The sequence below is a fragment of the Mandrillus leucophaeus genome, unplaced genomic scaffold (assembly GCF_000951045.1).
Source record: "Mandrillus leucophaeus isolate KB7577 unplaced genomic scaffold, Mleu.le_1.0 Scaffold133, whole genome shotgun sequence".
NCBI classification, from domain to species: domain Eukaryota; kingdom Metazoa; phylum Chordata; class Mammalia; order Primates; family Cercopithecidae; genus Mandrillus; species Mandrillus leucophaeus.
Genome location: NW_012101288.1, coordinates 897,044 through 964,600, shown reverse-complemented (window position 1 = coordinate 964,600; position 67,557 = coordinate 897,044). Strand labels below are relative to the sequence as shown.

Genomic DNA, 67,557 nt, shown 5'->3' with positions numbered 1-67,557 from the left:
GAAAGAAAGAAAGAAAGAAAGAAAGAAAGAAAGAAAGAAAGAAAGAAAGAAAGAAAGAAAGAAAGAAAGAAAGAAAGAAACCAACCAATTATCCAGCCTCTGGAAGGAATGGAAAAAGTACAGCTGTGGGGATTGGGTGAACCATCATTACAATTCATCAGCTCCAAACATCTCACTTCTGGGGGACTCTCCATTCCAGATTCCAATTCCCAGGGTCCTGAGCAAAAGATTCAGAAAAAGGCGTAGTATAGATCAGATGTTTACTGCTAACAGTGCCTGGCAGATGTTAGCAACTGAATAAATTGTTGAATAAGTGAATAAATGCACACCCACACTCTCTGGACCTTATATCACTTAATCAAAAATGAGTAGATTGAATGTGATGATCCATGAGTCTCCATTAGTTGCCTATGTTTGCTGCAACATTATCACACATTTAGTGGCTTAAAGAAACATGAATTTATTATCATTCTGGAGGCCACAAGTTCAAAATAAGTCTTATGGGGCTACAATCAAAGTACTGTCAGTGCTGGTTCCTTCTGGAGACTTCAGGGGAAAATCTGTTCCTTCCTTTATTCACTTCCAGAGGTTGCTGGCTTGGCTCTTGGCCCCATCACTCCAAACTCTACTTCCATTGTCATAATTCCTTCTACTGACTGATCCTATTGCGTTCGTCTTATAGAGATCCTTGTCATTGAATCGGGCCTGCCAGATAATTCAGGATAATGCCCCTAACTCAAGATCCTTAATGTAATCAAATTTGTGAAACTTCTTTTGCTATGTAAGTTAACACATTCACAGTTTCTGGGTATTAGAATCTGGACATCTTTGAGGGAACAGTATTCGTTTGAAACCATCATTCTCAGGAAACTAACACAAGAGCAGAAAACCAAACACCACATGTTCTCACTCATAAGTGGGAGTTGAACAATGAGAACACATGGACACAGGGAGGGGAACATGACACACTGGTGCCTGTTGGGGGTGGGGGGCTAGGGGAGGGATAGCATTAGGAGAAATACCTAATGCAGATGATGGGTTGATGGGTGCAGTAAACCACCATGGCACATGTACACCTATGTAACAAACCTGCACGCGTTCTGCACATGTACCCCAGAATTTAAAGTGTGTGTGTATACTTACACACACACACACACACACACACACACACACACACACAAAGACTCCTTTGATTCTGAAATGTGGGACGCTCCCACTGCTGATGTGGAGCCTAGGGACCATGGAGAGTGTCTGGTCCTGTTGCTGTGGAGCTTACAATCTATTATGAAGTTAGTAAAGGAGTTCTATGGCAAATCAGAGTCGCTGAAAGAGAATTTTTGTCAGGTGACTCCTGTCTATTGTATAACCAGATGGTTAGCATCTATGCCATATATTTAGGGATAAGAGCAAAGATTTTAATTACAGAGTTTCTACTAACTCCACTCCCAAATGACATCACTGCAAGAAAACACTGTCTAAAGAAATTGCTTACACGGAATTCACACTCAGAATTCCTAGAAGTGAATCTGACTCAGGCCCAGACTAAAAGCTATCAGAGACCCCCAAGAACTGAAAAAACTTTTTGTGTCCTACTCTTATTTGTATTAAAAAAAAACTCTAAACACAAAATAAATATAAATAGCTAAAACAAATATCTAATTTTATTTTGATGACTAATTAAATGCATTTCTGAAATATCTATATTGAATAATTTCATTTAAAGAACTGTCATTTTCTTGTCACGTCCTCTTCTTGCACTAAATGCATTCTTAATCTTCTTATTGGATAATCCAGTCCAAAATACCCCTAGCCTGCAGGAAATAACACCGTCCTTAATTATCCACCCCAGTAATTTCTATCACGTTGTGATACTTTAGGGTTTTACTAATGCCATTAATGGGGACTGCTCTGGCATTCTCAATGCTAATATGATTATTTTAATGAAAATATGGATTTAGCATTTATAATACCAAGGACCTAAAATGAAATCCCATGTGGATCTTAGGTTTTTAAATGTTCCAGCTACTAAACAAAATTTCTTTGTTTGCAATTATTTATGTTTTTATTTTCTAATAAAACACATTATTTAACTTCCAATCTGAGCCTCTGAGCAGCCTGAAATAACAATTGACATTGTTTGAGCAATTAATTTATGCCAGTCAGAAGGTACTTTATAAGTATTTAATCTTATACATGATATATAACTTAATTCCAAAATTACTGCAGACATTATTATTGTACTTATTATACAAGTAAGTAAACTAAGGCATAGAACAGCTACAAGTTTACTTTGATTCAGGTGACAAAGCAGAGCAGAAATTTGAATCCAGGGCATTTGTATCCTAAGCAAGATACTGTGTCAATTTTCAGTATTACCATACTATGAAGGTGGCATATTAGAGGCAAGAGCTGCCTATGCAGACTTTGGTTTTTCTTTCTATTTTTTTTCTTTTCTTTTTTGATGGTAAATTTATTACTTCAAATATGCCAATGTCTCTGAACCAGACTTGTACAACAGAATAAATCAAACAAGTGTTTCCAAACACTTTTGCCAGACCTCTACCCTAGAGATTTTAATTTGGCATGCCAAGCCAAGTAGACCCTGTATAGATATAAAATCTCCCTGTGTTATTGTAATATGGATTCCTGGGGTAAAACCATTTTCCTGTGTCTTATTAAATATTGAAAGAGGTACAGAAACCGCATCATTACCTTTAAAGAATTGGAGGAATCTAAAGACTCCAAGTGGTCTTTAAAAAGTTGATCAACAAAAGTATATAATAACTCTAAAAAGATTGTGAATCTAGTCTGGGCAGAAAGACTGATTTATAATAGAAATATGGTACCTGGCTTGACACATCACAGCAGATGCTATGAAATTAGAAAGACTTAAACATAAGCCAACCTCCTATAATCCTTTGTGGCCCCATTTCCTGTGTTGAATGCCTTGGCATTCAATAAGAAGAAAGACAGGATGAAGTGGAGCTGAAGAGTAAAATTCCAAATTAAGAAACCACAGAAAATACATTATGGTTGCAGTTAAATAGTCCCAGTCATTTAAAAAACCATGAGACAATTTCATCCAAGAAAGAGCAGTGGGAAATAATCTATATCTTTTATTCATCTGTATTGTTTTCAATTCTTTAGGTAAGCTCTCACAGTTCTGCAAAAGGACTTGACAGGCTTAAAAGACATGAAGAAAAGATATTTCAAAGGATCAGTGTGCTACAAGTTCATACTGATACTGAAATCTCCCTGCATTACTTCATACAAATTATTTAAAATAATTCACCCCTTCCAAAAGAATGACTCGTTTCTTCTTTCTGAATGTAATATTCTTTTTGTTGTTGTTACAGTAGGAAAAAACTTCACAGCTTTCTGTTCTTTCTGTAGTTGTGGAAAAGGCAAAGGAAATTTTTCCAAAAAATATTAATGTCTGCTTTGTATATAGTTGATTTTTTTTTAAAAAAATGAACTAATGCGGTGTCCTCTTTTGCTTCCTTCTTGTGAGTTTCCATGTATAGTCAACAAACAATCCTTTATAAGGACCTACTAAATTTTTTCCATATTCCTGGGACCATTTTAAACTCTATTGTTTCCATTAAAACCCTTCACATGGTGTTTTCAGTAAACTTTCATCTGCTAGGATCTGGTCTTTTTCCATTTAACTTAGATTTTCCCCTGATTTGCTTTTAGTTTATAAAACCATTGCCAAATTAGACATGGTTTATGAAAATGCCACCACTACTTCTCTTGATGTTGAATTAGTATTTCAGTTTAACCCCTCACTAGAAATATCAACAGCCACCCATTCAAATAAAGGAATTAATTTTCTGTCATCTAGTCATGGCCTGGAAAAAATAATTAATTTAACTACTCACTTGCCTGACCTGACATTGATTCTATTTCCATGATAATGATTCCAAAATCAAAAAATATCAATTGAATGCCTGCAATGCAGAAAGCAAAGCACTGTGCCAGGTCCTGAACATGAAATCCACGAATAACTCCCCTTTTCTCCTCCTCTTGTTTTGAAAGACCGTGTTGGAGGCCTACCCAGCAATCACTCCACTTACTTCTTCTCCGCTTTGCATCCACACTTCTTCCTAGCAGACAGAATCTGCCATCTCATATGGAGACTGGAAATGCCAGGTACACACTTTCCCAACCTCCTTTGCATTTAGAGCATGGGTATGTGGCTCAGCCTGGTCACCAGAACCTACCAGGAATCTTGTTGAGACTGGGGTGAGAAATGAGGAAAATGGAGCAAGAAGAGTACGGTTATTCTTTTTGGTAAAGAGATTTGACAGTCATCTTGCAACCACTAGGGAAAAACTTAATAAAACCCAGCATTCCTAGGAAAGGTAGAAAGAGCCTGAGTTCTCCACGATATTTTGAGTTATTGAGATTCCATTTGAGCTTGGAATTTCCCTGCCTCTGTATCTTATAATACAGAGAATTTCCCTGCCTCTGTATCTTACAATACAGAGAATTTCCCTGACTCTGTATCTTATAATAGTAGAATAGTCTTAAATAATAGAATAGTCATTGCACTTCTTATCAAATCCACCTTTAGATGGGTAGTCTGTATTTTGAAGTTGAAAGCATCCCAAGAAAGATACCTGGTTAATCCTTTCTCTTCCCTCAACATTCAGCTGAGACATCAATGCCCTGTGAAATCTCTCTCTTTGACCTCCCTACAGCACTGCCACCTTCACCTAGGTGGAACAAGGTGATCCTTTGCTTTCAATTCCCATGGTACCCTGGCTTATACTTATTTTCCTACAAATGACTTAGGTTATCAGACCTGCCTCTCATTATACTTATTTTCCTACATATAAGTTAGGTTATCAGGCCTGCCTCTCATCCACTAGTTCTAAAACTTAATGCAACAGTATCTAGTCAATGTGACAACTTGCACCATCTGTTGGTGGCAAGCAGAGTTAAATGCCTTTACTTAGAAGTTCAGGGTACAGGGCTGACTTTGGTCACTTCTTGGAAAGACAATTATAGTAGCTGAAAATTCAGAAGCAGAGGAGTTTCTATGCTACATTATATTGAAGTTATCAAAGTATCAGTATCCTTCTCAAGATCATAAGCACCTTAAATAAACAGGTCATATGTTTCTCTTTTATTTCATCTTAATTTCTTCAGTGCTCTACAGAAAGTTCACCAGCTTAGTACATAGTAGTTCCTCAAAACTGTTTGTTAAAGTGGACTAATAATACAGAATTTAAATGTTAAAGCTCATTGACACCTTAGAGATTCTCTAATATAACCTAATTGTACAGGCAAGATACTGAGGACCAGAGAGTTTATCTAACTTCCTCAATTTGTAAAGGAGGGGCAAAGTTGGAACTACCACCCAGACCTACTGTCTCCTAATTTAGTGCTCTATTCTATGAGAAGGGATCGATGTATTTGTAATCTAGGAGGATGAAAGGACATCTGCAAAAATATAACTAAAAGTGCATGCAGATACAGGTATCAGACATTGTGGCAAGAAGGGAGAAAATATTTTGGACTAGGATGATCAAGATTGGCTATTAGGTGTGCTGGGCAACATAACAGTCTGGCTTCCTAGACTTATTACGTTCATCTTTCTGGTGTCAGCTTTGATGTCATTTCCTTAAAGAGGTCCTCCTAGACTTTTTAATCAAAATTTGGAAAACACCTCAGTCCCCATTTACTTGCTCCATAGCACTTTCAATGTTTTCACTTTTTCCATCTCTCCACATAAAATTGCACATTGGTATATGCATTCATTTGTTTGTCTGTTTGTTCAACGTGCATCCCCACAGGAGGGCAAGGCTCATACCCATTTCATTGCTCGCTCCATGTCCAGCATCTCACACAGCGTCCAACACGTAGTAGGCACTCTGTATCTATCCAGTTATTAATTTGTTCAACAACGTTCCAATAGATAGGGAATGCAAAGGTGAAAAAGGCAGACAAAAACCCTAACCTCTTGGAGCTTATACTCTACTGGGGAAAGACAGAAAAAAAAGCAATATAACATAAATAAAATGCTACATATTTGAGGAATTTTAGAGCTATCAATTCAAGAATGCTCTGCTTTTATGTGTAGACTATGAAAAGGATATCTCAAACTCTTCTATGCCATTGATGTTTTAATGCATCCTAACTTCAGAGATGTAAAAATATGAAAAATGGGCATCTTAGATTTGATGAAATAGGATATTTCATGTTAGATGATGACAAGTGCTAAAGTGAAATATAAAAGTAGACAGGTTGTGTCAAGAGAGAGCTCCTTGAGTCGAATGAAGCTGGAATTAGGTATGGAGGGAGAGTGTAATATCAAACAAGTGACTAGTCATAAAGAATAGAAATATTAGTCAAGAACCAAGTGTGTATTCACATGTTATGTAGTAACGCTAGTGGCAGATATATCCTAACCTCAGCCCTGATAATTATTTGTTGAGTGAACTTGAGCAAGTTGCTGAGTCTCAATTTCCTAATTTGGAAAATGGGTGATGTATGCAAAAGACTAAAGTTAATGGATATTCTATAAATGGTAGTTGTTATTACCTTTATTACTTTATTTGGTAACTCCTGAACTGAACTTTAGCTGATTTATTGTTTAGTTGTTCGTTGTAACTGTCAGACCTTCCACCCTGACTTGCCAGACCCCGGCTCCCTGCCCCCTCTGCATACTTCCATGGCACCCTGTGTTTTACTTTTACACCCTCAGTTTCAACTTATCACTAATCTGTCTCCCCAACTAGATTATTAATCCCTTGAACATGAAAACCCAGATTTACTCATATCCAGTGCCTGGCACCAAGAAGGTTCTTACAATATTTGTTGACTGAATATGAGAATGAATTGGGGCAAGCCAGTCACAGGAAAACAAATATTGAAGATTCCACTCTTATGAGATATCTATAATAGTCAAAATCATAAAAGCAGAGAATACAATAGTGTTTGCTGAGGGCTGAGGGTTGTGGAAAATGGGAAGGTGTTGTTCAATTTGTCTTAAGTTCTAATTATGCTAGATTAATAAATTCTAGAAATTTACTGTATAACACAGTATTTATAATTAACAATACTATAAATTCAAATAAGCTCAAAAATTTTTAAGAGACTAGATCTCATGTTAAGTGTTCTTGCCTCAAAAACAAAAAGAAATGCAAGGAATGGTTGGGAGGTATTGATTATGCCTATTACCTTGATTGTGGTGATGGTACCACAGGTGTTCACATATATCCAAAGTCATCGAATTGTACAGCCTACATATTTATTGTTCATTTAATATGAATTTTTTTCAGTCTTCCACTTTGGCACCCACCCACAGGTTTCAAATACATCAGGCATAGGAAAGAAATAATTCTACTAATAGTTGAAAATACCAGTTAGCCCGTTGAAGCTTACTATCAAATAAATAATGGATAATGGCTTGAATTGCATTAAACAGAAACAGCTGACAAAATATGATGAACCATGGGATTTTTGAAAGAACGTAGAGTTCAAGTTCTTGCTTTAATTTTGATTCAAACATTAGCACTGCTAATGTTTGAAACACCTTTTCTTTCAAGAAGCCTTTCCAAATACCATTACATCTCTTTTCAGATATATCCTTCCTATCTCTAAACTTCTAAGGACTTCATACCATCCTCACATCCCTTTCTTATAAAGAGATACACTTTATTGATACAGCTCAATAAAGCTGTAAAAAATAAAGTATTTGTTGGATAAAAGACCTTCCAGGTAGAGTGAATGGTTTCATTAAAGCCTTGGTGATGAATACACTAGATATTTATCTATGCACTCAACAAAACTTCTTTAAACACTAACTTGCAATAGTTTCAGAGAACACTATTGCTCCCTGGAATACATAGGAATAGTCTGTAGGATGCATAGGTTGGTACTCACCTTGGACGTTCCTCATCATACTAATAAACCTCTACCACAGTCAGTTATTCCTCTCAGTTGGACTTCAACGTGCTGCCCCAGCAGACCATGGTATGCTGTTTACCTTACAAGATTCTAAAGAGACTGCAAATGTTTCTCAACATTTTTGTATGGGTGCCAGAAATTACATCCACCACTGCCCTGTGGGAGTGTTGGCTTTTAGGTCACACAAAACAACAGGGGGGTGATTGGTTTCCCTGACTCATTTAGACAAGTAGGTCTTGGAGAACATGAGCTCAGCTGCAGGCCCACTAGCTGACATGCCAACTTGCAAAATACTTCTTTGAAAGTGATTTAGCCTCTTTTAATTTCTTCAGAACAGAGTAGGGCATTAAAAAATATCCAAAACCAAAATTCCCATTGAAATCTTAAGGTCTTTCTAAGCAAAAATAACCCTCCTTGACTTTAAAGGTAAAGAAACCATTAGAAAGAAATAATAACTGCCCAAGAATGGTCTCCAATCCAGCCACCCAGGCGCCAAAGCCAACACCACTTTGACGCAGATGGGTAGCTGGCCAGAAAAGGTAGGGCTCCAGTGTCAGACTCTCCCTGCTCCTCTGGCCTGAGTGAAAGGAGTAAGAGATGGGAGGAGAGGGAGGCAGGCCAAAAAATCAGCAAAGTGCAGCATGTCTCATAGCAAAGTCAGCGTGGCAGTGTCCCTTGGTGCTGCTGACCAGTTTCTGCCCCATGCAGAGAGGGCCAGCGCCTGAATCTGATGAGCCACTTGTAGTCTTCCATCTTGGCACCCACCCACAGGTTTCAAATACATCAGGCATAGCAAAGAAAGAAATCTACTAATAGTCAAAAATACCTGTTAGCCTGCTGGAGCTTACTATCAAATAAGTGATGGATAATGGTTTGAGTTGCATTAAACAGAAACAGCTAACAAAATATGATGAACCATGGGATTTTTGAAAGAATGTAGAGTTCAAGTTCTTGTTTTAATTTTGATTCTATCTCTTTCTAACTGGACCACCTTGGACTGGTCACTAGTCCTCTCTGAGTTTTAGTTTCCTTATCACTATAGTAGGAATATTAATCACATTTTAGCCTATCTATATTTTAGTTATTGGGAAGGTCAAATAAAGGATCAAATAATGTTTTGTTGGTTAAAAGCACCATACTAATGTTATATTTTGTTGCATGACTTAAAATATAAATTGATAATGCCTATTTAAAGATATCATGACATGACAATATATATGTTTTATGAATAAAGACATTATTCTTATTTAAACTTTTGGCACAGTTTGGAACAGAAGCAGATTCTGTTTCCAAACAAGTAGTTCTGCAGAGTGGAAGAAGTCCTGGCTTGCAGGTGATCCATATCGTCTAGTGTCCTTCCTCCTAATCCTTCTCCTGCATGTGGACAGCACAATTTTTTTTTTTTTTTAAACAAGAGTCTTCCTCTGTTCCCCCAGGCTGGAGAGCAGTGGCATGATCTCAGCTCACTGCAACCTCCACCCCCCCGGGTTCAAGCAATTCTCCTGCCTCAGCCTCCTGAGTAGCTGGGACTACAGGCACGTGCCACCACACTGGGCTAATTTTTTGTATTTTTGGTAGAGATGGGGCTTCACTGTGTTAGCCAGGATGGTCTCGATCTCCTGACCTAGTGATCCGCCTGCCTCAGCCTCCCAAAGTGCTGGGATTACAGTGCAATCTCTTGATCATTCTGCTTTATGAGCAATGGGTATGACACAGCTAGGTAAAATGAGACTTATGATGGCTCCCTTACACATTGCATAACCCTGCTATCAGGACAAAATGAAATAAAGTATGCAAAAGTATTTTAAAGAAAATAAGTACAAAGGAAGCTTAGGTCTGATCATGCTCAAAAATCTTTTCAGCCTCTACTGCCTGTAAAACAATAGCACATGGAATTCAAAATTATCCATGCTTTTTCTTAGCCCTTTCCTTCTCTGCAGCTTTAGCACTGGGACTAGGTCCTCTCTCACCATTGCTGCCCAGATTCCCTCTGCTGGAGCCACACATGCTATAGTACCCGTTCTACCACTACCATCAACACCCCCCATCCCCCACTCTTATCCACCTCTGGGTCTTTGGTAGCCTCGTTTCTCCTATCTGGAATCCATTCCCTTCTCATATCTGCATCTCAAAGCACTGCTAATGTTTGAAACACCTTTTCTTTCAAGAAGCCCTTCCAAATACCATTACATCTCTTTTCAAATATATCCTTCCTATCTCTAAACTTCTAAGGACTTCATACCATCCTCACATCGTTATGCCTTCTGACCCTCTGCGTCACTTCTTTACTGAAGCTTTTAAAAATTCGTGTGAAAAAGTAGAGAACAAGCTTTGGTCAAGAGACTAGATAGAAGTCAAGGAAGACACATGAATAGCCAATTTCAGTAGGTTTCATAGTGTCTGGCATGGGGCTGAACACATTGTGGGAACTTGGGGACACATGTCCCAGCTGACATGATTGCCAAGTTTTCAGTTTTGTATACTAGTTTATAGTTTCAAATAGGTAGTAGCAGTAGCATGAACATTCTTTAAAATTACAAAATCTCCTCATGCAATGACCTAATAGCTGTCTCCACACAGCACAAGGTACAATCACTCTCAGGTAACTCAGCAGTGAATCTGATTGCAAATAGGAGTTAATATTTGTGGAGAGCTTATGGCTTGCCAGGCATTGTTCTAAGTGCCTTGTATATATTTTCTCATTGAATACTCAGAACAATCCTAGGAGGTAGATACTATTATATGGTTCTTTATTGCCTAGAGAAACTGAGGCACAGAGCAATGAAAAGACAAAACTAGCAAATGAATAAGGATTCAAATACAAGAGTCTAGCCTCACAGCCTGAGCTCTAATCACTGTGCTCTATTGTTTTCAGTCTACAAGGGCCCCAAATGACTTGACCACATTTGCTACTGAACTTCCAGATCTTCATCTTATGCTCTCCAAGCCTTATCTGACACTGGTATTTTTTGTTGTTCTTTAAAAAGACCGTGAAAAGAAATCCCCTCTTTCACACTTCCCACTGTGCTTGCCTGTTGGAACTTCTGCTTTTGTCTACCTTTCATCTCCCTACATCTAACAACCACTAAAGAAGGGGCAGAGCTTCCTTCAAATGTAAACTGTGGTAAGTACCAGGTTGTTTGGAAGTCAAGGAGCTACTGAATCAGTCTCTGTTTGCTGCTCCCTCCAACAAGTATCTCTTTGAGATTCTAGAATGACTCAATCTCACATCCCACACCTGCCAGGCAGAATCAGCTGCCTTGAGATCTGAGCTGTTGAGGGTACCTAATTTAAAAGGACAAGCCCATTTATAGACCTGGTTAGTATAATGATGCACTGGTGAGGAGAAAACCCTCATTTATGTAACCCTCATTGAAAATTCAGAATTGGTATCCTGGTCAAGAACCCTGGAAAGATAAATATTGAAATATGACAAATGATGATACAACAATATTATTATTAACGAAGGTACAAACATCTTTTTGAAACTGAGCAGCGAAAGGTCTCATCGTATTCCAAATCAATTTCCCCACTGGAGCCATAGGCCTTGAACTTTTTGAAATTGAATGCTAGATTTGTGTAAACCTAGATACACTTTTTTTTTTTCCTGGGCAGAAGACCCATAGTGTTCATGAATTTGAAAGCTTCAGCCATGAGGCTTTTTCTTGCCAAGGAGGCATTCCTGCCACACACTTACTGGAGTTAGAACAAGTCAGTCACCATTTCTAGATGCAGCCTCTGGTGCCACTGTGCAAAACTCTGTTAAGTGGTCTGGTTTACAAATGCAAGTGTGCCTTAGGCTTTCGTGGAACTCCTCCCAGCAGAAGCAGTGTGTCTTTGGAGAAAAGAACCTAAAGCACAGACAACGTCTTTCCGACCCAAACCAAAAGGATGACTTCGACTGTTTTCAGGTTCCACTGCTCTCACCTCCCTAATTCTCACCAAATGCTATGTGGAGCGTACAGAAATATGAACCCTTAAAGGCCATTTGACGCACCTGAGAAGAAACTGCAGTGATGAAAGTAGGGTTGCTTTTTGTTTATGCATTGTTCATATTCCTCTGGAGCCAAGTCCTATTCTTTCTCTCCCACTGTCGTCTGAGCTATTCCCTGCACACAACTCTTTCCTCCGCCTACTCGCTTGCTCTGGATTGCTGTTATTATATCTGTAATTTATTTCAAAATACTTCAGCACAGGCAGCGTGACCTTATGTACACATTCTTCAGGTTGAGCTACTCTCTCCAGGCAGGCAATTGACTTTACTGGGATTCCCACTTCCCAGGAGAGGAACTAGTATTTCATCAGAAGTTTCCCATTCCAGGGATTCAGCCCTGTCCATCTCTCAGCAACACCAGAGGCTTTGTTACCTACCAAAATGGTGGTAAAAGGAGCTCCTGTGGGTGAAATTATGGTTATGCGAGGTGCAGGAGTGGCTAGAGAATTCATTCCTAATGTATTCTAAGCACTCAGTGATGATTGTCCTGGAGACAGTGACCCAGTGTTCCTCCTGCTTCCACTCTAGCCACATTATCTGTTAGCATATATGTCAAATCACTTCACTCACATTTAAGACATGCCAATGACTTCCTACTGTGCATAGATTCAACTGACAAGTCCTTTCCCTGAGCCTCTAGATACTGCATGGACTGGCTCTATTCACCTCTCTGGACACATAAGGTGTATCTCTCTTCAGTTCCCTTGGCCCTAGCCTCATTGACTTTGCTCCCTTGAGCCACCTCACGTGCTCTTTTCTCTACTTCCATTGTCTGATCAAAAGGGGCTTCTTCAGAAAACCCTTCCCTAAAAAGCTCAGCTAAAGTAGGCCTTCATAGCCAGTCACCATTACATTAACTTGTGTCATAGACATCACCGCTCTAAAACTGACCTATCAACATCCGAAGAGTTTATTTCTAGGTTTAGTTGGTGACTCTTTCTCTGCAGCTTGATTGTAAGCTTCAGAAGTATGGGGATTTTGATCTGTATCAGGGTACTTAACACAGTGCTTGTCACTAGTAGATACGAAGTAAATCTTGGCTCAATAAATGAATACATTTTTGGTGCTGAAACATACTTTCTTTCCTGATTTGTTAATGGTATACCTTCATTAAATGTTAAAGCACTTAACTCCCCTCTTTGGTTTAATATTTATTTGAAAAGATTCCTTTAGGGTAAGGCTTTTATAGGCAAACCCTTGTTTCAGGAAGCGATTCACTCTTGCAGGCTAGTTTCTCTGAAAACTATCTCATCAAAACTTCTGTTTCTAAAAATTTATTTTAGTTCCAGATCAGGACTTTCCCAGATAGAAGCATTTTATCGGCTATTAAGAACATCGTTTTAAGACTTTTTATCTTATAAAGACATCTTCATTAGCCAGGTACTGACAAATTGCATGGGCATTAGGAAAGTGGGGAGCATTTCTGAATTAATGCTAAAGATGACCAAATTACATCAATACTTTTTGAGGAGGAACCCTGAATGGGTGTACAGTATTCTTTACTACTCTGTTGATATAAACATTTATTTGTTCAGAAGTCATCTGATAAGTGGTTATTTGGAATATGCATCAGTTAACTAAGAAACTGATTTCTTGGGACTGAGTAGGCTCTAGATGACTATCTGAGTTTCTGGAAATTCCAGTTGAAGTGACTGGAGTGACTGGCAAAAGTTTATAAGCAAGAGGTTGTATCTCTTCCTTGAGCTGATCAGAAAAACAGATCCCTGTTATGGACTGTTGAGGTCATTGTTCCTTATTTCCCAACTTCCCTACCCAGAGGTGTCATCAATTTGACTGTGATTTGCAGTTTAAGAGAGTTTTCTCTTACATGTCTGTATTTGTATTTATGGCCACGAGCAGGGTGAGGTTCAGAGAATTACACCCTTCAGCAGCTTAAATGATCATGTCATTTTGTTATGGACTGAATGTTGTGTTCCTCAAAAATTCAGATGTTGAAATCCTAACCCTCAAGGTGATGCTATTAGGAGAGGGGGCCTTTGGGTGGTGATTAGGCCATGCAGGTGGAGCCTTAACAAATAGGATTAGTACCCTTATAAAAGAGACCCAAGAGAACTCTCTAACCCTTTCTGCCATGTGAGGTTGCAAGACAAAGTTGGCAGTCTGCAAACCAGAAGAAGGCCCTCATCAGAACTCAACCATGCTGGTTTCTGGACCTCCAACTTCCAGCCTCCAAAACTGTGAGAAATAAATTTTTGTGGCTTAAATTTGCCACCCAGTTTATGATATTTTGTTATAATAGTCCAAAGTGATTAAGACACACTCCTATGCTTAAAACTCTAGTACTTTGTATGGTTCTTTGAAGAAAGACTGGAAACACTTCCACCTGCAACCACTGTCCACTCACCTCTTCAGCCTCTCCTGGTCCACACAATGCCTTGCTCTCCATGCAGCAACCATACCGGAATATTTCTAGTTCCTTGAAATCCTACCTTGCTTCCTCCCACTGGGAGACCTACTGACACCCTGTCCTCCTTGCCCAAAGGCTGTCCCTCCCCACCTCTTCACCATGTGTTCATCATTTGTTAATATACACAGTTTTCAGAGTTCTTGTTAAAAGTCACACTGGGTCAGGTCCTTCTATTGCCACTTATTTCTTTTCATGTAATACACAGTCTTGTTTATATTTCTATATTTGTGTGATTGATTAAGGCCAATTTTCAAAGAAAGGGCTATGTTAATGCATGGCTAGCAATGCCAGAATCACATTATAGGTGAGTAGTGAACCATAAGTAGCAACTACTGACCGCTAGTCCAACTCGTTCAGGCAAACTCTTGAGCTGCTGGTGGCTTGCTTCATCAGAAAGTGAGTCAGCTAGATAACTTTACCTTTACCTTTCTGTACATTATTTTTTAAATATATATGTTTTAAAACATAGTCTAGACCTATAAAGGTAAATAGTTTGTGTCTCAAATATTAATATGGTTAAAATTGTGTTTTTAAAGGAGGAAATTGACAACATTAATAAAATAAATCAATGGGCTATCTGCTGTTTTTCTCTGTTCCTTTTATAAAATAAGAATAAAAATTCTTTTTAATAACAATGAAATAACAAGGAATTTGTTCTTGTTCTTCAAGTTAATATCCTTTTGTCTGCATAACCAGAACTATTATTTACAATTTTCAGGTGAGGAAGCATAGGCACAAGATGCTTTAGACACTTTTCAGTTACGTTAGGGCTGTGTGGCTTGTCTCCCAAATCACCTAAGTCAATTGCTTTCCTGAGTCTCAGGTATTTCCATTATGATGATGATTATAAATGACCATCTGGATCAGGGCCTGTGCTACTGTGCTAGAGATAAAGTGTTTTCCCCGTAGGAACTCCTAATATTCAGGCACCATTTCTCTAAGCTTTAGAAGTGGCTGAAATGGGGTTTGGGGGGAGTAGACAGTATGTCATTGGGGGCCAATCCAAAATCTGTTCAACATGGGACCTAATTCAGAAGAGTTTAGGATACAAGAGATGAGGAATATCTGATGAGGTATCCCCTAGAAAGTCAGCATCACATATATCTGGTGCCTAGAAACAGAAGGTTAAATTTATGGAACATTCTGCTTAATGTCACCGATGGCCTCTGTCAATGAGGGATCTGTCACAGGAAGATGAATGTAGTCTTCCAGTTACTGTTCGAATGTCCCCCTTTGGGTTCAGCCTAGAATCCCTGGGTCCATTCCAATTAAATCTTAAAATGAACTCCAGCTCAGAGTGTTCAGAGCCTGCAGCCCACAGTAGTGGATTACTTAGGAATACCCTAGGGGATGGGCCAGATTGCTCCAAGAATATAACAAATGAAATGACTGATAACTCATGGTCTCTGTCAGTTTCCTGTCAGTGGGTGATGAATAAAAGGCCCACAGTTAGACCCTGAAATGAAAGGCACAATCAATACACAGTCTATTTTGTGATTCTAGATAAATGGTGCCCCAACCTGTCTCCAGATTACACCTAATCACCAATCTCCTGAATTCCCAAATCACCACCATCGCTCCTTTACAGGGAGAGCCAGAATTTGAGCTAAAAGCTTCAGTGAATACCATAGAAAAATATGTAGTTCCTGCCCTCAGGAGCTTACAATCTAGATTTGCCTTGTGCTTATACAAATGTCCACATGAGAACCTCAGATAATAACACTTAATGAGCACTTGCTATGTGCTGGACACTATTTTTAGTGTTTTACATCTTTTATCTAATTCAACTTTACAATAACCTTTATGATACTTTGAGGTAGATATGATTATTACCCTCATTATAGGAATAAAAAACAAAATGGAAACACAAATAGGTAAGGCAACTAGTCTGAGGTCACAGAGCTAGGAAAAATTGGAGTTGGGGCTCAAATCTAGGTTTCAAAGGCCAGTATCTTAGGTATTGCCCTAGAATAATCATAACTATAGGAAATAATTCCTATGGGCCAGGCATTGTGCTGAGTTATTTTACATGCATTACTTTATTTAATGCTCATAATTAGTTATCACCATCATTTATATAATTGTTTTTAAATGCTTCCATTTGCTTTCTCTCACATTTCTGCAATATCAGCATATTTTTATCTTATAGATGAGGCTTAGGGAGACATAAACGTTTCCCAGGGTTAACACTGAAGGACTCAATTCTTGATTAGTTTTCTCTAAGGTCTGACACCAACATATTGACATCATTTTATGTTCTGAGAAAAACACCATCAAATAATATCCTAGACAAATATTACTCTAACAAAAACAATAATACTGCTATTTATATAGTGCTTCACTACTAACACTTGGATTGACCTGAGTCCCGTGGCAAGTCTAAGTGTTGATATCTCAGGTTATAGATGTCAAAACTACGATTCAAAATATGAGGAGTGATTTGGAGTCACACAACTTTATCCACACTCACTGAGCTACATTTATTCACTAGTTCACTTAAGAAACCAGCATGCTGTTATATTCTGGCCCTTGAGGAACAAAGCTGAATGACACCGCCATCTTCTGTAATTTGTAGCGTGGAACAGTCTCTGGATCCACTTTGAACTAGTGGTGGAAGGATGTCCATTGGAAGGGGCAAGTGCTCTGATCCCAGTGGGCCATCCTTGCTCCCCGGAGGTCCCCTCTCCTGATTCTTCACCTTCCTTTCCTTGAATCTGGTGAAAGGCAGTATTTGCCCTTCTCTGGAGACATGTAACTTGAACACTTGGCCCTGATGGGGAAGCAGCTCTGCAGGGACTTTTTCAGCCATCTGCAAACAGTTTCAGTGGCAACCCGAGAACTGTAATCCATGAATGGGACTAGCTTTACAAGTCATCAAGTCTAACTTCCAGACTAGGGAATTGATGGAGACAGCGAACCCCAGAGCAAAGTGCCAAACTTCTGTCAATAGCTTGAGGCTAGTGGAAAGACTTCGAGGAGACAACTCCAGAAGTTCAGCACCTAGTAAGCTCTGTCACCAATAGCCCTTTCTTGATGATGGTGTTGGTGAAGGAAATAGTGCTCCGCAAGGTTCTCCCTACCCTAGGCAGTTCAATTTTCACTCTGCAGATTCTCTCTGGCTGTAACTACCCCAGATAACAAGGAGTGAATGCAGAATAGCACGGGCTTTAGGGCCAATCAGACATGAGTTAGAAAAATTCCTACTACATGGTTTATGTAAACTTGAAGATGAATAATTGCGAACTCCCCGAACAGGGCTCAGACAATGCCATGCATAAAGAGGGGCCCTGTAATTTGAGGTTTCAGAACCAGAAGTGAAGGGGTCAGGCAGCCGGGAACGGCGGAAATTCACAGCTTTCGCCCAGCGAGGGGACAAAGGTCTGGGACACACTCCAGCTGCGTCCGGATCTTGGCTGAATCGGACGCTCAGGGTGGAGGAGACACAAGCACGGCAGCTGCCCAGCGTGTGCCCAGCCCTCCCACTGCTGGTCCCGGCTGCCAGGAGGCTGGCCGCTGGCGGGAAGGGGCCGGGAAACCTCAGAGCCCCGCAGAGACAGCAGCCGCCTTGTTCCTCAGCCTGGTGGCTTTTTTTTCCCCTGCTCTCCCAGGGGCCAGACACCAGCGCCCCACCCCTCAGGCCCCACCTCCCTGGGGGATCCTTTCCTCCCCAGCCCTGAAAGCGTTAACCCTGGAGTTTTCTGCACACCCCCCGACGGCTCCCGCCCAAGCTTCCTAAAAAAGAAAGGTGCAAAGTTTGGTCCAGGATAGAAAAATGACTGATCAAAGGCAGGCGATACTTCCTGTTGCTGGGACGCTATATATAACGTGATGAGCGCACGGGCTGCAGAGACGCACCGGAGCGCTCGCCCAGCCGCCGCCTCCAAGCGCCTGAGGTTTCCTGGGACCACAATGAACAAGTTGCTGTGCTGCGCGCTCGTGGTAAGTCCCTGGGCCAGCCGACGGGTGCCCGGCGCCTGGGGAGGCTGCTGCCACCTGGTCTCCCGACCTCCCAGCGGACCGGCAGGAAGAAGGCTCCACTCGCTCCCTCCCAGGAGAGGCTTGGGGTCAGGCTGGAGCAGGAAACCGCTTTTAAGTTATGCCATGCTTCCCCTAGGGTGTCTTTTTACGCTGCAAAGTTCCTGCTGACTTTATGGAAGACAGACAGCGAGAGAGACAGAGACAGACAGCGAGTGAGAGAGAGAGAGACAGAGAGAGAGACAGCAAGAGAGAGAGAGAGAGAAGAGAACAGAAGAGAGAGAACTTTTCGTTTGAAGGTTTTTTTAGTTTTTAAGCTTTTGTCTTCATCTCGGAATATTAACGCCCTCATGTAGTCCATACTATCTTTGCTTAATGAACTTGAACTTTTATTATTAGTGGCAAAGAAGTGGTCCCTTAGATTCAGAGTAAGTTGGAAGAAGACGTTGGTCTTCTTAAAACCATTATAATTAGAATATAATTTGGATACATTGAATATGACATGATAGATTATTAGATTTTTCTAATGCAAATATGGGATATTTGGAATAATTTGGAGAAAAGATCTCTCTTTCGCATACACACACACTTAACTGTGCAATTTAATATTTTAATAAAATTTTATTGTTAAAATTATTTCACTTCTCAACTTCAATATACTGTGGAAAATATTGGCCGTATGTTATGTTCTAAAATATATCTAAATAATTGAAATTCCCTAAATAGGGCTAAAAATTGTTTCTAAAATGTTATTTGGAAAAGAAAGGAATCTCTGTAACATAGATTTTTTTTTTAAGCTTAGGTTTTGATCAAGTTAATAAGATTTGCATGTAAGTTTTTCTACGACCAATGACTTATTTTCTTTATGTCACTAGAGTGTAGAGTACATTAAGATATGAATCAGACATTTATGCAAGGCTAGGAAAAGCCATATTTAAGCCACATATGTGTTTTGGATGTGTTTGAGTAAATGTTTGAATTTCAACCTCCAACCCACAAATAATGAATAGAAGGCTAGGTAGTCTTCCACTTAGTTCCTAGGATACAGAAACATAAATAAGTAAATAAATAGCAAAGACACTAAAGAACAGGTAAGTTGGATAGGAATCTACCCATAAGTATGTTAAAATACATATGTATGTATGTGTGTGTGTGTGTGTGTGTATGTATAACTTCATCACTATAGATACTATGGAGAGCTTTTAAAAAAGTGAACCTTTATTAAAATATAACACATAGAGAATTGTGCAAGTCGTAAGTGCCTAATGCAGTTTTTCTAAGTGAGCACTTGTGAGCTAGCACACAGATTAAGAAACATATTATCAGCCCCTCAGGAACTCCCATCACTACTATGTCCACGGCCAGAACAATCAGTATTCTGATTGGAACACCATAGATGAATTTTGCTTGTATTTGAACTTTCTATAAATGGAATTTATTCAATTTTTTGCATTTGACTTCCTTCACTCAAAGTTCTGTTGTGAGATTCATCTGTACTATAGGATATATAATAATTTGTCCATTTTCGCTGCTGTATAGTGTTCCATTGTATGGACACACCACAATTGATTTAATCATCCTAGTTTTGGATTAGTATAAATAACGCTGCTGTTAATATGGGGACACTTTTATTCTTCCTAGCCCTTTTTATTGTTTCAAAGATTTAATTAATAATAAACATACTAGCAATGAGTTAAATTTCTGGATTTCCACTAAATAATATAGGTTTCTACTTATAAGTATCCATAAATGATAGTAAAATATTTTTATATGTGGTCTGTACAGGAAGATAGACATAATACTAATTTTAGATGATACAGCATTATCAGAAGAGAAGACTTTGTGTTGTGAACACAGTAAATCCTTTATATAGGAAGAATTTTGCTTCCCCTTTAGCTTCTGAGAGTTACTTTATTTTGAAAATGATTGCAAATGGACACTTCATATTTACACATAGAGTCCAGATGCCCTTTTGTAAAACCAAGGTGCCATTGTAGGAACTAGAAGCACCACAGATATTTACTTCTTTATAATGGTCATTCCACTAGCACTAGGCACCAGGACAGTGTGAAAAGCAAGATGGACACTATTCCTGTCACCATGGACCCATAGTGTAATGGAGAAAGCAGATATTGGGCAAGTAATTGTGTATATAGAGTTGCAAAACAGAAACTAATGGGTGACTTGGGAATATAAAAGATTCTGCCCTATAGCATCTTATAAGGGAAGTTCCTAGTGCAGTGTTATCATGTGGACCAAGATTCAAATACCAGTACCACCACTTACCTGAGAAATAACTGTGGCCAAGTTACTTCTTTCTTGAATTTTAGTTTTGTATTTTATAAAATGATAATAATGATATGCATATATCCAAGATACCCACGTAAAGTTTCTGCTTCATATCAACACTGGCTTCTAGCATGATGCTCACAGATAACTAACTATAGGACAATCTAGAGCCAAGTGAATTATGTAAACGAAGTGCTGATGATACTCAGAGAAGGGACAGATAGCCATCTACTGTCATCCCGGAGGAGGGGTATGACGTGTCATTGTTGGAGATTTAAAATCAGGCGTCCTGGACCAAAGAAGTGAGAGAAGGCAAGATTGTGTAGCAAAATAGAATTCTAGATTCTTTTTCTGAGAGCAAAGGATATGCTGGTAGGTAAGCAGAGGAGGAGGTAGGAATGGGATGTTGTCATTAGTACTAATGTCACAAACATGGGTTTTCCTGGAATGTTCCTTAATGCATTGAAGCAGAGGCCTTCTCTGCTTCACTCAGGCTTCAGTTTTAACTGATGGCTGAAACTTCCCATCATTTAGTATCAGAATTATCCATTGAACTTCTCAAAGCTAAGCTCTGAATTAATGTTGTGATACTAGGAGTTGGGATGGAGAAGTGGGCAGGGAGGGAGTAGATTTATTTTTTTCTCAGGAAAAATGTCTGGTCTGTTTTCCTGTAGGATAATGCCTTTGGGGGCTTTTTGTTGTTTTATAGTTGTTATTTTGGTTTCCTCTCCCTCCCCCTAGTGGTTAAGTTTTTTGTTGTTGTTGTTGTGTTTGTTTGTATTTTTTTGTTTTGTTTTACGAGAACGAATACCCTGTAGTTTCTAGGAAAATCTGACAAACCCTCAATCCAAAACAGTCCTGATCCCTGTCCATAGCAACATTCCTGGCCTAGGTCACCTAGCAACCTCCAGCACAATTTCTCATTTCAATCTAGTTTCAAATTTCACTTCTTAAGCTGAAACTACAGCTGTCAAATTCCATTGATCAGGGAAGTAAGGGTTCTGCACCAGATGGTTTATCTGGTTAGTTCTAGAAGGACAGCTATGGCAGTATTGATCAAAGGGAACTAAACACACACTCAGGTATTTTTGCTCTCCTAGCCACTAACTTGCCTGCTGGGTTTTGCTCTTGGCAACCCTCAGCCCCCTGCTGGCATGTTCCCTTTATGTGAAAGCTTTTTGTGAAAAGTATTATTTTCTCTAGCATCTCATTAACCAACAACATTTCCTTTAGTTTGAGTTTCTCCTTTGCAGCCAAAAAAGAAAAAAAAAAAAAAAAAAAAGACTGGGGAATATTTTGAAGGGAAACAGTAATCTTACAAAAATTTATGTTTGCATGAAAGCCTTGACTGATGATGCCTAGCTGCTCCTTCTGTTGCTACAATGGAGCGGAGATGCCAAAATTATCAGGATATTTGTGTGGTTTACCCTCTAGGGCAGTAGTTCTCAATTATATCAGATTTCTTCCATGCACTTTTACAATAAATCCTTTGTAACAACCTCCTTGCTCTCCTGAAATGAAATTCAGAGTGCATATATTTTACCTGCACATATAATTTTTAAAAATCAATATACTGGCATAACTATACTATAAAGAGTAATAAAAGGAAAGTAATTTATAATAAAATAGGCTTCACTAGAAGACATAAAGAAGTAGTGATGTGCATCTTTTTGTAAAATTGCCATGAACACATCACTAGGAATAAAGACTGGGGAACATGTGTAATATTGGTGACTCAAAAACATGGTCAGCATTGGCTGTGGTACTGTGATTTTCTGAAATGGTGAACAAATGTTGCTAGAGTTTTAAACAGAACAAGTTTTAATAATCTTCTATCACATTTTATCTTGTTAAATTCCTGAAAAATTATGGATAACAATCATGCAAAAAACACTTCGTGTGTATATAAAATGGAGTTCTGGTCTAGACTCAGATACTAATAAATAGGTTTTTTAATTTAGATTAGTTGTATCAGTGGTCAATAGGACATGAACGTGTGTGGGATGTGGGATTATTCTTCATTGTTCAGGATGGTCCAGCAGCATACAGTCATTATGACCAGAGAAATGCCCCCACAGATTCCTAGAACTTCTCCTAAGGGATAGCACCACCTCTGTGGCAAAGTATGAGCTCTTTGCAAGCACAGATTTTCATCTTGTTCATTTGTAGCCCCAGGGTCTCCATAGTGCATGACACTAAGGTGTGTTTCCTGAGTCAAAGGAGCTATAAAGAGATCTGCTGGGGTGTTGGATAATCTACTAGCAAGTTCCATGGATGTTCTAACAGAATTTAGCTTACTGCCAGATAGTTCACTTCTAATGTTAACTTTGATCTCTTTGAAAATATACACATAACATCCTACCCACCTGACCAATATTTTAAATACATTTGTACATTCCTACTGTAAAGGTTCATATCAATACCTTCACGAAAGCCCATTCTTAAGTAACAAAAATGAACCAGATTCATATATTGATATTTGGAGTGCAATCTAAGCCTGGCAGGACTGGCTTTCTGGCCTTCCCATCCAGCTGGGACTGTGTGCTATCTCCTGAATAGAGAATACAAGTATACACAGCTACTGAGTGGAGAACAAATGATGGTGGGTTTGGACATCAACTGTTCATTTTTGGTTTGATAAATTTTATATGTTTCTAACATGTCTCAGTAGAGATGTCAAGTAGGCATTTAGACATAAAATATTTCAGAGTGCAGGAGAAGGCTGGGCTGGAGATTTAAAAAAAATGTGTCTCATCAGCCTAGAGAAGACTTTTGGAGCCCTAGAGAAGGATGACTTCACATGCCAAGACAGAAGAGTGTGAAGCTGCCCCCAGAGCACAATTCTGATATCGATAGCCTGGTAAACAAAATGCAAATATGAACAGCAGTAGCAGCCATGTTTAGAAAAGAAAACAAGAATCAAAATAAAACTTAGCAACCCACAATAGCAGGAACTAGTGAATCGGAAATCCTAGGAACATCCGTAAACTATCTACGGGAGAAGAAAGAGTGAGGTATGGCCAACTTGAAATAGATACAAGGACGGTGTTTTTATGTGACATGTAATTAGTTTTTGGAACTCACTACCACAGAATATTTTGGGGTAACTAGCATAGAAAGTCTAAAAAAAGAATCATTTTAGACAGTTGTAAGGGATAAGAATAGTGTTACAACACATTAGGTAAGAAACTGAGTGGTACCCACTCTCTCTCACATTTACCTGGCCTCTCTAAATGAATGATCCGAGGCTAGAACAGTCTCTAGACCCACTAAAATGGTTCTTTCCAGCTACAAGTTGACATAATTTCCGAGGTGCTTGAGTAGTTTTTCACCCCAATTTCTCAGAAGCACCTGAGTCAGCCAGACCATAACTGGATAGAGGATGCAAGAGGAAATGAAATGTAATTCCTAAAGCTCTTCCAAAAAAGGTAATGTACTGATAATGACTTTGATTTACCACTTTATTGTTGTGATTTTTAAAAAAATTCACCTCTCTAGATTTATAGTCTTAATACCTATTAAAATATTTAATTTCCTTGAAGCCATTTTCTTTAAAAATAAAATGCATAGCTTTAAGATTTGTACTCCAATTCAGACTGGACCTTTTCTATAACAGCCTCTTCAATAATCACCAATAAAATAGGAAAATAGGTGTCAAGATGAATTTAGATTCAAGACAAGACAGTGACTCATCTAAGCTTTGTGGCTGCCTTTAGTAAATCCAATTTTCTTCTCTGGTCTTTGATCCAGAAACCTCAGTTCTCTTGCCATGTAATACTACTTTCTTGTTCCAAAAAATGATTTCTTTTATTCTTAGAAATATGAATATCAGCACTCTATTCCTTAAAAAATTCTCCTGACCATCAATTTGCATCAATTTCACCACCACCACCATCACCAAAGAATGTAATTTAACAATTCAGTTGTGGGTCATGGTGACAATACTTTTGTAGTGGCAGTGGTGAGAGGCAAGAGTTTCTCATTCTGAGACACATTCTTCTTGTCTTTTAGCCAACATGCATAGAAGTTATGAATGTGTGCATTTTTCATATTCCAATTAAATTTGGAAAGCCAGGTTCCAAAGTTCTCAGTTCTATTTAGTCTCTGAACTCTAATGGGTGACACCACTTCTCTGGGTCTTACTTCCAGCATCGCTAAAATAGAGGTGTTAGAATAGGTGATATGTGGAAGGTCTGATGTAAAGATTTTGCCATCTGAACACACACACACACACGATTGTGCATTATTTCCTGCTCAAAACATGCAAATATCAAACAGACTTGTCTATAAAAAACATTATAGGAGTGTTTTAAAATATTCTATTTTGTTGCCTTTGTCAAAGTTTATTCTGCCCCATTGGTTCATGTATAAGAAATCCTATTTAAATCAGTGAGACTACAAGATGAAGCAGCTTTGGAAATGTCACCTACTGTTAGGTAGTAATACTTACACATTTTAGAGTCACAAATTATTCTTTTAAGCCAAAAAATATCTTCTCATTCTGAGACACATTCTTCTTGTCTTTAGCCAGTATGCATAGAAGTTATGAATGTGAGTATTTTTCATATCCCATTTAGTTAAAAGCAGGTTCAAGACATCCCCTCAGGACTTACTGAAGAGATGTAATTATGGTCACTTGCAGTCTCCTTGGATGCATTGAGTGGAATTTTCTTTGAATTTGTATTCACAAGGAAGTACTTGACAACTGCACACCATTCTTTGGAATAAATGTCAAACCTTCAGGCAGAATAAGCATGATAATGGGTATGTTGGCATGACCATTAACAACTACACTTGAATAATACACCAGGCTGATGGACAGAAACCTCTGCACCCACGCTCTGTTTCCTGTCTCTTCTTTTAATATCCAGTAAAAATGTAAAAAACAAACAAAAAAAAAACAAAAAAAAACCCCCAACTAGATTGTGCTAAAATAAATGCCAATAGAAAGCATGAGCAATGTTTATGAGGATGGTGTACTTGTTAGTGCTCTTTGCCAGTTGTTCCCGGTTCTTCTGCCTTCCAAAAGCTTGGTGGGATTGTATATCCTAGTTTCCTGATAAGGATGGGGTCGGGGAGAACGTGAATAGTTCTGGCCAGTAATTCATGAGTTAAAATGATATAAGTCACTTCCAAATTAGAGCACTTAGTAGTTGATGTATACAGCCCTCCCAAAGTTTTTTGTTTTTTCCCTTTTCCTCCTTGACAGCAAATCAGCAATATTTCAGGTGTTGGTTGCTATATCATCCTAGGTCCTGGACAGAAGACAATGTTAAGAGTCTTCAGTAGACCAACTAGGGACTTTACTATGTCTGAGAAATAAACTTTTGTTGTTTTTAAGCCAGTGAGATGCTTGAAGTTGTTTATTGGCCTGACATAAGACCCAACCATCCTTGACTTATTCAGTAGCCAAATCCCAGTTGTATCTGATCATTGAGGGTAAGCAACTGCAAAGAACATTTACAAACCCCAAAAGACTAAATCTGTGGTTTTAGATTCTCCAACCCCTTCTTCATCAAAGCTATTGTTAGAGGGATTCATGAAGAAGGATCTCTTTTGTCTTCTGCTGCTGAAAATTCAAAAATTCAAAATTTAGATTACATAAAGGGTTAGCTGGGCTGCAAAGTGGGAAGGTCAACAGACACTTAACAATACACTCCAAATCAAACACCCTATTATGTGACAGTAAGCAAACAGGGATCCTGTTTTTCCTTGCTTCCAGTTGACCCTTTGTAGAAGTTCAGTTATCTTCATCTACAACTCCTACCCATTTAAGCCAGGCCAAAAGGAGGAAGCCATAAAATAGAAAGACGCTAATCATTTTTAGAATAGGTACTGTATTTGGACCTTATATACCATATTTCACTTAATTTTCACAAAAAGCCTATGATGCAGAGATTAGTATCTCTGTCTCAAAGATAAGGAAATTGAGGTTCAGAGAAGTTACGTAACTTTCCCTAATGTTACCCAGCTGAGAAATTTTTCTGCACTATACTAGTGTATATATATTAGCTGAGTCCAGTAAAAAATACCCATTAATTAGAGGAAACCCTCTGTGGATACCCTGAACTCAGAGTTTTCCACAGGGGTTAAGAATGCCCAGGATGGGGTTCATGAGGGTCAAATCCTTGGGTGAAGTGATTTTAGCATATTTCTCATCCTTTTTTCAGCTCCTTCTTCAGGCTTCAGGTGTTTACCATATTTCTTTTCTGTAGCAATTAAGCACCCTAGCCTTAGTGGACATGAGTCTAAGCCCAGATTCCCTAGGTAACAGAACGTAAAACAAAAACTTTGAGTACCTTTTAGAAAGTGCAGTCCTGCGGAAGCAGGAGAAAGTATATGATGAGTAATGTAGAAAAGGAAGAGAACAAGGGAGCAAATTACTGAGAAGCTATTGCTCAGTATAAATTGCAACTGATTACTCAATCTCATAGGACTGTCTTCCAGAGAGGTTGTGTAAAGTACTGTATTTTAGGACAAGAGAAGAAGGGAGAAGCATTTATTCACCAGTATGAGTAGATAGGTGGATGGATGAATAGGTGGATGGGTGGATGGATGGATGAATGGTCAAATAGGTAGGTAGGTAGGTAGATGGATAGATAGTAAATCATATTGAATTTTGTGTTGTAGTTGGTCATTTATATGTCTGTCTTCTTCATAACTGCAAGTTCCCAGAGGGAAAAGTCAGTTGTTAAAGGCTTAGATTCAGACAGGATAGGATTTAAATCCCAGCTTGAATGTGTGCTAGTTCTGACACCTTTGAAAAGTCACTCAACTTCTTTGAGATTCGGTTTCTTTATATGTAAAATGGGGATAATCATATCTCATTAGAGATTGTTGCAGGGGATGGATGGTAATAGCATGTGAAGAAAGGGCTGAGTATAGAGCCCACTACACAATAATATAGTATACTAAGTTATTAATATTTGCCGTATCACCCAGGACTTCCAATATGATGTTTTTCTCATCATAGACATGCAGTCAATATCTGTAGGTTTAGCTTGGATTCTGTTTTAGTCCATCTCTTCTTCTAGTTTCTATTCTATTTCATCATCACATGGCTTTTCATATCTAATTTTCACCAACTGTCCATTGTCATATATTGATTGGGCTTTAATATAGGTCATTAAAAACCAAAAGGGATTCATAAGGTAATGTGAGCAATGCATTATCTTCAAAGAAAAGCAACTGTAGAAATAAAATGGAACTTAAAAATTGATGCTCAAAAATATCAACATATAAAAATATTTTTCCAGTTCTGAGCCAGAATGCCAGGGATTGTAGCTGGAAGACCCCGAGGTAGTGGTGCTACCCTTGTGCTTGTCAGGTGGGCCTGAATGAGATAATTACAATGAAAAATTCGGCCATCCCTGCTGTTGAATTGGCTTTACAAACTTGATGCCAATTCTCAAATCTGAAGATTAACAGAAGCCCAAAGGAAGAAATATTAAGATCTATGAGATAAAATATGTGCGATTTCTGTATATCTTCTTGGGAAAGTTTTAAGCATATCCCTGCATTACAAGTTCTCTTTTCTCAGATTTTTTGTTGTTTTTTGTTTGTTTGCCTTCATTTGTTAATCTGTTAAATATTGTCTATAACATTCCCCTGAAGAAGCAAAAAACATCATAAGCAAATTCAGCCTAACAATTATGATTGATTCCAAACACAAACAAGGTATTGCTAATTAATTTAAAAGCCTTCAGACAACTAAAGGAGACTTCTGAAGGGAACAAAAATTACACTGAAAGTTGAATTTTACCTGAAGACAGTTCTTCAGCCTCAAGGGAAGCAAAATTGTGTGGAATCTGGCCCAGTGACTCATCTAATAAATCATAATTGTTTGTGTTTCTTTTCCCCTGTTCACTTACGAAAGCAGTTGGAAGCAAATCAGGTCTGTATAGATGAACAGATTTAATTCATTTGCCCTTCCTGCCTTACCTAGAGACATAATCCTTGGCCAAACAACTGGCTATTGTGAAAACTATTAAGCAGTGGTAGACTCTCAGGTGGGGAACTGGCAGCAGTAGATAAACCTCTCCCATGAGTTGTCTGCTCTTTTCACACATTTACCTTTAAAATGGAAGTGAAGAACAAATGGAACAGTACATACAAAACACCATGTGAGATGAAAGATGCTTTAAAAAAATCTCTTCCTTTAGGCACTTTCGGTCATCACTATCATTTTACAGATGAGAAAATTGCAGGCTTTGTGCTTGTCCTTGCGAATGTATCCTTTACATGGTGAATATTTATTGGCATCTATAGAATTCCAATGATCCTAATGACACATAGTAGATAATCAATATGTCTATTGATTTGAAAAAAGTTAGATATATTGAATACTTGCCATTTGTAAGACACCATGCTAAGCATTTAAGAAATACGGAGACAAATTATTTTCTAGCTGAGTTTTCTAAACAGTCATGGAACTGCCTTGAATCATTTGTTTTACACCAAGAAAATGATGCCAATTGGGAAGATACTGAAACTAATTTTATCAACAAATCCAAGGTGCTTTTTTTCTGGAGACAAGAACAGGGTAGATAATGAACTTGTGGCACAATTTAGGTGTATTACTTCATATAGAATAAGAATCTTCAAAATGTCTCCAGAAATGAGTCTGATTTGAAATGTCTTCTACTTCCTACCTCCTGTGTAATGAGTATGTGTAATAATGTCTCATGATAGTCTGACCCATATTTCTTACCAAGTTTGTGTCCCTTCGTTGATTTGAAATATAACAATTGTACTGAGGTAGGTAAAAATAAGGCTTATTTTTATTGTAGAGGTGAGATCATGGTTACTAAGTACTGGTGGAGCTCAATTTGGAATTATGGTATGCAGATTCTAAATGCAGGTTTCCCAGCTGGAAGTGCTTTTGTTAATTGATTGATCAAATAGCCAAGCTGTGCACTTTTTCAGAACTTATCCATTTAGCACCTTCTTTTTTTCTTTAATACTTTAAGATCTAGGGTGCATGTGTACAACATGCAGGTTTTTTACATAGGTATACATGTGCCATGTTGATTTGCTGCACCCATCAACTCATTTACATTAGGTATTTCTCCTAATGCTATCCCTCCCCCAGCTCCCCAGCCCCCAACAGGCCCTGGTGTGTGATGTTTCCCGCCCTGTGTCCAAGTGATCTCATTGTTTAATTCCCACCTGTGAGTAAAAACATGCGGTGTTTGGTTTTCTGTCCTTGTGATAGTTTGCTGAAAATGATGGTTTCCAGCTTCATCCATGTCCCTGCAAAGGACATGAACTCATCCTTTTTTATGGCTGCATAGTATTCCATAGTGTATATAGATTTAGCACCCTTTTTAAAATTCTCTGTGCTTTTTTTTTAATCCTTCCCTTTTTCATCCTACCTCACCAAATGCTTGTAAGTCTCAAGGGTTAACACTTTTGTCCTTTTTGGCTTGTACACAATTTCCTTGGGTAATGTCACTCCAGTCTCTCTGCTTCTAGAGTAATTTATGTGCTCATAACCATGAAAGCTATGTCTTCAGCTGCTTTTCTGTCCTGAGTTCCCAATACATACTTCTAATTGTCTACCAGACATCATCACTTGAGTCTCCTATAGAAGGCAGATAAGATGTTCCAAATCAAATTCATTCTCTTTCTCCACAATTGTTGGCTCTTCCTGCTGCCAGTAATTAATGGCAACACCACATATCTACTGGCTAGAATTCATGGATATGCTCTTCAATTGCTTCTTAGCACCACCCCCTCCCAATGTGACCAGGCAACATGTCATACCTATTCCTTCCTCTCCTTCTCCATTACCAGTACCCCTTACAGTTTCCAACCTCTTTCTCTATTGAGTCTTTTCTTGCTCTTCTTTCTCCCCTTTTATTCCTCCAATTGTTTCGCAGTGATTTGTATTTTACATCAGAATGGGCTTTTGGATGCATGCTAACATTAACTTATTCAACTCCACTTAGCCATATTCTCAGAATATAGCAATTGTTTCAATGAGTGCTTGTTGAATGAATAAATGAATTATTTGAGGAATGGAGGAAAAGGGGAGAGGAGGTGTAATATAAGACTATAAAAAATCAAATAAACTGACATTCACAGGAAGATGGTTTTTGATAATTTTCATGACTTATACTATAAGAGATCTTAAGTAAATAGTATATATCCTGGATGTTTCCTTTCTTGGCTAAGATGAACTGTAAACTGACATGGTTTTCAAACTGACCAGAAGTTTAGCTAACTCTGGGTAGTCCTCAAATAGTTCTTTGTGGCAAAGATCATGACGAGGGATCACAAAAGGAACTCCCAAACCAACTGGTTATTTCAGAGTTTGTGTGGGCTTCTTTTAATGAATTTCCCTAAATGGAAACCCACTGTGTCACTCATGGTTCTGCATACAGAGAGCAAGCCCAGTAGTATGGGATTGGCTACATTGCATAATACAAAAATAAACTTGCTGGACCAAGTGTATTCTTTTGTTTTTTTAGGAAGACGCATACACCAGTAGAATTCTCTAGTCAAATCAATTGTGATCTGAGAAATTTTCAACTCAGTAGCTTTGGACAAGAGCTAGTCTTAGCACAAAGAAAAGTCAAGGTCAGTTTACCTGGACTTCAGGAAGGTTGTGATTGATGTCCTAACATTGGTGATCTTCTAACTCTATGCCCTTGAGACTGAATGAAAACTAAGCACTTTAGGGCTTACTTTTGGACTATGTATGAAGAGAATAGTATAAGGGAAAGCATTTGGTAAATGTTAAAGGATTTGACCAAAAAATTCATTTTATATGACACATGCTCGAAGTTTGAATTCTGCCTGCACTAATTACTATGATGTGAAGCAAGTTAATTACCATGACTCATTTTTATAGTTGAAGACTTAATGATAACAACAATGATTAAACATTCTAAGTAGGTACAAACCAAAATATTACATACATTGTTTATTCTTCCACTGTCTGACACAGAGTTGCTTTAATACATGTATGCTTGAATGAAACGGACAAAACAGGCCAGGCATGGTGGCTCACACCTATAATCACAGCACTTTGGAAGGCTGAAGCAGGCAGATTGCTGGAGCCCAGGAGTTCAAGACCAGTCTGGGCGAGACTCCATCTCAATAAAAATAAAATAAAATTGATATAGACAAAATAAAATTCCAAGTTCAAAATACTTATTTTTTTCTTCTTGCATATACCATTATGATACTTTCCTACTTCTTAAATATGATTAATTGCAAAATCAGAGCATTTAATAAAAATTATATACATATATCTTAAATATTTTATTTTGACTTAAAACATTTAAATAAACATTCATTCCTCTGTATTTTGAGATAAAACTAACCTCCTTCTTAGAGACGGTGTTTGCTAAGTCTCATGCTGCCTTTCTTACAAAACCCCCTTCTGTAAGTATTACCCATTCATTCAGCTTTGGAACTTAAAGCGATTTATGAAACTAATTGATTAAATGATTCTTCTAGGTGTTTTCCCTGTCTTAACAGTTATCTCACCTATTCCAAATTCTGCAGTAGGTTGTTTTTTGTGTGTTTTATTTTGAGGGTAAGGGAAAGGCTTCATTTTTCTCAAGTCATTCCAAAGCATTCCATTTACTTTTCATAGAAAAATGTTTTTCACACTCATGTTTGTTGGTTTACATAATATTTAATTGAATTTCCTAATTATAGTTACAACTAGCATAAACAGATTCAGAATTGACTTTTGTTAAGCATACAGCTCCACTGGTAAGATCAAACATGAGCTGGCTTGCTGGAGGAAAGGCATAACTGATAAGCTGGGAAATCTGGTGATTTTACAGGGGGAATGGAAGGCATGGGGGAATCTGAGAAGGGGAGATTGGCAAAGAGTTCTGCTATGAAGAGGGGTTTCACAAATAAAACAAGGTGGAACAAGAAGTATGAAGGGGATTAGAGCAACACATTTTTTTCCAAGTTTACTGGGTAATTAAACTATGAAACCAAAGGATAATACAATGATAGAGCTAGAAAAGGCATTAGAGAACAGCTAATTCAATTCACCCACCATCTTCACCCACTACCATCATCTGCTAGCATTTGATATGTGAGAAAAGATGCTTAAGCTTAAAATGGAAAATTCTTTAACATTGCTCAACATTAAAAATGGAAGGCAAGGAGAGGGACAAATCTAGCTGAGATGGAACCTTAACTGTCCTTTCAAAAAAAAGGAATGGAGGCTTCAGGAAGAAATTCTGGACTGATGAGAAGCACTAGATTAGAAGACTTTCAGGTTCTCTTCAAGCATAAGTGGTCTATACCAAAGGATGGGTAGCCAGGGAATGGGAGGAGGATGAAAGAAAGAACACAGAAAAAAAATCCTTTCTTTTTTAAAAGTCAAGCATAAAACACACAAAAAATAGAGTAGCCTTTTGTTTTGTTTTGTTTTTGTTTTGAGACAGAGTCTCGCTCTGTCGCCAGGCTGGAGTGCAGTGGCGCCATCTCGGAGTAGCTTCTTCTATAGACAGCACCTCATGCTTCAGCAGACACTCCTATGCATGTGTCCCAGCTTGGGCAGATGGTCATCAGGGGTCTGCATTTTACACAGAAATGAATTTTAAGGTCTTATTAGGTTTTAAATATTATCAAGTGGCAAAGGGGCTGTATCCAATGTTAAGGTGATCTGTCCTGTGGCGTCTTTTTCATTGCTTTTCCAGGAAATAAGCAGAAGAAACCGAGAGAAAGGACTGAGATGAAGAGCTCTATTAATCTTGCCCATCCTCTGTCCAGTAACTGAGTCCAGAAATTCTGTGTGGGAATTGGGGCTAACCAAAGATTGAGACCTAAACATCCAATTTTGGCCACACAGAGCCTGTCTTTTTACCAAAGTGGAAAAATCTTCAACTAAAACACAGAGGACCAATTGACCTTGCTGAAAACAAGTTTGTAATTTCTCAAGGCTTTCCGAGTTTTAAAACTGTGTATGATTATTCCACGTGATAGCCTTGGAGACATTACCTTCATTAACATACTCTCTAATTCTTAAGTTGACCTTATTTTTTCATTTTCTCTGTGGGTTCCCTTCACCTCAACCTCCCTGTATCTTTAAGAAAGAGCAACACATTTCTGAAGTATGGTTTTTGGAAACCAACAATATCATGTCCAAATACCTAGAAAAATATAAATTGCATCAGTGTTCTTGGTCATATCTGTATTTATATGGCTTTTTCTAATGAAGATCACAAGCACCATCTGTAGAGTTTTCCCATCCTGTTCTCATTTTTTGGCAAGGGAGGAGAGTCCGTGTGTTGATGAACAAATGGGCACACCCGAACCATGTTGAAATGTGAAAGGGAAACCAGTGAGAAGTTCTGCTGGGGAAAACCTTTAGGACTCCTACCTACCAGGATGTGACTCACTTAGCAGTGGCACTCAAGACAAAGGAATCCCTCCGGATCTCTATGCCAGGCCTCTTGAAAGCAAACACAACTCTCAAAAGTGGCTTTCCAGGAAACTGAATGTGAACAGCAAGAGAAAATAGTATTTCTCATTACTTGCACATGTTTTTGCAAGTTGAATCAGGAAATCTCATTTTATAATATTGAGAATTGCTTATACAATAGGAGCCCTGAATTATATATCATATATAATTCTCCGATATATTATAGGATTAATTATATCATAGGAGCCCTGAAAGATGTCCCAGTATATATTCAAATGACAAACCAGCAAGAAAGTCAGACATGTCATCTTGCTTTCTTGCATTACTTTGATCATTATTTGTAATTATTTGCCGTAGTTATTTCTTATTATTGTCTGCATGCTCACTCAACTGTGCACTTGAAGGCAAGGGCCATTTGTGTTTTATTCTTGCCACATGCTAAGTTCCCTCCATGATGCCTGGTACATAGTGAATGCTCAATAAATGTGTATTGAATGAAGAAATAAGTTCCATCTATTTCTGAAAGATTCAGAACAAACCAGAGCTGCCACTCACTGCTGGTCCATTTCTTTAACCTAGTGTCAACCCACTCCACCTGAGACAATTAAAAGCCCCAGGAAAATTCAAGAAGATGCTTTCACTAGAAACTCTCAGGTCAAGGGAGTGTCCGGAAAAGACCACTGAAGCACCTCTGAGCTTGCACTGAATTTTGCTTATTGTTGGTTGGGAGTTCCTTACATTACAGCACTCCCTCTCTTTGAAAATTGTCTCTGTGAAGAGGTCAATGACTCTGGATGAGATGTTTCATTCTTCTCATCTGGTTTATCAACTCATATTAGGTCAAATCAGCCCAAACACTTGCCATGTTTCCCTAAGAAGTGAATGAAGTTACTTTAGTTAAAATGTTCAAATGCTTATGAAAAGGGCCATTCTTTATCTTTGCCACCCCTAATTCAAAAGGGTGTGCTGTTTCCCTAGCTTGGCATGCTTTTTCCAGGTCAGGGGGTTCCTGTGAGATTTCCTGAATTCTGCAAAGAGAGTTTGGAAAAAATTATTGTTTGGTTTACCACCTCCCCAAAGTCTGAAAATAGTCAGTGTTGATCCCTGTACCAAAAACAAACAAACCACCCCCTACACACAAATAACACAGTTTCTTCTGAGCGTGTGATTCCTGTAATTAGTGTGAAGAACTACTTCAGTGCTCCCTGGAAGACCTTTGGGGATCTAAAATACAAGATAGAATACCCAGTTGAAACTGTCCTTCCGAGTGGCACCCTTGTCCATGAAATCCTCTTTCCCCTACTGCACAGGCCTCTTCCTGCCAGTATGTATGGAAACTTCTGAACCCTGCCTGCTCCCTGAAATTTATCCCAGTACACCTGAAGAGATGTGGTTGTTTAATTTGCTTAATATTTTTTTAGATGTCATTCACCTATGAGAGTCAAGACTGCTGATCAATATGATGTTTAGACAAAATATCAACCTTACATTCGAGGAAACCTTTCCATGAATTGCAAGCTTATAGGAACAGGGGTCATATCTGACTCACCAGCATATTCCTGGTGCTTGACACCTAGAAGGCATTCAACATATATCTGTTGCATGAATGATGATAGGAATGACTGTTGTAATCATGTACCTTCACATATCACTGACTCTTCAGTATTTTCTTGGAATCAAAAAGTCTTAGAATAGGAAAATTGAAAGAGGTATCCTTTAGTCCCCAATACGAACACCCTACTTAGAAAATGTTAATCTCCCTATTTTCCCCTCCATGTTTCCAGGCTTCTTTACCTACTCTCTCTCCTTTTTTTTTTTTTAAACAATACTTGCATAATTTAGTATAAAGTATTATTTTTACTCCTCTAATTGGATTAACTCCATAAGGGCAGGATTTCTTGCCTCTTTTATTCAGAGTTGTATCCCAAGTGCCCAGAACAAAGCCTGACACATATGAAGGACTCAGTAATTATTTGTCAAATGAATAAATGAAAAGATAAATTTTTAGTATGCATCCCAGGCGTCAGAAGCACTGCAGGTGTTTTAAATCCCCAGGCCCAATCCCGCATCAGTGGAATAAGAATACTTAAGGATATGAATCCCAGGAATCTACATTTTTAACAGGTGATTTTGGTGTAGCTGTTCTGAGAACAACCAGTTAATCCAACTCACTCACCTAGAGATACTCCTGAAACCCAAGAAGACAGTGTCTTTCGGGTCACATGGTAATTCAGCAGTGCATCTAAGTGTTATAGTTCTATTTTGATGGGCTTTCTACTCCAGTCATCTTTGAGCCTGGATTTTACTTAATATGTAAAATCCAGCAGATAGCACTGCTATCTGCATTTCTGGTCTTTGAGATGGAGGCAAAAATTATGGCTTCTAAGCTTACTTTGTGGTAAATCTCATTAGGCTTAAGGTAATACAGGACTTTTTGAGTTAAATGATACTATTGCACATAAGAACAATGCTATTTTCATGCTAAGATGCCACTGTGTTCCTTTCTCCTTCTAGTTTCTGGACATCTCCATTAAGTGGACCACCCAGGAAACATTTCCTCCAAAGTACCTTCATTATGATCAAGAAACCTCTCATCAGCTGTTGTGTGACAAATGTCCTCCTGGTACCTACCTAAAACAACACTGTACAGCGAAGTGGAAGACCGTGTGTGCCCCTTGCCCTGACCACTACTACACAGACAGCTGGCACACCAGTGATGAGTGTCTATACTGCAGCCCCGTGTGCAAGGAGCTGCAGTACGTCAAGCAGGAGTGCAATCGCACCCACAACCGTGTGTGCGAATGCAAGGAAGGGCGCTACCTTGAGATAGAGTTCTGCTTGAAACATAGGAGCTGCCCTCCTGGATTTGGAGTGGTGCAAGCTGGTACGTGTCAATGTGCAGCAAAATTAATTAGGGTCGTGCAAAGTCAGATAATTGTGACAGTTTAGGAGAACACTTTTCTTCTGATGACATTCTAGGATAGCAAATTGCAAAGGTAATGGAACCTGCCAGGTAGGTACTATATGTCTGGACTGCTTCCAAAGGACCATTGCTCAGAGGAATACTTTGCCACTACAGGGCAATTTAGTGACAAATCTCAAATGCAGCAAATTGTTCTCTCATGAGATGCGTGATGGATTGTTTGTTTGTTTTTTGAAGAAACCAACTCGAGTTGCACTGCTGATAGTTGATCTATACCTCTGTGTTTCACTTCAGCATGGACACCTTCAAACTGCAGTGCTTTTTGACGAACATCAGAAATGTTAATTTATACCAAGAGAGTAATTATGCTGATATTAATGAGACTCCGGAGTGCTAACAATAAGCAGTTATAATTAATTATGTAAAAAATGAGAATGGTGAGGGGAATTGCATTTCATTATTAAAAACAAGGCTAGTTCTTCCTTTAGCATGGGAGCTGAGTGTCTGGGAGGATAAAGACTATAGCAGCATCTCTTCCATGAGCTTATTCTTTATCTTAGACAAGACAGATTGTCAAGCCAGGAGCAAGCACTTGTCTATAAACAAAATGCTTTCTCTTTTGCATCTTGAACAGCATAGGTTAGAGCTCATGTGTATTGAATCTTTTAAACCAGTAACCCACATTTTTTTCTACCACACTTGTGAAGCTTCAGTGCAGTCTATTAACTTTTCATAGCTTGAGAAAATTAAGAGTATCCACTTACTTAGATGGAGGAAGTAATCAGTATAGATTCTGATGACTCAATTTGAAGCAGTGTTTCTCAACTTCAGCCCTACTGATATTTTAAGAAATATCTGGATTCCTGGGCTGGGCTCCCTTTTGTGGACAGCTGTCCTGTGCATTGTAGAATTTTAGCAGCATCCCTGGACTTTAGCCACTAGATACCAATAACAGTAGTCTTTCCCCCATGCGACAACCAAAAATGTCTTCAGACATTGTCAAATGTTGTCAGATGGCAAAATCGCTCCTGGTTGAGAACAGGATCATCAGTGCTAAGTATTTGTAACTATTTTAACTCTCAAAACTTGTGATATACAAAGTCTAAATTATTAGATGACCAATATTTTAGGTTTAAAGGCATACAAATGAAACATATTCAAAAATCAAAATCTATTCAGTTTCTCAAATAGTGAATCTTATAAAATTAATCACAGAAGATGCAAATTACATCAGAGTCTCTTAAAATTCCTCTTGGTATGAGTATCTGAGGGAGAAATTGGTGTTATTTCCTACTTTTTATTGGATGGTACTTGGGACTCAAAAGCTAAGCTAAATCGTGTGTGTGTGGTGGGGGTGTGGAATCCCATCTGATAAAAGCAAATCCACGTAATTCATTCAGTAAGTTGTATATGTAGAAAAATTAAACGTGGGCTATGCAGCTTGGAAACTAGAAAATTTTGAAAAATAATGGAAATAACAAGGATCTTTCTTAAATAAGTATGAAAATCTGTTTGTAGAATGAAGCAAGCAGGCAACCAGAAGACTCAGAACAAAAGTACACATTTTACTCTGTGTACACTGGCACCACAGTGGGATTTATTTACCTCTCCCTCCCTAAAAACCCACACAGTGGTTCCTCTTGGGAAATAAGAGGTTTCCAGCCCAAAGAGAAGGAAAGACTATGCGGTGTTACTCTAAAAAGTATTTAATAACCGCTTTGTTGTTGCTGTTGCTGTTTTGAAATCAGATTGTCTCCTCTCCATATTTTATTTACTTCATTCTGTTAATTCCTGTGGAATTACTTATAGCAACCATGGCGAATTCTAAACTGTAAAGCCAAATTTCCCATCCTTATAATTTCACATTTTGCCTGCCAGGTTATAATTTTTATATTTCCACTGATAGTAATAAGGTAAAATCATTACTTAGATGGATAGATCTTTTTCATAAAAAGTACCATCAGTTATAAAGAGGGAAGTCATGTTCAGGAAGGTCATTAGATAAAGCTTCTGAATATATTATGAAACATTAGTTCTGTCATTCTTAGATTCTTTTTGTTAAATAACTTTAAAAGCTAACTTACCTAAAAGAAATATCTGACACATATGAACTTTTCATTAGGATGCACGACAGGTACGTATCTCAAGAATGACAAGATTCTTAGGCTCGGCACAGTGGCTCACACCTGTAATCTAAACACTTTGAGAGGCCAAGGCAGGCGGATCACCTGAGCTCAGGAGTTCAAGACCAGCCTGACCAACATGATGAAACCCTGTCTCTACTAAAAATACAAAAATTAGCCGGGCGTGGTGGTGCACGCCTGTAATCCTAGCTATTCAGGAGGCTGAGACAGGAGAATTGCTTAGAACCCTGGGGGCGGAGGTTGTGGTGAGCTGAGATCCCACTACTACACTCCAGTCTGGGTGACAGATAAGACTCTGTCCCCACTGCAGTCCCCCCTCCCTTTCCACCCAAAAAAGATTCTTCTTCATGCAGAACATAAGGCAGTCAACAAAGGGAGACCGGGGTCCAGGTGTCCAAGTCACTTATTTTCAGTAAATTAACAATGAAAGAACACCATGGAATCCCTGCCCAAATACCTCTGCTTATGATATTGTAGAATTCGGTGTAGAGTTGGATCCCATTTAAGGAGTAGGATGTAGCAGGAAAGTACTAAAAACAAACACACAAACAAAAAACTTCTCTTTGCTTTGTAACATGGTTCCTAAGATAATGTCAGTGTAACGCTGGAAATAACATTTAATATGTGAAGGTTTTAGGCTGTGGTTTCCCCTCCTGTTCTTTTTTTCTGCCAGCCCTTTGTCATTTTTACAGGTCAATGAATCATGTAGAAAGGTAAGAGACAGGAGATGAAACTAGAACCAATTCATTTTGCCCCCTTTTTATTTTCAGGTTTTGGTAAAAGATACAATGAGGTAGGAGGTTGACATTTTTTATAAATGAAGTTTAATAACTTCTGTAAGCTTTGATTTGTCTCTTTCAGATTTGTTATCTTGCATAAGCCAGAATTGGCCTATAAAATCTACATTTGAATATTGAAGTCTAAATCTGTTCAACTAGCTTACACTAGATGGAGATATTTTCATGTTCAGATACACTGGAATGTATGATCTAGCCATGTGTAATAGACTCAAGTGCTTGAAGGCATTTATTTTTAATAGCATCTTTAGTTGTTGACTGGTTTAAGTTTTTCTGCCAATGATTTCTTCAAATTTATCAAATATCTTTCCATCATGAAGTAAAATGCCCTTGCAGTCACCCTTCCTGAATTTTTAACGACTCTGCTCTTTTAAACAGTTTAAGCAAATAGTATATCATCTTCCGTTTACTATGTAACTTAACTGCAGGCTTATGCTTTTGAGTCAGCGACCAACTTTATTGCCACCTTCAAAAGTTTATTATAATGTTGTAAATTTTTACTTCTCAAGGTTAGCATACTTATGAGTTGCTTCACAATTAGGATTCAGGAAAGAAAGAACTTCAGTAGGAACTGATTGGAATTTAATGATGCAGCATTCAATGGGTACTAATTTCGAAGAATGATATTACAGCAGACACACAGCAGTTATCTTGATGACTTTCTAGGAATAACTGTATGAATAATATGGCTGACAACAAGCCCTTACTGCCACTCAGCAGAGGCTGGACTAATGAACACACCACCCTTCTTTCCTTTCCTCTAACATTTCATGAGCGTTTTGTAGGTAACAAGAAAACTGACTTGCATTTGTATTACAAGGAGAAGAAACTGCCAAAGGGGATGACGGTGGAAGTTTTGTTCTCTGTCTAATGAAGTGAAAAATGAAAATGCCTAGAGTTTTGTGCAACATAATAGTAGCAGTAAAAACCAAGTGAAAAGTCTTTCCAAAACTGTGTTAAGAGGGCATCTGCTGGGAAAGGATTTGAGGAGAAGGTACTAAATTGCTTGGTATTTTCTGTAGGAACCCCAGAGCGAAATACAGTTTGCAAAAGATGTCCAGATGGATTCTTCTCAAATGAGACGTCATCTAAAGCACCCTGTAGAAAACACACAAATTGCAGTGTCTTTGGTCTCCTGCTAACTCAGAAAGGAAATGCAACGCACGACAATATATGTTCTGGAAACAGTGAATCAACTCAAAAGTGTGGAATAGGTAATTACATTCCAAAATATGTCTTAGTACGATTTTATAGTATCATCTCTCTCTGAATTGAACATAAGGCCTCCGGCCACATTCTTGGTCAAACTCACATTTTCCCTTTCTTGAACCTTAACCAGCTAAGGCTATTCTTGGTGGATCACTGCTAAAGCTACAACTCGGAATCTCTCAAAAAGTCATCTTCTCACAGATAACACCTCAAAGCTTGACTTTCTCTCCTTTCACACTGAAATCAAATCTTACCCATACCCATGAGTGATGGGTAGTGTCAAGTTTGCCACTGAGATGGAATTAGGAGAGTCGAGTCCAAATTATAGAATTCAAGTTATATGTTATTACTTTCAAGATTGTCTGTATGATTAGCTAAAGTATAAATTGGCAACTAAGAAGCAAAGTGATATAAAAATGATGACAAATTAGGCCAGGTGTGGTGGCTCATGCCTGTAATCCCAACACTTTTGGGGGCCGAGGTGGGCAGATCACTTGAGGTCAGGAGTTCAGGATCAGCCTGACCAACATGGTAAAACCCCATCTCTACAAAAAATACAAAAATTAGCTTGGCATGATGGTAGGCACCTGTAGTACCAGCTACTCGGGGCTGAGGCAGTAGAATCGCTTGAACCCAGGAAGTGGAGGTTGCAGTGAGCTGAGATTGTACCATTGCACTCCAGTCTGGGAAACAGAGTGAGATTTCATCTCAAAAAAAAAAAAAAAAGATAAATTAGAAATGTGTACTTGGCTTTGTTATCTACGGTATTAGTGTATCTATTGCATGGAAGTTCCAAGATACTCTGGTTGTGTTAAGCTCTTCACTGGGTACAGGTCACTAATATTAAACTCAGGTTATTTGAATGCATTCCACGGTAGTGATGACAATTCATCAGGCTAGTGTGTGTGTTCACCTTGTCACTCCCACTGCTAGACTAATCTCAGACCTTCACTCAAAGACGCATCACACTAAAGATTATTTGCTTTTTTGTGTTTAATTAAGCAATGGTATAAACCAGCTTGACTCTGCCCAAACAGATTTTTTTACTACAAAGAAGTTTATGAAGCATAGGAACGTGAATTGATATATATATGAGATTCTAACCTAGTTCCAACATTGTTTCATTGTGTAATTGAAATCATACACAAGCCATTTAGCCTGTTTTCTTATCTAAAAAAAAAAAAAAAAGAAAGAAGGAAGGGGTATTAAAAGGAGTGATTAAATTTTAACATTCTCTTTAATTTAATTCATTTTTAATTTTACTTTTTTCATGTATTGCACACTTACTATGTGGTACTGTGCTATAGAGGCTTTAATATTTACAAAAACACTGTGGAAGTTGCTTCAGATGAATATAGGTAGTGGAACGGCAGAACTAGTATTCAAAGCCAGGTCTGATGAATCCAAAAACAAACCCTCATTACTCCCGTTTTCCGGGATATACTTACTCTACCCAGATGCTCTGGCCTTTGTAATGCCTATGTAAATAACATAGTTTTATGTTTGGTTATTTTCCTATGTAATGTCTACTTATATATCTGTATCTATCTCTTGCCTTATTTCCAAAGGTAAACTATATGTCTAGATGTGGGCATAAAATAACATAGTATTATTCCAAATTACTGTTCAAATTCCTTTAAGTCAGTGATAATATTTGTTTTGACATTAATCGTGAAGTTCCCCGTGGGTAGTAGGTAAACCTTTAACAGAATGTTAATATTTGTATTCTTTATAAGAATTTTTGGCTGTTACTTATTTACAGCAATATGTCATTCTAATTAGACATTTACTAAACTTTCTCTTGAAAACAATGCCCAAGAAAGAACATTAGAAGGCACATAAGCTTAGCTGGTCTCTGCCACTAAGACCAGCCAACAAAAGCTTGATTTATTCAAACTTTGCATTTTAGCATATTTTATCTTGGAAAATTCAATTGTGTTGGTTTTTTGTTTTTGTTGGTATTGAATAGACTTTCAGAAATCCAATTGTTGAGTAAATCTTCTTGGTTTTCTAACCTTTCTTTAGATGTTACCCTGTGTGAGGAGGCATTCTTCAGGTTTGCTGTTCCTACAAAGTTTACACCTAACTGGCTTAGTGTCTTGGTAGACAATTTGCCTGGCATCAAAGTAAATGCAGAGAGTGTAGAGAGGATAAAACGGCGACACAGCTCACAGGAACAGACTTTTCAGCTGCTGAAGTTATGGAAACATCAAAACAAAGACCAAGATATAGTCAAGAAGATCATCCAAGGTATGATAATCTAAAATATAAAGATCAATCTGAAAAAGTTTCCACCAACTGATAATGTAGATGTGATTCCAAAAATAGTTATACAAGGTTTTGTTCTCAACCCTGCTCCTCAGTTTCCTTGTAAAGTATGTTGAACACTCTAAGAGAAGAGAAATGCATTTGAAGGCAGGACCATATCTCAGGGAATCTGCTTTCAGATCCCTTAACTCTTCTGTGAGCAGTCCTTCTAGACTACCAAGGAGAAGCTCTATAACAACTTTGAATCTTACATTGCATCTCTACCAAGAAGCTCTGTCGTATTTACTTGGTAATTTTCTCCAGGTAGGCTCTAGGTAGCTTACAAATATCCTCTTATTAATCTTCATGATATGGCCTGTATTAAAATTATTTTAATAGCATATGTTATGAGAATTAATGAGATAAAGTCTGAAAAATGAGACTCTTGTAGGAAAAAGCTAAAGCAAAAAATTCTCACATGTTATAGGTTTATATAAAGATTCTCCATTAGAAATGGTGAGAGAGAGAAATAAAGAGAGATAGGGAGAGAAGTGGGAAAGAATCTGAAGAAAAGCAGTTTCATCCAGTGTGGACTGTAAGTTTTAGGACACATGATGGAAAGAGTTCTAACTTCAGTAAGCATTGGGAGGACATGCTAGAAGAAAAAGGAGGGAGGGTTTCCATAATGCAGACAGGGTCAATGAGAAATTAATTCTGGTCCTCACCAGTAGTTAAGTGACTGTATAGTCTTGCACTACCCTAACAAACTTCAAGTGTCTGAATCCAAGGTAACAGATTTTATGAGACCGACATCTTTGAGAGCTGAATGCTTTTGTTCATGCAAAGAGTAAACCTTTATTCTGTTTTAGGCAAACCAAAAGTATTCTTTGAACGTATAATTAGCCCTGAAGCCAAAAGAAAAGAGAAAATCAGAGACTGTTAGAATTGGAAGCGACCAAATTCCCTATGTTATAAATGAGGATATTTTAACGCAGAAAGATGAACTGATTTGCCTTAGGGCTCACAGATACTAAATGACTCATGTCATTAATAGAAATGTTATTTCTTCCCTCTTAGGTTTGTACCCTAGCTTATTACTGAAATATTCTCTAGGCTGTGTGTCTCCTTTAGTTCCTTGACCTCATGTCTTTGGGTTTTCAGATATCCTCCTCATGGAGGTAGTCCTCTGGTGCTATGTGTATTCTTTAAAGACTAGTTAGAGCAATGAACTTATTAACTAGCTCCTACGAATGAAACTTTATATTACAAAGCAGCTAACTTGAATACTTTTCTTTTTTTCTGAAATGTTATGGTTTTAATTTCTCAAACTTTTTCTTAGAAAACTGAGAGTGATGTATCTTATTTTCTACTGTTAATTTTCAAACTCAGGGGCTTCTTCCAAAGTTTCATTGGATGCCAAGAATATATAGCATATTATCCTATTATAACAAAAAATATTTATCTCAGTTCTTAGAAATAAATGGTGTCACTTAACCCCCCCTCAAAAAAAGAAAAGGTTATCATTAAAATATAATTATGAAATTCTGTGAGAACCTTTTGCCTCAGGCTGGTTTTATGATGGTATTGGATGAATATAAATGATGTGAATACTTCTTTGGGCTTTTGCTTTATGCAGATATTGACCTCTGTGAAAACAGTGTGCAGCGGCACATTGGACATGCTAACCTCACCTTCGAGCAGCTTCGTAGCTTGATGGAAAGCTTACCTGGAAAGAAAGTGGGAGCAGAAGACATCGAGAAAACAACAAAGGCATGCAAACCCAGTGACCAGATCCTGAAGCTGCTCAGCTTATGGAGAATAAAAAATGGCGACCAAGACACCTTGAAGGGCCTAATGCACGCACTAAAGCACTCGAAGACGTACCACTTTCCCAAAACTGTCACTCAGAGCCTGAAGAAGACCATCCGGTTCCTTCACAGCTTCACAATGTACAAATTGTATCAGAAGTTATTTTTAGAAATGATAGGGAACCAGGTCCAATCAGTAAAAATAAGCTGCTTATAACTGGAAATGGCCATTGAGCTGTTTCCTCACAATTGGCCAGATCCCATGGATGAGTAAACTGTTTCTCAGGCATTTGAGGCGTTCGGTGATATCTTTCTCATTACCAATGACTAATTTTGCCACAGGGTACTAAAAGAAACTATGATGTGGAGAAAGAACTAACATCTCCTCCAATAAACCCCAAATGGTTTATCTAACTGTCAGATCTGGTCCGTTATCTACTGACTATATTTTGCCTTATTACTGCTTGCAGTAATTTAACTGGAAATTAAAAAAAAAATTAGACTCCATTGTGCCTTACTAAATATGGGAATGTCTAACTTAAATAGCTTTGAGAGTTCAGCTATGCTAGAGGCTTTTATTAGAAAGCCATATTTTTTTCTGTAAAAGTTACTAATATATCTGTAACACTATTACAGTATTGCTATTTATATTCATTCAGATATAAGATTTGTACATATCATCCTATAAAGAAATGGTATGACTTAATTTTAGAAAAAATTATATTCTGTTTATTATGACAAATGAAAGAGATAAAAATATATTTTTAATGGAAAGTTTGTAGCATTTTTCTAATAGGTACTGCCATTTTTTTCTGTGTGGAGTATTTTTATAATTTTATCTGTATAAGCTGTAATATCATTTTATAGAAAATGCATTATTTAGTCAATTGTTTAATGTTGGAAAAACGTATGAAATATAAATTATCTGAATATTAGATGCTCTGAGAAATTGAATGTACCTTATTTAAAAGATTTTTTGGTTTTATAACTATATAAATGACATTATTAAAGTTTTCAAATTATTTTTTATTGCTTTTTCTATTGCTTTTATTTGAATGGGACATTAATGGGTCTGAGCTTTCATAATATCCCTGTTATCACCAGGAACATCTGGGAAGTGTTAAACATGCAGATTCCTGGACTAATTTGTTGAAAAACTCTGGCAATGAGAACAGAAACTTGCATTTTTAACAAGTTCCAAAGTAATTCGTATTACACTAAAACTGGAGAACTTCTGAAGTCAGCCTTAGATTACAGATAGTGCAAGCCACTTATAACTGCTGCCACTAACCCTGAGACACCAAGCTATGTAAGCTATTTTGGTAGCAAATAAGAGAAACTAGCACTATTAAGTTTAAGAAAAAAAAAAAAAATTGGAAGAGTAGTATATTGACTGAGTTGAATGGTGGTCGCCCAAAAGATATTTTCAAAATTCGCAGAAGCTGTGAACATTTCCTTATTTAGAAAAAGTGTCATTTTAATTAAGTTGAAGATCTTTAGATGAAGAAAGCATTTTGGGTTATTCAGGTGGGCCATAAATCCAATGACAAGTGTCTTTATGAGACACACAGAGCAGACAAACAGAAGAAAAGATGATGTGAAGACAGAGGCGGAGGTGGAAGTCACATAGCTGCAAGTCGAGGAAGCTAACAGCAGCCAGTAACGGGCTGCCCTCACTCTGCTGGAGCCTCTGTAGGGAGTGGGGCTCTGCTGACATCTGGATTTTGCAATTCTGGTCACCAGAACTGTCAGAGAATAACTTTCTATCGTTTGAAACCATGCGGTCTGTGGTAATTTGCTGCAGCAGCCACAGGACACTAACAAAGATGGCATCCAAGCTTTAAAAAGAGCAGAATCAATTTTTGTGTGTGGCAGGGGGCCGGGGCGTGTTGGCTCAAAATTTTTTACTTTCAGAGCTGGCAACAGTTGCTTAGCAATGCTAGCTAAGCTGATACAATCTGAAGGCCATCCCACCTTTATCTTTAGGCATTTGGCCAGCAGAATCTCTTGCAAACAAGATCACAGACCATTTGGTATCTGTCTCAAGGAGTGTGTGGGAAGAGGTCCTCTCCCCCATATACTTTTCCAAACAAGATTGTTTTATAGCCAAATGCAACTCAAACCCGTAACATAGCAATTAGTCACCTTCAATATCACCGGTTCCCCCTATCCCCAGAAGAAGAAGTTGAAGTAAGAGGGGAGAGACTGTTGTAAGAAAAATCTAGCTATGCCTCAATGAGGCAATGACGGTAAGGAGGCTGGCACCAGAGGATGGAGACAAGTAGGCGCAAAACAGGCCTCTCTAGAACTCTGGGTCCTTTGGGGCAGAAGGTCTAACTCTTCCTCCTAGTCAAACATCTTTGTATCTTTTAGTTCCAAATTCCCAGGAAGGAGACTCTAACAATCTTAGGTTGATTGATGTAAAGGCATGGCCATTGAGTGTCTGTCCTTGTTTATCAGTTGTACTTCCCGAGAAGAAGATATCATTGTGAATGGGGCCCAGAAATTACTTCCTATCCGTTCCTAGTGTATTATTGCCTTCCTCACTTTACTATGACTTAGAATTTAGAGTTGACACAGGCCATCCCTGTGAAAGCAGATTTGTGAAATTAGATCAGTTATGGCCACCTTGATAGAAGAGTATGTCTAGGTAAATATCACACAGACTCATAAACCTGGAAAAATGAAAAGTGAAAGTGAAGTCAAGAGGCTCTAACCTGGGTAACAGCCTCCCAATGTTGCAATACTGGACATGACAAAAGTGGTGGAAATTACATGCTGATAGTAGAAGCAGAAGGCCAAGAGTTAACTATTAGGCCTCATTTTCCCTTCAGCAGCTCCAGTTCTTCCCTCAAAGTTCTTTGCAGAAAATGAAATGGCCTACGCAACTCCACAAAGTTTAAGAAAAGTTTGAAAATTCATGGCATCAAGGCTAAATTATTCAAATGCTTCTTTGATCGGCCTCCCTGCCTGCTCCTTTGGGTTCGGTTTACCTTGAACTTCTCTTTCAAGGGAGATAAAATTTGTAAATATCATACCAGTGCTTTTTTTGTTTTGTTTTGTTTTTGTTTTTGTTTTTGAGATGGAGCCTTGCTCTGTCACCAGGCTGGAGTGCAGTGGCACGATCTTGGCTCACTTCAACCTCCGCCTCCTGGGTTCAAGCGATTCCCCTGCCTCAGCCTCCTGAGTAGCTGGGACTACAGGCACGTGCCACCACTCCTGGCTAATTTTTTGTATTTTAGTAGAGACGGGATTTCACCACGTTGGCTAGGATGGTCTTGATCTCCCGACCTCGTGATTTGTCCGCTTCGGCCTCCTAAAATGCTGGGATTACAGGCGTGAGTCACCGTGCCTGGCCTATATATATATATTTTTTTTAAATTTAATTCTGAATTCATTTTGGATTTACAGAATCACTGAAAAGATAGTAAGTAGTTTTCTAGTATACCCTTCACCTGGCCTCCTCTAAAATTATCATTTTTCATAACCATTATTCACTTATTAAAAAATATTCTTAGTCTGATACTATTAACTAAACTGCCAACTTTACTGAGATTTTCCCAGTGTTTCCAGTGGTATTCATCTTCTGTTTCAAGACCAAATAAAGAGCCCATGTTGCATTTCGTTATCATCTCTTCTTAGTCTCCTGTGATCTGTGACAGTTTTTCAGTCTATGTTGTCTTTCCTCAACTTGGCACTTTTTGAAGAGAAGCGGTCAGTTCTTTTGTAAAATATCCTTCAATTTGTGTATTTGTGATGTTTTCTCACGAATAGACTGAGATTATGAGTTTGGGAAAGAATATTGTGAAATCCATAACTCTTCTCATTGCATCTGATCGGGAGCCAACCATATCAGCATGACTAATTACTGTTGATGTTAATTTAAACGTGATGACTTGGTTAAAATGGCTTTGCCAGGTTTTTCCACCGTAAAGTTACTATTTTTCCCTTTGTATACTCTATTCATTAGAATTATTTGTTAGATCATTAGATCTAGCCCACACTCAAGGAAAGGAGAATTAAACTCTTCATATTGGAGAAGGAGATACCAAGGAATTTGCGTTAATGTATTAAAACTACCACAGATTTAGTCACTTTAGGGAAGAGAGTCTTGGAGGCTCTGAAAATACCATTTCTCAAAGATTCTTCCACTAATTTTAGCATTCATCAATCAATCTTGCCTGCAGCAACTATTATTGTGAATTTCTAACGGCGATTTTCTTATTTCCCTCATGCCCCCTACATTTAAGTGCTTTCATTCTCTTCTGCCTATTTGTGTCAATCATTTATTTATATGCTTATGGACTCAAGAAAATTAACGTTATTCTTTGGATTATATTCCAATAATATCACTATTTATGTTGCTCAAATTGTTTCAGCTTTGGCCATTGACTCTTGTGCCCTTTCAATATGGCCCTCCCCATCCTTATTTTCTTGGGCATTTCGTGTTTTCTGACACTAGTAGATTCTCCATGCTCATCTTGCATTTCTTCTTCCCTAACTCTAGAACCAAGCATTTTTCTTTTTATTCTAAAATGGTATTTTAAAAACCACAATCCAGGTGCTAGGTGTGCTCTTTGCTACTGAGGTATCACTACTTCTAGGCCATCTCAGTAGACAGAGCTAATAAATAATATGTATGTTAACCCATGTATGTTTACACATACTTATTTCTATATCTATATACATATATATTCTATGTAATACACACAGCTATATAAGTCACTGGGTTCATTCCAGCCTTCACTCTCCTTCTTCCTGATTTTTTGTGTCATCCTTCTGAGAGTAACATGGCTCACATTATATGTAATTTATTTATTTGTTAACCACAAATGCATGTAAAGTATTTTCAGATTTTCTAACAGGTATCTCTGTGAGAAACAAATTTATCAACTAGAATACAGTATTATTTTACAGTTCTTTTCATCTTCAGCATTACAGTATGCATTCAAAACGTTTTTCAAAGTCACTTGGGCCAGCTCTTTTGTCCTCACCCCTTCTGTGAAGTTATGTCATATATTGAAATAGTTACATTTAATTCTTACAGTCTACATTCTATCCTGGAGAATCCCCCTATAACCTGAATGATTTTTTAAATTTGCATACAATTAAATACTTTTTGTGGCAAACCAAAGGTTTTGACAACAGCATAAAATCATGTATTCTCCAACATATTGCCATACATCACAGTTCCATTACCCTAACAAGGTCTCTGGGTAGCTCCTTTGTAGTTAGTCTGTGCCCCCTCTATCAACTTCTAGCAATCACTGAACTGTTTCCCATTCTTATAATTTTGCCTTTTCTAAAATGTTACATAAACTGAATCATACAATATATTGCCATTTTTTGTGACTATTTTCACATAGCAAAATGCATTAGAGATTCCATTCATATTGCTATGTGAATTAATAGTTTGCTCTTTTGTCTTTCTGAGTAACATTCTATTAGATGACCATTGTTTTGGTTTTCCATTCACCTGTTGAAGTAGATCGTAGTTATTTGCTATTTGAGATGATTATGAATAAAGTTACTATCAATTTTGCACACTAATTTTTATGTGAACATAAATTTTCAACCCACTTGGGTAAATACCAAGGAATGAGATTGGTGGGTTATATGATAAGTTTATGTTTAACTATAAGAAACTGCCAAACTCTTTTCCAATTTGGCTATACTATTTTGCTTTTCCTCCAACAATAAACGAGAATTTTTATTGTTTTACATTCTTGCCGGAACCTCATTTTGTCAGGTTTTATTATTTATTTTTTAGCCATTCTTACATTGTTTCGTGGGATCTTATTGTACTCCTAATTTGCATTTGTCTAATGACTAATTGAATTAGTTTACTGGGGCTGCCATAATAAAATACCACAGACTGGGGGCTGAAACAACAGAAATTTACTTCCCACATTTCTGGAGGCCAGAAGTTCAAGGTCATTGTTCCTTCAGGCTTGGTTTCCGGCGGAGCCTCTTTTCCTGGTTTCTAGATGGCTGCCTTCGCATTGTGTCTGCACATGGCCTTTCCTCTGTGCACATGCAGAGGGAGATCTTTCCTGTCTCTTTCTCGTAAGAACACCAGTACTATGTGATTAGGATCCCACCCTTATGACTTCATTTAAAATTAATTATCTCCATATAACCTCCATCTCCAAATACATGATGAGGGTTAGGGTTTTAACATATAAATTTTGAGGACAGTTTATTATATAATACTAATAATGTTGAGCATCTTTTCATGTTTATTTGCCATCTATATATCTTCTTTGGTGAAATGTCAGTCAAGATCTTTTGCCCATTTTTTAAGTTATATTGTTTATTTTCTTCTAATTGTTGAGTTTTAAGAGTACTTTGCATATTCTGGGTACAAGACTTTCAAGTGTGCAATTTACAAACATAGTTGCTTAATCTGGGGCTTACCTTTTAATACTCTTACTGTGTGTTCTACAGAGCAAAAGTTTTAGATGTTGGTACAGTTGATCTTTCTCTTAATGAATTGTGCTTTTGGTGTCATATCTACATACTCATCAACAGATGCACAGATTTCCTTCTGTTTTTCTCATAGCTTCACATTTCAAATATAGGTATAGGATCCATTTTGAGTTAATTTTTGCACAATATATGTTGACATTCTTCTCTTTTCTTTTTGCATATGGACGACCCATTGTTTCAGTGTGATTTGTTGAAAAGGTTAGCATTTCTTCATTGAATTGCCTTTGCATTTTTGTCAAAAACTGGTTGAAATGTTTGTGCGGGGATATTTCTGGGTTCTGTATTCTGTTCCATTAACTTAGTAAGTCTATATTTTTCACCAGTGCCACACTATCTTAATTACACTTGCTTTATAGTAAGTCTTGAAGGTATTTAGTGGTTGCTTGGTTACTTGGGAATGTGTTGGTTTTACTTGCCTTTTAGTATGCCTCATAATTTTGTTGTTGTTGTTAAAAGTTTGGCAGGTTAGGAAAGTCTGGGAGATGTTTTTTATACCTGGCAATGGGCATGCCTTTCTTTCCTCCTTCTAGAACCTTAATGGAGGGCTTTGCCTTAATCCAAGTGAAAATTGGACAGGTTTTATGATTTTGTTGTTGTTGCTATGGTTATACTCAGTGAACTACAGATTTCAAATTCCTATAGATAGCTTATTTCTAGGGTGGTGGATATATACCAGAGCAATGTTTGCTTGATTCTGAGTCTTAGGTCTACCTTTAAACTGTGCATCGAAGAGGTTCTCTTTGTACGTTCTTGTTCTTCTCCTATCCCTCTCTCAATGGCATTACGCTGTTACTTGTTATTCGAAGCTTCTTAGCTTCACAGTAAAGGGTGTCAGGTACAGTCTCTGTTGTTCTCATTAAGGTTAAGTATGTCTGTTTCCCTGGGATGCGTGGCCTTCTCAGCTCTCCTGCCTTTCTCTTGGCTATATTTGTTGGCTCCGCACTTAATCTGGCCGCTCTTCCTAGGAATACACTTCTATTTCCTCCATCCTGTTCCCTTTCCTCAGCTGCAATGAGTGGTCACCAATATCCTAAAGTCAGTAGTTTTGCTTTCCCTCCATAAACACTTTTGAGTGATATTTGTTGCTCTCATGCAGGGCGACTGCTCTCCAAGATTGCATGACTCTTTCTGATCTTTATTTTGAGGGCTTAATGGGTTAATGGAGAAAGATCCTGCAAAAGGCTACAGATTCCCACATTTTTTCTAACACCCAGGGATATCTACGCTGTTCCACCAACCCACACTAGGCCTATATTGATTTTTCAGCTAGTCTACTGAATTCTTCCTACTGGTGTCCAGTTGTATCAACCTCAGATAGGTACTCATTTGTACCTCCTCTCTCCCCAGAGTCACTGTCCCTTAGATTTGGGGCCTGTTATTTGTTCTGTGACCTCAGTTCTCCAATGAGTTTTTGAAAGTCATGATTTTGAACTTGAATTTGATCTTTTCTGTCATTAGTTTTGGAACATCACTAATATTTGCTGTCTACATTTTCCAGTTTTATACATACCAGGGTGGGAGCCAGAACATATCAAGTCAATTTCATTGTTTAAAGACTTGATGTAAAAGATTGATTTGGAGTTAAAATTATTTCCATGAGTCCAGATCTACTGTGTCCCCTTGTTCATCTAGAAACCTATGCAAGTTGTGAAATATTTTGTAGATTAATATTACAGTCTAAAATATCAAAACTAAGAAACAATATTGAAGTCTTTATTCTAGATGTGTTAGCAAAACATTTTATGAAGTCCACTAAAACTTTTTATTTGTTATTTTCATTATCTTATTCAATAGACTAGCTTCAGTTTTTGATTCATACATTGAAAATCTCATTTGTTAATTATTGAAAAGAAAAGGTTTTTGAGTACTCAAGACAATGTAGTTCTAAGCAAGAGATACAGTTGCAAATCACTACTACATCCAAGAGTATTGAGTTTTAGGTTGTTTTAATTTGTAATGTGTAAAATTATTCTCAAACAGAAATTATTTGCAAATGGGCATAGAGATGATTTTGTGTGTGAGAGTGTGAGGGAGCGAGACAGCGAGAGAGCGAGCGCTCTGATAGGAGAGAATTCTAAGACCTTCTTTACCAATGTGGAGCTCTATAGCCCTGGAAATATCTCCTTTCTAAAATACTTAGTACCTTCAGAGTTGTTTCCTGAATTAATGCCTAAACTCAATCTGAGGGACAAACTTGTACTATTCTCTTACCTTGATCAAGGGTTCCCAATGGCTACTATTTGTTCAATTAGTGTAATTCCAATTGCTGGTGTTGAATACAACTAGGCTCCAATTTTTATGACTTCCTTGCTGTTATGTTTCAAATTTCTCTTTCCCAAACTAGGAAATTATAAAACACGGATTTAACCTTAATAATAGCCAGCAGCAATTCTCTCTCTACCTGAGTTTAAATATATCTGTTCTGAAGATGGTTATAATCTAGCTGGGGAAACAGGATATACACATGAAAGAATGTTTACTAATACCAGATGGTATGTGCTTAGTGCCAATTGAGTTGTATAAACAGGACACAGTCATCAAATGTCATCTCTGAACCTTAGGACAGACCAAGAAGCAGTAACTTCAGCTAGGTTTTGTAGGAAAAATATATGTAACATGTTGGGGAAACACTGGTTAGATCCATGTGGTTTGTGTAAAAATTCAGTAAGGGCTGGGTGCAGTGGCTCACGCCTGTAATCCCAGCACTTTGGGAAGCCGAGGCGGGTGGATCACAAGGTCAGGAGTTGGAAACCAGCCTGGCCAACATGGTGAAACCCCGTCTCTACTAAAAATACAAAAATTGCAGGGCGTGGTGGTAGGTGCCTGTAATCCCAGCTACTTGGGAGTCTGAGGCAGGGTAATCACTTGAACCCAGGAGACAGAAGTTGCAGTGAGCCGAGATCACACCATTGTACTCCCGCCTGGGCAACAAGAGCAAAACTCTGTCTCAGAAAGAAAAAAAAAATTCAATGACTAGTATAAAATAAGCTTGTAGAAGCTGATTGATAATACACTGCGGGTTGTAGTAGATAAAAGTAATTGCTTTATCTATCCAGAAACCTTCATTTCTGTTTGCTAAATACCTTTGTCTTTTAATAAACTGTTCTCTCACATCCTCTCAACTTATCCATATATTTCCAATGCGGACTGATAATTCTCAACCTTACCCCAACTCTAACCCAAGATATTCAATCAGAGACCTTTCTTAGGATCTGTACATTTGGAATTATTTAAAAATGATTTTTTTTTCTGTTTAATGAAAAGATGTAAAGATGTTCAACCTAAAGATGCCAGAGCGAAAGAAAGAGAAATCTAAAACTAGGGAGAAGAGACAGGCAAAGAATCCTAATGTTCAGGCCCTTGGTTCTAGCCATATCTTTTCTTCCACATTTTTAGTTTTGTGAATCATTTTGAATTTGTCTTTTTACCCAAGACAGTTTCTGTCCCTCTCTTGTAAACAAGAGTCCTGACTAATATATGGAGTACATAAGAAGGCCTTGAATGTCAGACACAGATCTTTGGGTTTGAGGAGCTAACTGTCATGATTTGTGAGGTGCTATCCACCTGAGAATCTTTAATTCTATAATATTTATCTATAAACACAATGGGAACTATTGAAGTTGATATTAGTTGTAAAGCAGCTTTTCTGAAAGATTCTTTTGGCACAGGGATGTCGAATGGATCGGAGCAGAAATAAGCTGGAGACAATTAAAACAGGTGGTTGACTATTAGAGCTGTCATGAGTAAACAGACAACTCAGACTGGAGGTGGAAGCACAGAGTGGAAAGGAAGGGTCAGATTAAACAGCCATTAATCTTTCCAGAAGAGTCATAAGAGGAGCAATTTCATCACTGGGCATTTGGTTGTGACTAATGGATTGAGACTTCTGTCTTTTTCCAAGTATTTAATAGAAAATAAATCTTCCATTTCCTTGTGTTTTCTTGAGTCTTTTCCCAGGGAAATATACCTCATCTTTTGAAACACAAAGGCTTAAGTCATATTTCCACAAAAATCCTTCTAACTAAAACAAAGATGTCTTCCAAATTGACATTTCTATAGCAATTTTGGTTTTTTATGACTCACTGACTTCAGACATTTCGAGGTAAACAGGGCAAATCATGCATAAAACCTGTATCATTTTCATGGAATAATAGGTTTCTAAGAGATAATGAGGTCATCTGTTCATTCCTCCTACTTTGCTCCAGCCATACCCAAAACCATGTTCGAGGGTGGTAACTTTGGATTTAACAATTTTAAATATCTTATTACTATATTGATTCCATACACACACACACAAGCACTCAGATGTGCACAGAGAGACAGACAGAGAGAGAGAAACAGAGCGTGTGTGCTGGTGGAACCCATAGCTCTTACTCTGGAATTGGGACTGGGAAAAAATGGCTTCCTAACTAGTAAAAACTTCCACTCTCTTGAAATTTTACAGCATGGCATGGGAGATGTTAGCCCAGTTCTAGCTAAAACTAGCCCAGTGTTTTTCAAACTTAACTGATCATATGAATCATTTGGGATGTTTGTTCAAGAGGTTACTAGTTTGTCTTCCAAGCTGATTTTGATTCTGTGGGTCAGAAGTGGGTTGCTGGGATTCTCACTGGGCAATTTCAGGAACTATCATTTTGCATTATCTTTAAGGATCCAGATAAATCTGCAAGAAATTAAATTACACATCTAGCAGTAGAACTTAGAACCCATCAGTCCAACTAAGATTCATTTGACTCTGCACTTCTCTTAATAAAGGTGGTGAAAAACTAGTCTTTCCTATTTGGGTGTATGCATCTATTGTTGCACTTTATAATCTGACATTGTACTCATCAGTTTACCTGATACCATGTTATTTCCATTACCATACTTTTGGTATTTAACCAAAAGTTAAATATACCAACAGTATATGGTATATAACTTTGATTAAATGCCAAGGTTACCATTGGTATATAACCATTACCATACTTTTGGTATGGTAATGAAAATAATCATCATCACATCATTTATTCAATGCTTTCCTTGTAGCCCCATATTCTGGGCCCAGCTAGATTCCTAGAAAGCAATGTTTTATAAAGTCAAAAAATAAGAGATTACTGATTCATCTTGTACTGATTTGCTATTGCTCCCTCATTGACTTTGGTACTCATAGTAAATGTCATTTATTGAGAACTTGCAAGGTGCACAGCCCTACACTTAAGACAATTATAGACATCATCTTATTAAATCTCAATGACCCAATTAGCTGACTCTCCCTGACCTCCACTGCTCATTTATTACATCATTATCACTTCATTAAATCCTAACAGCTTCAGCATCTGACTTCCCCTGACATCCACCACCCATTTATTGGGACTTGTACACCTGTTTACTGCTTAGACTGGGCACAACATTTGCCTAATCTCTTAGTCTCAACCATCTCAAGTTTTATATATACTACCAATTATCTATTTTGATTATACCTTTGGATTTAAGCTTCAGAAGTCAAGTATAAGCCCTGAAATGTGAAGACATCAAGAGTCAAAAGAGAAAAAGTAAAAATTCTGAAAAACAGAAATCTACTAGCCAGGATTCCAGGAGTAATGGTTTTAAATGTAATATAAATCTGCTATTTGTGGGGTCTGGGTCAGATTTTTCTCTCTAGCCAAAAGAATATATCACTCAAAAGGATATGCCTTGGATGGTGACAAGACGTTCTCTGCCATTAAGCACTTGTGGCAAGGAAAGTCTCCAGGATTTGCTCATTAAGAGGAGATGGCAAAAGAAGCAAACCTTGCTGAAACCTCCAGAATAAATTTCAGTTAAACCCAAACCCTGAATTTGAAACTAGCTATTAAACAGCAACAACAACAAAAAAAACCCTTAAAGCCAGCAGACTGGCACTTTAGTGTATCTAGTACTATATTATTTACAAACAATTTGAAAATAAGCTCTGTTGACTAAGCTATATTTAAAGAATAAAAAATGTCATAATAAATTGTCTAGAAAAAATAAAATCGGATAGAGCCTGAGAATAAAAAGAAAACAGGAGCAGATTCCACCTAGAAATAAGTTACAGTCTTTCAAAAATGGCTTCAGAGTAAGACATTTGTTTTCAAATCCTGTCTCTTCTCTTAAATAGTATGGCTTGGGCAGGTCACTTGATTACTTTGGGACTCAGTCTCCCTATCTGCCTAATAGGTGGAATAAAACCTCAAAAGCCTATTTGGACATTCCCTACAAGTTTCTATCACAGTATTTCATAGTTAAAGCATGTATTAACATTTCTTCACAAGAGATAAATTCGCAAAAGAGATGGTGCCCAACCATTTCATGTAATCATTTTGAGGGTGATGATTCAGGAGCATTCCTCAAGATAACTATGCCAGTTATTTGGTTCACAGCTGTAACCACCTCACCACAAAGTGGAAGAAAGGCAAGTAAGGAGAGGAAAGCTGAGGATACAAGGACAAATCCAAGGGCCTGGCTGTCGTTCTGGGCTTCAGACTTGTTTGGTCTCTTTGGAAAAATCACTTACGTATATAGTATGACTCTTGCAATGGTGCCATTGAGATCATTCACCAAACACCTGTAGCTCAGCTAGTCAGTGACAAATGTGGTGCCAAGCTGATGCAGGCATTGCAGAGATGTTTTCTCTTCACATACATGGCAGAGATTACAAATTCTTCAATTACTGTAAAATTCTTCTTAGAACAAAACTCTCTAACAGCCACCGACTTTTGAGAGGATGAGTTAGCATATCCCCCAAAGTCAGAGAGTTCGCTGAAAGCTCAGTGAAGCCACATCAATCACTTTGACTCCCTTCTGATAAATCTGGATAAAAGAATCTCTCTCAGAAAGAACCATTGCAATTGGAAATAAAGGACAGCAGAAAATAACATTCTTTGTGCATCTCTTATGTACCAAGAGCTTACCTTTTTATGTTCATCCTCTTAACAGCTTTACAAATTAGGCATTAATATTCTCATTTTAGGATAAGTGGCTACGATCCAAAAAGAATAAGTTACATGCCCGCTATTTCATAGCAAGTAACTGACAAGGACAGAATCTGAACTCATTTCTGTCTTTAAAACCCCTGATATTTTATTCCATCACACTGGGCCAAAAAGTCATTGTGGAAGTCAGAGAGAGGTCAATCAGAAATCAAGAAGTGAATATTTAAAAGTTGCATTTAATTTTCTCTGATTTTTTTTTTGCCTCAGTATTAAGTGGAAACTGGTTTCACATAACCGCCTTTTGCCTACAGACAGGAATTAACGTCATCTTAACGTCCACCTATTCTGTTTCCACCCCAAAGTGAGTGAACTAAAATTTAATTGACAGTAACTAGTCAGAGTATGTGCAGATCTCCCAGGTAAGGGCAAAATGCTTCACAGGACTGCCCGCACTTCAGATGCCAGCCACAAGTTTCAGAAGGTCCCCTGGCCACCACGGTTTTGACTGGCCACAAATTGGGGGTTCCCACAATTCCATCAGGTTTGATAATTCATGAGAATGATTACAGACCTCAGAACAGCATTATACTTGTGATTACAATTCTATTGTAAAGGATATCCATAGCGGTAAGATCCGGGAGGCTCCCAGATGTAAAGCTTCCATACCCTATTCCTATAGAATCAGCATATTACCTCCACAGCACAGCAATAATGTGTTCACCAACCAGGAAGCTACACCTTTTAGTTATTATTGGAGTTTCATTACATGAGCATGATTAAGTCATTGACCACATGATTGAATTCAATTTCCAGTCCTCTCTTTCCCCAGAAGTCAGGCCAACTCAGAGTTCCAATACTCTAATCAACATCATTGGTCTTTCTGCTGACCAGTCCCTGTTCAAAATCATCTACGGGTCTATCATAAGTTATCTTATTAGCATAACAAAGACACTCTTCATCACCTGGGATGGTCCAAGGATTTAGAGTCTCCCTTCCAGAAACCAGGGACAGAGGCCAGGCAAACCTTTTATTACGTAAAAGATTTTTATTATTACCTTACACCACCTGACCACCCCCACCACCCAAACTTCTTACCTTCTCCAACACTCCCAGTTCTGTCAGGGACACCACCAAACATCTTTTCATCTTGCCAGACCTAAAAACCTGGAATTGTCTTTGACTATGCCGTTCTTTTGCCCTTCTCAAGCAAGTTATCTTCCCTTAAACTGATTTTCTTCTCAAGGTTTCCTGAATTCATCTCCCCTTCACTCCCACATCCACTGCCACTCAGAGTTCAAACCCTCAGGAGCCTAAGTTATTGTCGAACTTCCTGACTGTTCTGCCTGCCTCTAGGTTCACCAACTACAGTCCTTCTTGCACGTAACTGTCAGGTCAATTTTCTTTAAACATCCTAGTTATCACCACTTATTTTTTCCTCTAAGAAACTTGTACAAGAACCCTTTGTCTCTGCACCATGAGGTCCTCTGTGAGATCACAGTTCCTTGCAATGTGCTTCAGGGAGATAAGAAAAATCACTAGCGTTCCAAATGGTCTTAGCAAGGAGGAAAGGCACACAGTGTGGTAACTGGAATGAACACTAATTCTGGAGTCCAGAGCCTTGAGTTTGAATCATGGTTCAGCTACAAGTTACAAATGTCTACATTGTAGAGGGATTTCATAGAGCAGATATGTAGGTGCCTAGTACATGTATGATCCACAACATACCTTGTTATTAGTAAACTCCAGTACATTTGCCTCCTCTGTTCTTATAACCACATTTTTCTGCTTAGCTATCAAGGGCTTCGTGTAATTCTCCAAAATATATGCTGTGCTTCAACATAAAAATCTAATCTGTAGCTAAATACATATTTTTCATTCCCACCATATATTTTCTCTAAATTCTCCCTTTTTATTAAGCCACTGTACTAATTTCCTGCTGAAACAAATTTCCACGAACAGTGGCTTTAACAATACTTTTTTCTCAAAATCATTACTACCTTTATTATTTTTATTTCAACCAGTTATTCTTGATTAACACTAACAGTCTCATACAAATTCTTAAAAATACAACTTATTTTCTATGCCAAATAACATCACGAAACACTACAATTTTTTTTTCCCATGTAATTCTGGAGGTCAGAAGCCCAAAATGGGTCTCACTGGATTAGAATCATGTTGGCCAAAACATGTCCATTCTGGTTACTCTCTCTGAGGGATAATCTGCTTCCTGACCTTCTTCATTTTCTAGAGGCCACCTGCATTCCTAGAGTCCATTTCCATTTTCAAAGTCAGTAATATTGAGCCAAGTCCTTCTGAGGCCACTGACTCTCTGATTCTCTCATTTCTCTCTCCCTCTTCCATTAAGGGCCCATGAGATTACATTGGGTCCACCTGGATAACCCAAGCTACTTTCCCATTTTAGGTCGGCTGATTCACAGCCTTCATTCCATCTGCAATCTTACTTCCTATTTGTCATAGAAGGTAACATACTCAAAGGTCACAAGGATTAGGATGTGGACATCTTGGGTCAGGGAGAACATTATTCTGCCTGCCACAGGACAAGTTCTGGCAATACTTCACCTGTGAAGCTTTCCCTGATGATTCTCATCTGTATTGGTCTCATTCCTCTAATCCAGTACTTTTCAACCTTGATTGTAACATAGAGTCACCTGGGGCACACTTTTAAAATGCTTGGGTCTAATTTTTTGTTTTTTTCTTTTTGAGACTGAGTCTTGCTCTGTCACCCAGGCTGGAGTGCAGTGGCACAATCTTGGCTCACTGCAGGCTCTGCTTCCTGGGGTCAAGCGATTATCCTGCCTCAGCCCCCCAAGTAGCTGGGATTACAGGTGCCCACCACCACGCCCAGCTAAGTTTTGTATTTTCAGTAGAGACAAGGTTTCACCACGTTGGCCAGGCTGGTCTAGAACTCCTGACCTAGTGATCCATCCACCTTGGCCTCCCAAGAGTCACATTCTTGAGAGATATGACATTAGTCCATTTTCATGCTTCTAAAAACATTCCCAAGAATGAGTAATTTATATAGAAAAAGTGGTTTAATGGACTCACGGTTTCATGTGGCTGGGGAGGCCTCACAATCATGGCGGAAGGCAAATATGTCTTACGTGGCAGCAGGCAAGAGAGAATAAGAACCAAGTGAAAGGGGTTTCCCTTGAAAAACCATCAGATCTCGTGAGACTTATTCACTACCACCGGAACAGTATGAGAGAAACTGCCCCCGTGATTCAATTATCTCCTACTGGGTCCCTCCCACAACACGTGGGAATTAAGGGCGCTACAATTCAAGATGAGAGTTCGAGGAGCACACAGCAAAACCATATCAGATATGGATTAAATTGGTTGATCACATGACCTGAGCAAAGGATTTCTTTTTTTTTTTTTTCCCCAAAACTCTCCCAACGATTCTACTATGCAGGCAAGATTGAGAACTACTGCTCTCAAGAATTTTTGTAATTTTACCTTAATTGTCACAGTGTAAAGGAGATATAACACGATGATTAACAGGGAGATTCTGCAGTCTACCTGCTTATACTCAAATCTCCCAGCTCCACTTCTAACTAGTGGTCAGGTGCTGAGCGAGTTAAGCAATTGCTTGGTGCCTTTCTTTCTTCATTTGTAAACCCAGAAGAATAATAATGCCTCAGAGTTGTTGAGAGGATTAAATGAGACAATGTATGGTAAACGTATTCTGCATAGCACATGACTCAGAACATGCTCTCAACAAATATTAGTTGTAGAAGTGTTTTATGGCCACTTGCCTTAAAAGTAGAACTCACCTGTAAGATTTGCCTGGGCATGACCAATTTTTCTTTCTGTGGTTCTCAAAAAACAAAACAAATCCATTTATTTGATGAATAGGACACAAATAAGGTGGCCAGATAACAGGATTACTGCACTTTGAGCCAAAAATCTTATTTTATTTTACTTTTAGGGTAGTTTTGTCATATTTTTGCTTCCTGGGTGTCTGCAACCAGTTTAACCTGCATATGTTTTAGAATCATTTTTGAAAGTTTTTGAAAATACCAGGTCTAGGGCCCATCCCACCCCCCAGGGATAATGATTCCATTGGGGCCCATGGCTCAGTACCTTTTAAGCTCCCTGGATAATTACATACACAGCAAGGGGTGAGAATCTAAGACCTGGACTAACTGGCTACAACTGTTCACATTCCGAGGACTTCTAAGGAAGCTGACAATTTATGTCTGGGAAGGCTACGGCAGGTCTATTGATCAAGAGAAAGTAATACAAGAAAAGAAAGGAAAAAGAAGAGATGCAAAAGGGCAAACCAGAGACAGAGGAAGCAAGGGGGGGAAGGATAAAGAAGTACAGCTGAAAGGTGTCTCCTGACTCCTTGTTGGTACTCACATCATGTTCTAAATACATTGCTCCATCCCAATTAGGTCTTTAAGGGGGGATGGAAATCCTTGAAGAGAACCTCAGCAAAGAAATGGTATTCTGTGCCTTTCCCAGAGTACTTACTCAAAATATATCTCAGCTGATCTGAAATACGGCAGCAGCAAATACTTTTCTGTGACTGCTCAGATAGTGTTAGAGGAGGCATTAAAAAAAGATGAAGCTGAATGTTTAGGGCTATTCCTTAAACAACTCCAGAGAGGAAATTCCTTGCTCATCCTGGGTAGCACCCAGGTCACAATGCAAGAAACGTGAGTCAGAAGAGCCAATTACTCAAGAAGTTGCCCAATTTCCTTCCATCTGGTGGTGGAAAGAGGCTCTAAGTAACCTCAAAATGACTCCCAGGCATCTATTACCAGCCAGTCAACAGCATTAGGCAGGTGGCCACAGCACAAAGAACTTTTCTATCTGCTGCAAAAATATCCAGAACAAAAATTGTTATAACTTGCATTTGTATATATTTTTAATTCAAAAACTCCTTTCTCACTTATGATCTTACCTAATTTTTTTTCTTAGGGAAACAACCCTTGTAAGATACACAGGGGCCAAATATCCCCTTACTTGAAATGAAGTTAAGTCTCAGGCAGTGAGTGACTGAATGGTGGAAATAAAGGCTTCCGATCTTATCTCCTTTCTGGATATGCCCCTTTCCTTGGAAAAAAAAAAAAGTGTAATTAGTTATGGCATAGATGATTACAAAATAAACTGTAAGTATTTAAAAACAACAAATTGTCAGGTGCTGAAAATCATCATCAGTAAGACTCCATATAAGAAAACGTCTTTGAGAAATGGGAATTTAATATTAGCAGTATTCACAAGCAAAAGGAGATTATGTATACCACTATACCCATACTGTTAGAGTGAATGAGAAATCTCATATGCTAAATGTTACTGTATTAAAAGTCAGATACTTTATTAATAATGGCGAATGATGATTCAGTATCTGAACAGCAGAACAAGATTCTTGACGTGCATTTATTATCTTATCCTAACAACCTCCCTCTAAGATAGTTAATTATTGCAAGATTATTCTCAGTTTATGGACAAGGAAGCAGGCCCACCAGGCCAGTGTCCTGTAGCTGGTGGATGTCAGAGCCATGATTCAGACCCAGGTCTCTCTGACTCCAGAGCCCAGGCTTTTTCCACTGCTCTATGCCATCTCCTCACAGCCCATAATTAAGCAAAATAATATGCTCTTCACAAATGAAAAGATCTCACGCATGAAAGTGACGAGACAACTTTTAGTTGATGAGCTTCCAAATACGCTGAGGATCCTTTTTCCGGAAACCGCATTTGGCATAAGGGGACCAAAGTCCAGACAGTTCCGATGACGTAACTCAAGGTCTCCGTGGATGTTGGCCTGGAGTCCGAAATAGCTCCGAGCTCTCCCATCCTGGCGTCTCTGTTGCCTCCCCTCTTAGCCAAGCTCAGGCTGCCCACGGGACTTTGCAAGTGGGTGAGGCGACAGCGTTCACAGGGCTTGAGACAAGGTACATTGCGATCTCTTTCCCCATCCCAGTAACTATTTCTGCTGCCTTCCCTCTCTCTGAAGCTTATTCTCAGCTTTGTAGGATATCATGTTTGTTTGTTTTGCCTTCAGCTTTAAAAAGATCTCTTAACAACAGCTTAAGACTTTTATAAAATTACCCATCACCTCTTAGAACAATCCAGAGAGCTGCTGAAAAGAAATGAGGCTCTGAGAGATGGTGCTTGGGTTGGCTTTGCATTAAAATCTTTCTCATGGTGTTTCTCCACACCTTCATTTCCATCCACCTTGTTTAAAACAAAGTCTTCCCTCAAGCCTAAAAGTCAGTCAACAATATGCCCAAGGATGTATTACACCCAAGCAGCTTTACCTGGGAGTCCTAGGAATTCTTCAATTGTGGTTTTTGAGTGTGTTCTCATCTTCCCCAACATTTCCTTAGTCCCTTGTCTTGTCTTCCTTTAGGTCTTCCCCTTTATCTACCAGGATTTAGTTTCTGTCCAAAGGAAACAGTACAAAGTAGTGAAAGTGGACACTGGAATTAAAGTTAAAGGTCTGAGTCCAAATCTATCTTCTTTTACCTGGCTTAGCTGACCCAGTGACTGTGGACAAGGTACCTGACTCTGTGAACCTCCTTTTCTCATATATAAACTGGAGATCAGAGTAATACCGGCCCTACTTATCTCACAGATCTACAGTACTTATCAGAGTAGATGAACGGGAAGCCCACAAAATGCCCAGTAAATATTAGTTTATTCACCGGCCACTCGTATGACCAGATACTGTGTGCCACACTGGATACTACAATTAATAAGATAAAGCATCCCTTTTCACAGAGCACAACTTTAATGGGAGAGGCAGAACTGGAGGAAAATTATGACACGTTATGATGTTAATGCAGTAAGGTGCGGAGTGTCATGGAGCCTGGAGGAGGAAGCCTGGCTGAGATTTGGAGATATAGTGTGCCAGACAATTCCAGGAAGAATCCACAGAGGAAGTCAGGTTTTATCCGGGCCATGAGCACTGAATGGACATTTTCTGAAAAAAGAAAAAACCAGGAGAAAAGTGCACCTCACAAAGAAAGATCAGCACACATAAAGAACCTCTTGTGCGAATAGGAATTTTGTGTCCTAAGTGCCAGGGGAACAACCTGTGGTTTTCAGGAGAAAGTGAAGTAACAAATGTGTTTTAGAAAAATCATTTTAGAGGCAGTGGGGTAAGGAAACCCTGAGAAGGAGATGATGCCAGAAAAGGAAATGAACCCCAAGATAACAATTCTCATCTCTAAGCTTGGACTAAAAGGAGTTGATATAAGTTCAAGGATACTCTTTTGACTTGTGGCAAAGATGACTTCTGACAAAGACAGTCCTGCAGGGAGGCAAGAAGGTCCCTGAAAGACACCCCCAGAAGCGTACCCCTGGGGCTATTGCAGCTGAGAGCCTCCATATTAAATAGCAGCTGCACTTTCCTCTGATTTTAATCCCTTCTTCTTATTCCTGAGCCATCAGCCATGTCATATTAGATGTTATTAACTGGTCTCAGCTGTGTTGTGGTGAAATAAAAATAAAGCTTGCCCAGGCTGGGACACGGTGATAAAGAGAAAACCAGTGAATGATGGTTAGCATGTATTGTTTTATATGTGCCAACAATAATCTTGTGCCAACAAGATTTTCTCAGCAATCTTGAGATTATAGAACTCTAGTTATTCTCATTGTACAGGTAAGAAATCGGAGGTTTAGAGTGATTCAACAACTTGCACAAATCACATAGCTGATATGTGGCATTCCATCTCCAGAGACAATTCCCTTTACTGCTACCCTCGAGTGTCTCCCAGCTTAGGCTCAGAAAAGACAGGATTTGCCTACCAGCTTAGGATCAGAAAGGTCAGCTTCAGTCCAAGGGAGGGATGTCCCTACCCATGCATGGAGTGGATGCCAGGGCAGCATTGTTGGAAGCCATATGAGGATGGAGCAGCCATTGGGGGTCCATTGCTAGATGATGAAAAAAGTGTAAGCAACCACCTACACTAACATCGAGCATAGCCTGGGGCTTCTCTGAGAGCCACTAGAGAGGCCAGAGAACAAAGCTCCTGCTCACAGTAATGAGTGGCATTGAGCCAGAAGAATTCAGCCTAACTGATGTGGCTGTCTTTGTGTCTACACGCTGGCGAGGTCCAAGGGACATCCAGAATGCCATTATATGACAATTAAGTATGTAAAAATGAACAGGGAAGAAAAGGAAAATATCAAGAAATGACAAACTGGTTTATAATCAAATTTCAAACTTGAAAATTCATGAGAAAGGACTTCATTCTACATAGGCCTAAACAAATTACACGTTGATAGCACGCTGTTTTTAGAGCCCTTTGACTTTATCTGCTGTTCTATTATCAACTCTGCTGTTACTAATGGATTTTTCTTGTGGAACTCAATACTTGGCAGAGCAAAGAAGAAACTGGCAGCAGCACCAGAAATTCCCTTAAAAGCAAATAATATCAATGTTTGCCCCAGGGGCATGAAAGACCTGCCATCGCCTTCAAAACCAGTCCCAAAGGAGCTGTGTGGAGTCTTAGTCAAGGAGGAGTCTCTCATGGTGGAACTTCTCCATTTCTAAAATCCCTGTAGAAAGTTTCACAGTTCATAAACAACCCCACTATCAGAGATTTCCTGAATAAGGCAACTGAGTGTTAAGATCCTGGCCACTCACAATTGGAAATCCACATCAGCAGCAGGCACAGCAACATCCGAGAGCTTGTTACAAGTGCAGAATCGTAGACCCTACCCAGGATATAATAAATTAAGAACTCTGTTTTAACAAGATCCCCAGGTGATTTGTGTGCATGTTAAAATTAAGAAACATGGCTTAAGATTGCTTGAGATATCCAAATATTAGCCACAGCATAGGATATAGAGTCCATATTATAGCATTCACTCAAGGATGGGTTTGTACCTCCCAACCAATTAATGAATCCATTAACTATTGACCTCTCAAAACGTGTGCCACTTACTCTGCTAAGCACTTGCTGGTGAAACAAAAAGAAATGAATCAAGATGTGATGTCTGTTGAGAGGATGTTTACAATTCTGCTGAAAA

At 38.4% G+C, this 67,557-nt stretch overlaps 1 protein-coding gene across 1 annotated transcript; it reads left to right on the top strand.

Annotated features, from left to right (window-relative positions):
- Positions 1-17,869: 17,869 nt before the first annotated feature.
- On the top strand, positions 17,870-46,159 carry TNFRSF11B (tumor necrosis factor receptor superfamily, member 11b). Its single transcript, XM_011972989.1, has 5 exons — positions 17,870-18,278; positions 36,517-36,886; positions 40,889-41,080; positions 43,101-43,325; positions 44,959-46,159. Exons 1-5 carry the CDS (start codon positions 18,168-18,170, stop codon positions 45,345-45,347), a joined length of 1,287 nt encoding a protein of 428 aa, XP_011828379.1. The 5' UTR covers positions 17,870-18,167; the 3' UTR covers positions 45,348-46,159.
- The last annotated feature ends 21,398 nt before the right edge of the window (positions 46,160-67,557 follow it).

Coding starts and splice junctions, on each gene's coding strand:
- TNFRSF11B (XM_011972989.1), top strand. CDS start 18,168: ATGAGCGCACGGGCTGCAGAGACGCACCGGAGCGCTCGCCCAGCCGCC. Junction 36,887..40,888: donor ATTTGGAGTGGTGCAAGCTG/GTACGTGTCAAT, acceptor TATTTTCTGTAG/GAACCCCAGAGCGAAATACA. Junction 43,326..44,958: donor AGTCAAGAAGATCATCCAAG/GTATGATAATCT, acceptor TGCTTTATGCAG/ATATTGACCTCTGTGAAAAC.